This window comes from Pinus tabuliformis, chromosome 5_2 (genome assembly GCF_031772625.1).
Source record: "Pinus tabuliformis cultivar Carrire ecotype Pingquan chromosome 5_2, CPIR1, whole genome shotgun sequence".
Lineage (NCBI taxonomy): Eukaryota > Viridiplantae > Streptophyta > Pinopsida > Pinales > Pinaceae > Pinus > Pinus tabuliformis.
The window spans coordinates 966,047,334-966,119,422 of NC_142306.1; the positions used below are offsets into that span (position 1 = coordinate 966,047,334).

Sequence of the window (72,089 nt, forward strand, 5' to 3'; positions counted from 1 at the left end):
ATTACCTGACTAAAAACCAAAATCAATAGACAAAGCGTGAACTGAATGTTAATAAGAACAACTACCTATCTGAAAATCAAGATTGGTTGTAGAGGCCAAATAAACATATAAGCCCAATTCTAGGGAGTAAAGTACAAAGATTTAAACTCAAATGTCCAATCCTCTAAATTTCAAATTCAAAACTAGTATGTCCATATCTAGAGAGATTAGAGATATGAGAAGCCAAATTCTGACCACAAACTGTACTTGACAGAAGAAGAACAAACAAAGTGAAAAGTGAAAACCAAATCAAACCTAAAGAACATTGTTGAATTCATGTAGATATGCCCATCTTCCTCCCATTGGATTAAGGATGAGTTTTCCATTATCCCACTTGGATCAAGGTGAATTAAATGCAAACCTTCATTACCACACATCCCCCCTACCTTAGACATGTATTAGGGAGCTTTAAGTCTCTTCATGTTTATTTATTTATCTTGATGGATGGGATTGTGCATGAAGGACACATGGCTTGATACATTTTAGGTACATGGATGTTAATTAGTAAGGGAGGAATTATGGAATAGCTTGGGGTGGCTAGAGCACGATTTATCTAAATCTCTCAATTTTCAATATTATTGCCTTGCTAGCTAGTGAGTCAACTTGGTGATAATGGATCCTTAGCACATTTTATGCTCATGTCAAAATTGAGGTAAGTTTGTGATCAACCAGACATACTTTCTTGATCACTGACTTCACAATTATGCTAGAGTCCCCCAATTTAATTTGTTACAAGATATGATTTTCAATTTCCATTACTAACCTTAGCCTTTGGTGAAATGAGTAATCTACTTCCTTTTTATTGGATGATTTTCCAAAACTCCAAGTGCATGACAATTTAGTTATTCCTCCAAGATCAACGAGGGTATCCCCTGCACCTGCCATCCCTTTTATTTATATTGTTACTCAGAGAAAGTGTTCATGTATACCAGACCGATACTTGGACTTTCGATCAGTGGGTGCCCTAGTTGCATATCAAACCAAGGTTTAGAATAGGATCTACTAGTATTCATATTCAACGCACCTAGTGCATCAACTAGATCAAATTCATTGTTTTGTTGAAGGCTGACCTGCCACTACCTATATTTTAGAGAATTGTTACCGAAAGGAAGCATTGATGGCTACCCCAACTCTGCTTGGACCTGTAGACCCGCGCATTCTTGAGGTGCATGTCATACTAGTGTTTAGATGGTAATTTGCTGGTATTCATATTTAATGCATCTGGTGCATCAACTAAATTTAATGCATTGTCATGTTGAGGGATGTCCCTACCTTTCCTGAACTGTAGAAACTATGAAAGTAAGGAGGAGATGGTTCATGGTTATTTGCAGGCTATTTCAAGTGTAGTATAAGATGTGAGAAAAATTGTGTTTTCCTAGTAAAATGATATTTTCTTGTAAATAAATCTAATTTCTCATAATTCTCTTAATAAAATCTACAACAAGGAGAGGGTTTTCCTAGTTGGGTTCCCTAGAAAAATTATTATGTTGAATCTGTGTGATTGTGTCTTTATCTTTGTGTTTAATTCCACTGCTTCTAGTGTTGAGAAATTCTGTCTTGGTGAAAAGAATATTTGGTTTCAGTTTGTTGTTGCCATTAGTTCAGATTGTTCATTCAAGTAGTTGCAGGATTTCATGGAAATTCAACACTTAATATGAATGAGTGCACATATATAAGTACAATTCTGACAGTCTCCTCTCATGCTTGCATACTTGTTGTATTGTTCTTTTCTATGTGTGATAGATAATAAGATCGATAATTTTATGAAGGTCCAACAAACAACATCAAAAGTAGGCCAATGGGACTAGAAGAGTATATCCAGTGTAGGCACAAAGTGTGAGTGTCTTTCTCCCATCTGCTAGTGTTGTGCACATATCAATTGGTATCAATTCATGATATGTACTTTTTATTTTTTCCCTTTCACCTTATCTCTTTTGGGTGACTTGGTATAAATTGATTTCTCACCCACTTTATTGTACTTTATTGGAGGCATGTTCAAACTTGATCACTTTTCAACAATTTTTTACTCTGTATATTTCTTAATACAAATGAGTGTACATATACATGTATGGTTCCAACAATATTCTCTCATATTTTCATACTTTCTCTTTTGTGCTTTTCTTGTGTGAGTATCTTTCTTATATTTTCTTAATTGTGCATATATCAATTGGTATTAGAGCTAAATGATTGTAGCTTGTATATCTAGTCACCTCTTAAGGTTTCCATCTCACACTATGACAAGATCTAACACTGATGGGTTCTTACAATCAAGGGCTCTATACCATGGCTCATTGAGGTTTTACTTTTCAACTTCCACTAGATCTACTCCCTTCAACGACCAAAAAAATTGTGACAAGCATATTTTTTCACTAGTGTGGCTAATTACATTCAAGCTGCAAGATCCAAAATTTTGGCTCCATTTCCACATTGGGGTCATAGTAGTGATTTTGTGCAGTATTGTAGGTGTTATTGCAAATCATTTTTTTCTTTTCCTAGGAATTAGATTGAAGTCTTCCATCAGAGGCCAATTTTTTATGCCATTTCTGAATTGGTATCATATTAGTGATTTTGAAAAGTATTGAGGAAAGTATAACTATTTTATGTTATGATTTTGTTCAACATCACTTGGAGTCACAATCCTCATGGAAAAGGGAGATCCAATGGATGTATAATTCACTTATTTTTTTTACAAGCCCTAGATCTACTTATGTTGCTTCATGACATACTGATAGTGATAGAGTTGAGAATTTATGTGAAAATAAGAAGTTAGGTCTCCTGAGATCATTGAAAATCTTTAAATTTTCTTTAGTCATTGACTGTCATCGCTGTAGGGTTCCTTTCAATGCTTTGTGATGGATTTTATAGTGTTACATTGGCTTTTGAGCATGCAACATGCTTTGTTCTTCCTTTTGGAAGACTAGGATGCATTTTACACTGTCACATATAACTAAATTATTGCCCTATTTTATTTGCTTGTGTGGTGTTGAATTTCATTATTTGCCTGATTATATGCAATATATTTTGTGGGTGCATATAAATCATGAACAACTATGAAATGGTTTTCAATTCACTTCTTCCTTGGACTTTAGATAGCCTTGTTGATGTAGGATTTTGACTTTCATCAACAAAAAGGGACTAGGATAAAAACACTCAATGTATGGTTCCCATCTTCATTGGTGGATCCTAAGTTTGTGGCACTAGCTGTTGGATTCATTTTATGAGTTTTACAATTTCTATTAGTTTTCTGTGTAAGTTATAAAAATAAAATGTAGAAAGTAAGTGCAAAAGTAAATCCTAGTACTCTGAGCAAGCTAAAATGAAGTTGGAAGTGAAATGTGATACAATGCAAACTACTAGCATACAACTCTACTTATAATGCTTGTGTCCTTTATCCTCATGTAATTGCAAGGTGGCTTGCATCAAGAGGAGACAACACTATTAAGTGCATGAGACTTGCAAAAAATAGGATCACTTATCAGTTTAGGATTCAAGTGATCTGGAAACACGATAACTTTAGTTGTTAGATTTTCTAGTTGCATCTGTTGAATATATAAGTGAGGTACATAATCATCAAGGCCCAATTTACTGGTATCCTCTACATCTTGAGTCTTGTTTCTTATTTGAAGAGAGCTAGGAGGAATGAAGGCAATAAGATCCAAACCATCACAACATAAAACCCAAGCCAAGCTCCAATCTCCAGCAATGAAATTGATTGGTTGGTTGTTCTGGCGAAGATGTAACATATGCTTTATCAAATAGTTTCCTGCCATTAAAATCCATGTATTTTTGTTGTATATATTGTAGGTCCTTGCTAATTAGTGTTTCTCAATTGATAACCTCATAATCATATTGCCATATATCTGAAATTTTCTAGCAAATATTTTGACAAAAGTAAAAAGTGACTTAACAAACATTCTTCTCATCATCTTGGTCAAGAAGAAATTCTCAAGTATACAAAATTCCTCCTACATTTGAACTCATCCATAGAATACCTCTTACCCTTGAGATACAAATAAGAACTCGTTAGATTAGATGTAGTATTAAATGTTGAATCTTTGATTGGTCCAGTTTGAGGAGATTATATGTAATATTAAAGGTTGAATCTTTGATTGGTCCAATCTCAACTCTGATTCTATATGGAGAATAACGTGTAAGATCTTCGAATTCGCTAGAGCCAAGTGATAATATGGCTATAAAAATGTAAGAATGTACAATTGCAGTGTTCTCCCATAAAATTTTGGTTTGTACACCTTCAAATTTCAATAACATCTACAACCTGAATGCAATTTAGATTCTTAGAGAGGCCCCAAGCTTTTTGAAACCATATTCTATTAGAGGGCTGGGGAAATGTTGGTTTTATAAGAAACCCAGAAATAAACAACAACATAAAACCAATATTTTAATTGACCTCTACTCTACATAAATTCAATAGCAATTCAGGACAGGTATTTTCTTCAGATTCCAACATAATAGTTACACCATCCTTTTTGGACAATATCCCATGGAATTTATTCTCTTTGGACACTAAAGTTACCAATCCCCAGAATACAATATGTCTTCAAGATGGTTGACTGAGAATAGAGGCCATATACAATTGCTGGTGAGTTCTGTGCATAGTAAAAAAATGTGGTGGTATCTTCCATTGGACTGGTCATTATTCATCCCTTAGTTAACAATATTTAATTTGTTACTCAATTTTCAAATATTTGTTGTTGGAGTATTGATAATCATTGGATGTTTCAATTCATAGCGCATAAATGTTTTCACCTTCATCCTTGTTTCCCAATTTAGAAGTTAGAGTGATAGATAAGTAAGCTATAAAGATCAGAGTCTATTTCCTTTCCTGGCAAGAAAAACCAGTGTGGACAACTCCATTGTTGAGTATCGGCCTTGGAAAAATAATCCAATAACACATCAAGACCCCAACAGAAGCATCATACATTGGGGGTTCAAGCCAAAAATTGTGTATCAAAGTGGATCCACCAACCACACTATTAAGCCTTACTATATGTGGCTTCTGAATAACTATTCTTTCTACTCTTTAGTAGAACACTTTGAATAGGTATGTGAAGAATTTATACATCTCTGGTTTAGTACTAAGTTACTAACAATGATTTTCATTTCTATTTTTGGTGGTCTATTTACTGTGAACTCACAACTCTACCTATGAGTACTTCTCATAAGCCAGTCTTTAATGTTAGTGTGATGTAATTTCAATAGAATTATTAACTAATAATTATAATAATCAGCGGTTGCACCAACTCATCAAAAGGACTCGAAGGATTGTATCAGTGCCCTCAAATATTGTAATATTAGCAAGCTAAAGTATGCCTGTGTATTCTTACAATTTTTTTCGTTTGTTTGCAGACAATCTATGGACATGTACAACTATTCAGCTTCCCCCATTACCACCCAAGAAGGTTGGTTCCAAAAAAGGCCATACATGACAAACTGACATTAAAAAATGTTCATGAATTACCAATTCCCCAAGAATACAACTTTGGAAAATCACTACTGAAAGGTTCATACAACCTGCTTCATTTCTGTTACTATGCATCAGATTTTCTGATTTTGATATGCAAAATTATTTCACATCAAATCTGGGCCTAATCAGTTTTTACAAATCAACTAAGCTATTGCTAACTAACTTGATGAAGAGGCGCAATTTCAATCTCAATGGAAAGATTAAAAAACCCAATAGCATAATTTTATTTGGTGTAAACCTAGAAACTTAAAGTAGATTTGATTCTTAACAAAAAGTAGACATGTTTGCAAAATTCTTACTACAATAGTGGTCTCAATTTGCAGGAATGAATGTGCTATGTGGTCTTGGAATATTAACAACTCCATATGCTATTAGAAAAGGATGACAACTGGGATTGGGTGTGCTATTCAATTTTTTTGTACTTTCTTGCTACACAAGTGTACTCTTAAAATGTTGTTTGGAAAGTCAACTAGGACTTGAGACCTATCCTGACATAGGCCAACGTACCTTTCTTTTTTTGCTGAAGCAAGTGTCGATCCTTCTATTTCATGAATCAAAAAATTAGTTTACAATAAATACAAGCATATCCCTGACGCCAAGGAGACCGAAAAAATTAGAAAAAAGCCCCTAGGGCAAAACTTCTTAGCTTTACAAAGAAAAACATCTAACCCAAGGAAAATAAACGACAATAGCCTCTTGGCCATCAGAAATCCCACAAAGACTCCCGCCACCCAAAGAAACCCCATAGATCTGAGCCGTTCATTTCTGCAATCCAACCAACGGCCAAGGTTGACATTGCTCCGCCAAGACGACTGAAGTTTAACAGTACCGCTCCTCCAAGCTACGCGATTAAACTTGACCGTTGATCCACACTGCTAAATCCTATGGTTGAGAATTATATCGCACCGAACAAGTTGACCCTATGATAGTGTGAAATGAAGGGCAGTTTCCAAAACCATCTCCCTGCCACATGTAGGATGCTGATTGTGATCGCTGCAAAAACACAAAAACTGCTTCCCATCTGAGAGTGGTGCGATCAAACGAAAACCACCTAGGCAGTGGTTTTGCTATCCAAATCCCAAAAATCAAAATATTCCGGCTGCCAGAACAACCTGGATTCCTCCCGCGCCTGCTTTTCCTCCTCACCTGAACCTGGAACCCAGAAAGGAAGAGTGACACTCCATTAATGAAGGAACTGTGATGTCCGTTTCGCTCACCCCGATGAACAGTGATATCCATCTCACTGACTCCAGGAATTTTAGCGGCCAGTCGTATTCTGCCCCCGCCAAAGACCAGTTTGCCAGATACTGATGATGCATACAGAGGATAAAACTTAAGAGCTTGCCTCAATGGCTTTGTGTCTGAACACTCTCCTATCCTCTTCCACATGTTCAAAGCAAAGAGCCCTCAGTCTTCTTTGACTCAACTCCTGCCACTCCATCGAAACCTTATCCTCTGTATAGCTGACCCCCTGGTTGGCAAGAAGATCCGCCAGCTTATTGGCCTTTCTGCGAACATGATGGAAACTGACAGTGTGAAGGTTTTGGAGATGACCTTGAATTCTTTGGAAAACCCAGATTAATTTCCAGTGTTTGGAGACTTTTTCCGGCGCTGTTCCACTATTTATTCTTTTCACTGAGTTAATGATTAACTCAGAGTCCGCTTCTATTATCACATTACAACAGTTATCTTGACTCAGAAGATCCAGGCATTGCTCCATAGCCATTAGTTCCACCATGTTGTTGGTGGCTTTCCCTAGGTGACAATGGAAGATGAAGATAATATTTCCCTCAGCATCCCTAAGGACTCCTCCATACCCAGCAATTCCCGAGTTTCCTTTTGAAGCCCCATCAATGTTGTATTTCAAAAATCCTTCCGGGGGAGGATGCCAGAAATCCTTCTCCATGTCCTTTGAAATGACCTTCCTATCTAAGCCTTGAGGAGTGAGCCCCTGCATCCCCAGCTACCTGAGAATTTTGGAATCCCCATTTGAGGGAGGATTTTTAGGGTAGTAGCAAACAATGATCCTATTGTCTCCTTAAGCTATTTCAAGATTGTCTCAAGCAGGCGATGTTGGGGATTCTTTTCATCCTTAAATATTATTTTGTTCCTCTCCTTCCAAAAATTCCATAAAATGAAACTTGGTGTAAGGGCCCAAGATAAGTTGAGAATTTCATAATCTGAAAAATTTCCTCTCCAATTACCGAGGGTATTAATGATGCTCCCTCTGTCCCTGTCAGATTGTTGAAAGATTGTGGCAAATATGTCCCATAACCAGGAGGTGAAAATGCAACTGTTGAGTAAATGCTCCATTGTTTCCTCTTGATCCTGACAAAGCTAGCATCTTGAGGGCCCCAGAACACCCCTCTTCCTAATTTTGTCCCAAGTCAAGATTTTCTTGTGGTATACCAACCACATAAAGAGTTTGATTTTCATCCACCCTTGGTGCCTCCAAAGGTTCTGCCAGATTTTGTTAGGAACCTGGGAATCCAGCTCAAGGAGAATGCTTTTTGCTTCCTTAAGATTAAAGGTGCCCTCTTTATTATTGCCCCATCTTAGTTGGTCTTGCCCCCCTGAAACTAAGATCTTCCTCTGTTCCACCATTTTCATGAGCGTCTCTGCTTTTGTTTTCAAGGGATTGTTATTCCTGCAATCAATATTTCTCCAGATTCTCCACTTATCCATGTGCTGAGTATGATCCCAGAAGTCTTTTACCTTAATTAATCCTTGGGAATCTGTCTCATGCTTAAGGTCGAAGAAGTCTGCTTTCAACAGAATTGGCTCTTGTTGCCACCTATCTTCCCAAAAAAGAGCAAGATCCCCTTCTCTGATTTCCCAGAAACTATTCTCTTGAACTAGGCTTCTATTCTCCCAGGCTTTATTCCAGATGTATGAGCCCTTTATATTTCCTGACATTCTTATGAGATCCCTGGTTTGCCAGGAGCTTGCATATTTTTCTTTCCAGATATTTTCCCATTGGGTTTCTAGATTCTGAACCCAACGCCACCATAGTTTGGCTCCTAAAACTTTACTGAGGATTTCCTGATCATCCAAGCCTAGCCCTCCACGTTTTTTGGGTCTACAAATTTTTTCCCAATACACTAAGGCCCATTTTCTCCTTGTTTCCTCCTTACCCCAAGGGAATTTTATTTGAATATTTCTAAATTACTGTAGGACTCCCTTTGGAGCTGGGAGGGCTGATAATATAAAAATAGGGATTGCTTGTAGAACCAACCTTCCAGCAAGATTTAAAGATCTGATGGTCCATTTACTGACTTTATCCTGCAACTTATTGATCAAGGGTTCCCAAATACTTTTGAGCAATGGTTTAGCAGTTAGAGGAACTCCCAAATATTTGGAGGGAAGGGAATCCCTTTGAAAGCCAAGAATTCTGGATATATTTTTCTGAATAGCAATATTGGTATTGAAGAAAAAGATTTTTGATTTGGAGAGATTAACTTCCATACCTGAAGCTAAGGCAAAGAGATTCAGAATTTTTTTGTAGGCTGAAGCTTCTTTGACTGTGGGGACTCCCTGTAGCATGGTGTCATCTACAAATTGTTGGTGAGTCAGGGCCTGACCATTCTCAGTTAATTGTAGACCCTTAATCTTTCCTGTTACTTTAGCATGCTTTATTGACTGGCCCAGTCCTTCCATCATAAGGATTAAAAGAAAGGGGGAGAGTGAATATCCCTGTCTGAGGCCTCTTGAAGGACTGAAAATCTCTGAGGGAGAGCCATTAACTAAAATAGAAAAACTGGAGGAAGTCACCAGTGCCATGACCCATCTGACCTAGTTGTGATCAAATCCAAAAGCAATAAGAACTTTTTTGATATAGGACCAGTTCACCTTGTCATAAGCTTTGGCAATATCCAATTGCATGATCATGCCTACCTGCCTCTTGCTAGTTAATGAGTGAACCACCTCTTGAGCTTGAATGATGTTGTCCAGAATTTGTTTGCCTTCCACATAACCTGATTTTTCCCCTGAAACCAAAACAGGAAGTAAAGGTTTGAGTTTGTTAGCCACTACCTTGGATATTATCTTGTAGACCACATTACAAAGGGCTATGGGTTTGTATTTATCCGGTGTTTGAGCAATGTCCTGTTTGGGGATTAGGGAGATGAAGGAGGTATTGAGCGCTTTCAGAATGGTTCTGTTCAACCTGGAGTCCTCCACTACTTGTAAAATGTCTTGTTTAACAATATTCCAGCAAGCTTTGAAAAAATCCACATTGAAACCATCCGAGCCTGGTGCTTTTCCATTCTGCATGTCTTTGAGGAATTAACTAACCTCCTCTTCCATTATTGGCCTATTAAGGTTGAAATTATCCTCTTTGGATACTAGTTTCAGTATGTTACTAGTTACCTCCCTGATGAAGTGTTCTCTATCTGAATTGTTCTCCTGAGTTATACCTTGTAAGTGCTGGACTAACATAGCTTCGATCGCTTCATGGTAATTATGAAGTCCCCCTCCTCATTCTTGATCAAAGAGATTCTGTTGTGAGCTCTATTGGCAATGGTGGATCTGTAAAAAAATTTGGTGTTATGCTCTCCTTTGAGCCATTGAGCTCTAGAATTTTGTCTCCAAAATATTTCCTCTTATTTACATAGATTCTCCCATTCTTGATGATGTTTATGCACTTGATCATTTATGGCTTTATCAAAGCCTTTCGTGATCAGAGCTTGGTTGAGAACCTGCATTTTGTTCTCAATAGATTTTTTCTCCACAAAAATATTGCCAAAATCCATCTTATTCCAATCTTTAAGTCGAAGCTTGATGTGCTTCAGTCTTTTGTGAAGTAGGAACATTCTTGTCCCTTGTATCTACAAATCTTCTGACCACCATTTCTCAATGTTGCTAAAGAAGTCTGGGTGGGACAACCATATATTCTCAAATATGAAAGGTTTGTTCTTGGGTGTTCCAATGCCCTTAATTTCCAATTGAACTGGCCAGTGATCTGAGCCTCCAAAGGGGAGAACTATCGCTGTTACTTCCTTATCTGCTAGCATAAGATCTTCAGAGATTAGAAATATATCTAACTTTGAGGCAACATGGGACTCTCCACCTCTCTTATTATTCCAAGTGTAGAGGCCAGTGTTCCTGTTAGTGTCAACAAGATTCATATTATCTGAAAAGGTTTGAAATGCTAAAGAGTCTTTACTTAGAGCTCTGGTTCCCCTTTTTTTCTCTGAAAGAGATTTGATCATGTTGAAATCACCTCCCATGATCCAGGGTATTTCTGTATGTCTGTTCCTGAGATCCACCAGAGAGTCTAGAAACCTAAGTTTGTCATCTGTTCTCTGAGGTCCATAAACATTTGTGACCAGAAAGGTATCCCTGTCTCCTACTGGTTGAATCACTACTGATAAATAATTCCTGGAAGCCTCAGCATCTAAAATGTCAATTTTTTGGGGATTCCAAAGAGTGAGTATGCCCCCCGCTGTGTTCTCTGCTTTGACTTCTAGAAACTCAAATCTACTGAGCCATTTGCTATGAATTTGTCTTACTTTTTGAATGGAACATTTCGTTTCTTGGATGAAGATAATATCTGGCATTTCTTGTTTCATTCTATTACTAAGAATTCTCTGCTTTCTCTTACTCCCTATACCTCTAATATTCCATGATGTAAACTTCATAGTTAAATATTTGTAAAGGAGTAGCTAGCTAGATCTTTCATCTTACCTGAATCTATCATTAGCTTTCCACACTCCATCAAGAGTTCATTCTGCTTTTTCTGGCCTCTTTTCTTGCCTAGGTTTCTAGTAGCTAATCTCAGAGTCGTTTTTATTGTCTTCACGCCTCTGTTGTCCTGCTTGTTGATGGTTTTTCCTTTTTCCAACGCCTTAGCCTGCGTTTTCCATAAAAACAGCTGTTGTATTCTATTGAGCTCTTCATGAGGTAACGAATCTACTCCTCCCATGGTTTCCTATTTTAAGAACCCTTCCAGATCTAGATTTTCTTTATCAAGAATTTCCTGTAATTCATGGTCCTCCAGGTCCATCTCACTCTGGGTCATTTCCTGATCCATCTCCAGTTCTGCATCACTCATTATGGCTTCTTTCTAGTAATCGATATCCTGTGTTTGTTCCCTGTGTTCTTCTTTCTCATTATCCACAGGACTTCCTTCCATTGCTTGATCTTCTTTTGAGATCTCTTCATCTTCCTCCAGCACCTAGAGTTTGTTTTGACTGATCTGTTGTCCTCCATCTTGATGTTGTTTTTGTCCTCTTTTGTTGCCTTTTCCTCGATTCACCACTTTCTGAAAGTTGTCTGTTTCCTTCGTTGTGTGTTTACAACTTTACTTAGTGGACAATCTCTGAAAAGGTGTCCATGTTCATGACATCTGCGACATCTGAATGGAATGTGCTCATAGTCTACTGTTTGCACCCATTCTTCATCAAATACTTCCAAGATCACCTCATCCGATAGAGCTCCTGATAGATCCATTTCCACACATATTCTGGCAAAGGAAGTATATTTTCCCCTTCTTGTGGCTTCAGAAGATTTAACAAAATGACCTAATTTGTTGCCTATGGCGGCCAACAATTAATTTTGCCAATAATCAAGAGGTAGAGAATAGAGCCTTACCTAGACCAATATTGAAGTAAAAGTTTCGTGTTTTGGAACAAAATTCATCATCCATGGCCACATGTAGAGTCCAATTGCTGCATAGAAGTAAGGCCCTCCTTCAAAAACTATGTCCTTGTCTTCAATATTTGTGAACACCACCATAAAGAAACCCTTTGACCCAAGATGTAGGTCAATGCTACCTTTAGGTTTCCAGTGGTATTTGATCCACGATTGTAAAGCTTTTTTAGTGGGCCATAATCCCATGAATTTATAGATGATAACATATGTCTACATATGATCCTTGTGCGCCTGCAGAGCCGGATCATTTAAAATAACTCTGGGTGTGATTTTTCTTTGGGTTTGCAGGGTCCCTTTTGTTTTTTGTCTTTAGTTCCCTGATTTTTGTCTTCTACCTCCTTGTCTTTTGTGCCATTGTTTTCCTTGTTTATGGCCTCTCCTGTCTCCTCTTCCATGTTTCTTTTCCCGTCCTCCACAGTACCTCTAACCTTTTCTAGAGGTTTCTTGCCTCTACTGGCTACGACTTCCTTATAGGAGGGAGTGGAGCTCCCTCCTCTGCGGTCCTCCATAAGTATCACCGACTGCACTTAGCTGAAACCCTCGCTGTTTTCCCTCGCTATTCCGATATCAGACCTCAAGTAGTTAAGATTGTTGTTAACTCAATGATCTCCACCTCATGAGAGTAATCATCTAGCGCAACAAAATTCTTTTACTTACTCCATTAGCTAGATTTGGAGGCTTATGCCAACGTACCTTTCAAACTAAGGGCCAAATACTAATTTCAGTATGCTTTCTTTACTTCTCTAATTATAATTTTGAAGAAATCATTATTGAGAAGGGATAAGGCCTGTTATTTTCTTAATTTATAGAATAGTACAATAGATAGATTTACATAGTACAATAGGGCCTTTGGGCATCTCCTCATAATTAATATGTAATTTTTTTAAGTTCATACTCTAAACCTTTTTATGGGGAAGTGGGGTTGCAGTTGCAAAATTCATTGAGCCACCTGAACATCTAGCAGAAAAGAAAAGCACCAAGGATAAGTTTAAGATTGTTAGCATGAAAGTGAAACATGGCACATAATATATCCCTGAACTGGTAAATAAGTTATTCTTTTTATGCTTTATTTTCTTTGTTTTTGATGGATTTCATATTGTATTTGGTATTTAAATTTACAGAATAGTGCAGAATAGGCTTAAAAATTTTCAAAGGATATTTTGGTTTGGAAATTAATTTGAGAATATCTCATTACATGGTGTTTTGATTCAATGAGCATAAGGAATTTGCGGTCCTAGAATCAATACTTCAAGTAGTTTTTCTTGATCCACAATGCCCTTGTAAGGTACTTATAATTCTCTTAAGCATTGAAATGATATTCATATTCATTTGTCTTTCTACAATATCTTGGCTTCTAGGGGTTGTATTCAAGAATATGTTGGCACAAACACTTCTAACTAAATCAGGGTTTGATACGACCTAAATGTCTCAAAGCTTGAGGATGCATATATCTACTTCTAATTTTCAAGGTTCAGTATATTCCCATTTGTATGAACTCCAGATATGCATTAGTAAACTTCAAAACCTTAGGTGTATATCAGAACGTAGGATCTTGTTCCAGGCTTCTATGTTTTATTCTTTTAGTGGGTTGATGGGCTATTGATGGTCTGGTCCATTTGTCGTTTCAAATAAGAGCTCCTTGTCAAGAGTCTCCTGCATGGTGGTGATAATTGTGAATATAGAATTGCTTCTAAATATATATCCTAATCAAGTCTTCAATATTACAACTACTTTGTATATATGACTTGTGTTTATAGTTTTCTATCACATTTCAAATATTTTGAGATAATGCTTCATAGTAACTGAAGGTTGTTACTCATTTTTCATGGTTGGTTAGTTGGTTGAGTATGCTTGATAAATAGAAAACATTTCCTGCTCTATCAAAGAAATTGGTGGTTGGTTGCTTGAATATGCTTGATAAATAGAAAACATTCCCTATTCTGTCAAAGAAAGTGGTGGTATCATTTTTTGCCTACAGTAAAATGTGATTATACTCCATACAAAAAAGGTAGAACTAATTATAGGCCAATGCTCATTAACATATCAATGCTTGTGATTATGTTGATTAACTTTCTTTCACCTAGAACAGGGTGAACATGACAGGAATAAGTTTGAACCCAATTGTTATGTACCTAAACACCAAGTACTGGGTTGGCTTTCATTAGGCTTAATAATGCCTAAAGACAAAATTTGCCTGCTCAATACAATTAATTAAGGCCACATTAATCCTAACCTTTAAATATGATATAATTACCCTTTATCAACATAAATTTATGTGGCTTTTGATCTTATGAATGTACTATTGGTCCTTTTACAGGCTATATAATAAGGCACCATTTTCATTACCATTTGTAACAAGCTCATCGTGGACAGTTAGACAAGGAAGTGTTGCATACTGAAAAGGTATGTTTCATCTCAGATACATATAAAGTTGGGAGCGACTACATGGAGCTAATCTTCAATTTTTTCCCTCATCTTCCATCTGTGAACTTAAAACAGGGATGAGGTGTGAATTACTTCAGTGGAAAATGAGACTTTAGTGTAATGTGACCAATCATTTATTTTTCCCTATGATCAAAAGTTGGCATGTGAATGCATATGGGTCCTATTTCAGCTGTCTGAACTGCTAGGAGGACATCCTCCATGCTAGACTGGCCAAAGCTTCTTTCACTTTCCTTCCCACTGTGAAGGCATTTAGTATGAGTTTCTTTGGTCGTGTGGTTCTTTATTGTGTTCTTTAGGGGGAATGGGGATGGTGAATCCTGGTTTTCTCACCTTAAGTGATCAGTTAGCTACAGGTGTGTGTTGAACCTCAATAACCTTTGATCTACAAGCACATTCAACAAGGATCGATTGTTGCAATTTATAAATGAAGACTTGAAAAGGTTGATAATATATTTATTCTTGGAAAATATATTGTTGATTTTCCAAAGCACCAACCAAACTCATTGAGTGGACCTTCAAACTTATATTATGGTGGAAAAATTACTTAAACATGGTCATACTGTGTTAATCAATATTCCACAATTTTGTTTAACAAAACTTGACTTAAATATGTGGTGTCTTCTCTTCAAGGGTTATAACATGGTTCCGTTAATCTGAACTATTTGATATAACTTAAATGGACACAACTATCATCTTCTTAGGAGAGAGTTATTGAGAATATATTACATTATTAATTTAGAATGAAACCCCATAGGGATGTCCTATGCAAATGCAGTAATAACTCTAACTCTGATACATTATATAAATAATAATCATAAGGCATTTGTGTTTATGTAGAAGCATACAACCTCCAACTCCATGTTAGATACATATTGGTCTCAATGCCCCATATGTATTGGTCTCAACACCCCATACATTCATGGGGAAGATTCTAAAGGATAGTGCAAACATGACAAGAACATATGGCATATTTGTAATGTAGTAAATTTAAGACCGAGAACTGTAGCACCTTGGATCTTGTGTGAACATATTTATGAGATTTGGTCAATATGTGGCAAAACATTTTATATATAAAGAAATGTATGAGCTGCGTTATAGTTTTTTGCTGGTCGTAATAATTGAGATGCAACATCTATGAAATTCCTCCACAAATCCCTGCAGTGACATGGAGCTATAACAACCTAATACATCACTATTAGGGATCCAAAAGCATTCAACTATGGACATTTAATTGGAGGAAAACTCTTTGAATCCAAAGAATGATGGTCTTTTTTTGGAGTATATATATCCAACAAATGTGCTTATGAGAGCAGAGAGTTCCAAGGTTGTGAGGAATCCTATTTGGAGGGCTACTATGCCTTAAAAGAAAGGGAAATACATACTATTAGGGATCTAGATGCATTCAACAGGTAGAAAACACCTTGAATCCAAAGAACAATGGTATTTTCTTTGAGTATATATATCCAAAAAATGTTCTTGTGAGAGAATATAGTTCATGGTTTTGAGGAATCCTTGGTAGAGGGATATTATGCCCTTTTATATCAAATAATTTTATCTTCAACCAAATAAAATAAAAATTATATGCACATAGTTCATGTATACAAATAAGTAGTGACATCCCACTATGTGGCTCTTGTTCATAATTACATCATATATACTCACTATTTTTCACTTTTTGGCATGCAAATCAGTGTTTTAGAGGCATATTTTTAAGTTGTCACAACGAATTCACATGATTCACAAAGTGAGAAGTCAATCTTTGATGTAAATGCAAATTATAGGTTTGATTATTATAGGTCATTTACAGGCTATAAATGTCTTCAAAGTTTCACTTCTAATAGAGTATTCAACTGAACATATTGAGTATCTTATATGTAACTATTTTTCCCTCCACCCACTTTTCATAACTTCCATAACCATTAGGTAGGGACCTACAACTTTGATGCTATTTTGATTTCTTACTAAAATATTTGCCAAGACTTTAAATTTTTTTATAATTTATTGAAAGTTGTAGAATTTACAATTTATAAAGTTTCAAGGTCTAATTTTTGAAAGTCTAATTCTTTAAAGTGTGCTAGCTCAATGGAAGAGCACCTGCGTTACAAAGCAGAGGTTGGTGGTTCGATTCCATCGTTCCTTGATATTCATATGGAATGATGATGATTAGTTTTTGGTGAAAGGCTATTTTGGCCATCACCAATGAACTTAAGGTGACATTTTTAAACCCTCACCAAAATATGAAATGGTGACTGTCAACGAACGCCACCATACATATGCATTAATAGTGACGGCCATAAAAGGTCCATCACCATAAATCACTATTGTTCATATGAAATGGTCACGTTCAACGAGCGTCACCATATATATTCATAAATAGTGACGGCCATGAAAGGTCCATCATAATAAATCATTGTTTTTCATATGAAATGGTGACGGTCACTATCCATCATTATAATTATTATTCGTGACAGACCTTGAATGTCACCACAACACCTATATTTTTGGTGACGTTGAATTTTTTGGTGGTGGAGGCTAAGGTTCATCACCATTTATCATATGAAATGGTGACAGTCACTTCCCATCATTATAAATCATTATTGGTGACGGACCTTGAAAGGTCATCACAACAATTATACTTTTGGCGATGTTCAATTTTTGGTGACAGAGGCTCTTTTGACCGTCACCGATGAGCTTATGGTGACATTTTTTGGCCCACACCAATGTCCTTTTTTCTTGTAGAGAATGGAACCATAAGATAAAGTTGATAGCATAGAGAACAATATACCAACAAAGATCTGACACAAGTGTTTGATGTGGAGCTTGATTATCTTCTTTATGAAGAGGTATCGTTGCATTGGACCCTAGCTCGTAATGGGGTGGCAACACCGCCCATTTGATTGCTAATAGTGGGGTCCCCGAAGCTAAAAATAGATGTAAAATTTTCTTGTAAAATATTGTAATTTCGTAGACAATCTGAGTCGTTCATTGTGCGGATGATCTGGCGGTAGAAGTTATGTTTATTTTAGGGATTTTCCCCCTAGAATGCAAACCCTTGCTATATATGAGGGAATTGTTTTGCAGCTATGTATATGTGTATTCTAAGCGTTAAAGAGAGATGAGATTCATGTGTGAGAGGGAAGAAGAAATTACAATGGATTTGTTGTAGGTTGTATCTCTTCATTTTGTTGGATAATATAAATGAATGACTAGTTGTTTCTTCATGGACATAGCCCAAATTGGGTGAACCATGTATATCTGTGTCTCTCTTGCTTTATATGTTTTCTGTTTTTATTTTTCTGCAATATTTTATGTGTTCCATTGCTCTGTAATATTTAATTTTCTAACAAAAATAATCCCTGTCAAAATCCTTCTGCCTTTCTTCTATTCACTTGAGAAATTTAATACAAAATAAAAAATAGCAACCTTCTTATTTCACTGACCAAAAAAACCCTCTTCTTATTTTTATTGATATTATATATACAAAAAATATTCCGTTCCTAGCTAGCAAGGTTTAATTTTCAAAAGGAATCTAGTCAATCAAACAGATACATTGCATTTTCACCTACTCTCCTGAAAAATAGGAACTAATTACCTACTACCAATCTATGCTTAATACATCATCAAAGTTGGAATATTCATAACAAACCATTAAACATATCATCCTAAAGATTAATGACAGCTAAAAACATGATTAAACAACTTTTGGAACCCAAAAAATTTGAATTTACAAGGAAAAATCAAGATTGTGTAAAAAACACAACATTTGCTGCAAATCTCCTAGTTTCGCAGCAACTTTCATAGCATTTCAAGTTATGAATATTTGCAGCTTTCCTCTGAAAGAATGGAGAAATTGGGTAGTCTCGAAATATCCCTGTCATGGTAATGAACTCCTGAAACATTCTTTAAAATGGTTGCAGACCTGTTGATCACCTAATCCCCTTGGTTGGAAATGCAGCAAACTTTTGTAGCAAAACTGTCACTTTTGTAACAACTTCAAAACTTTGAGCATATAGTGATTTGCTTTGATATAAAGTGTTGGAGGAAACATATAAGTGTTGTGAAATTATTATAACATCCCAAAGGACAATCAAAACCCCAAAATTGCACCATATCATCAGCATAAAGGACTATATAGAATGTGCAACATGTCCTTGTTGCGTTTTTGCAAATTTCACCAAAACTAACCTATGTTGACTTCATGAGTGAAAGATAGAAAGAAAAAAACTCATAGCATCCACTTGATGAATATTTACCTTTGTGCTACTTTTGCAAGTATATATAACTTTCCCTCCTTCCTATTTCTTCTAGATTTCTTGGCTCCAGTCAACTGATGTTTTACTAATCCGAGTCTCCTTTTTAAGACCAAATTTTGTATATACAAATTTATCACTTGCCTATGTAGAGGCAAGGTCCACTTTAACTTATGTTTGTCATTTTCAAGGATAGGTTCAACAATTTGTAATTGATTAAATAAGTTCATCTTATTCCTTTTATCTTTCTCTGCAAGCCAATCTGCATTGCTGCTAAACTCCTTCAATTCACTCCAACAGTCTTTCAAACTCTTTATTCTCATCAAAAACCACCTTTTTTTAGGTTGAGTAGTCTCCTTCATTTGCATTTCCATCTTGGTAGCATACCTAGTTCAAGGTATCCATGAATGCTCAACTGTCACCCTCACATCTTAAACATGTATTATCTATTTGTTTTTGTCTTTAACATGTACCAATTCTCTCCTTGATGGTTCTCCTTCACTGGGTTGGGCAGCTTCTTGTGATATTTTCTTCTTGTATTTTCTTGTTGCAAGTATGTTACCATTAGATAAGCCTTGTCCAAATGATTTTGCAAGTCCTCAATTCTCTGACCCCTTTCATAATTTTCCACTTATTCATGTGCACCCTATAACATCTCAACAACTTGAACAAGTGTAAGGTCTACATGTAATCTCTCCGCTAAAGCTCTTTTTCTCGGTCTCCTAACCACTTGTTCTACCTCAGGTGAGAAGTGAAGTTTCTTGGCACTTCTTTTGTCCACTGATTTGTCCTTAATCAAAGGATTTTTCATTGAGTCAACTATTGTAGATGAGGACTCCTTGATTGCAACTGATGGGGTATCTCTCTTAGTCTTTTGGATGCCTGGGGATTATTTCATCCACCCTGAAGAAATCAAAAAGTATTTCCATGACTGCTCCCTCTTGTCAAGTTCTTTTATCACTAGCAGCTCGAACAATGAAAACCGAAATAAACTAGGTTCAATCTGACTCCCCATTGCTTGAACTCTATCAACCATTTTTATTAAAATCCTAAGTAAATAGTAAGGAAGATTCAACGGTTTCCTGCCTGTAAAATGCATTAGACGTCTAATATGATACTGATAAACTTTGTTGAATCTCCCTTGACATGTAAAATACCTTTGAATCACCTTCAAAAACTTACTATGGTGGTCCTGCAAATAACTCCTTGGGATAGTAGATCCATATCCCTATTGGCATTGTGGCTTTAAAAAGTCTTTGAAATGAACTAAATATAACTCCATACCCTTAAACCATTATTAACCATGTAAAGGGATCTCAGTGGAAGTAGTTATTCATTGCTCTGTAACAACAATCTCTAAGTTTCCAACTTTTACTTACTTCCCTTTGAAATTTATTGCAAATTATTTAGTGAGCTGCAAGTGGTGAACCTAGTCTTGAATCTTCTCACCGAATGCGATACAACCAACTTGCTCAAATGATACCCTAATGGCAAAGTCAGAGTTCACTAAGCTAAGGTCTTGAGGTTCATATTGTACTGATCCAAACTTAATTAGGAACACAACATATTACAAATATAATCATAAATACAAAGATGTAGCAGAAAAACACTTCATTTCGTTAATAGAAAAATACTCAGCTATGCTTTCAAACATAATGGAAATAAGATAGCTTGGGCGATGTTAGCTTATCTCTGAGAAAAGATGTGGCAGCTACATGCCTCTGAACTATGTTACAATGAGGCTCAAAGGCCTATTTATTATTGAGAAACAATGGAAAACCCTAAACATCCAAAAACCTAACCCTAGGAGATGAAGCACCAAAGCTATGGGCCCTGTTTGGGTAAATTGGTACATTAACTTCTTGGGGTCGTAACTTTGACATATGATATCTGTTTGGCTGTCATAGTATCTCGTTTCGAAGATCTCAAAGAGAAGGCTGAAAAGAAATCAACATGCCAATTTGGAATGTTTTTAGTCTCTTTGTTTTCCTTAAAAATGTTGTTTAGGGCCTCAAAACGGCTGTGGAAGTTCAGGACCTAGAAAACTGCCACAAATAGTAAACAGTGCTATAATTAAGGAAATTGAAAAACTAAAAGAGACAGTGTTGGGGGTCCAAGTGGAATAGGCGGGTGGCCACCAATATCCATCTGGATCACATACAATATCTCATCCTTTTATTTTCTTCTTTCCTTCTAGGGTCTCCATCGTAAAAAATATAGGTATTACAATCTCCTTAGAACAATATGCGATGTTTTTGACAAGTGGAATATGCAGCAGGTTGGATGCAGGGTACTTTTGCAACAAATAGGGGATTTTCGCAACTAATAAGGATAATAAGCAACAAGAATTGAGTAGGGTTTGGGAAGCAACAAACAAATATATGATTGGTTTCAATTGATTAAAGTTCAAAGGAAAAGTATGTATAGTTCACAGGAATATCGAATGTTGTGTGAAAACAAATATGTGCACAATGAGAGGTGAAAAACATTTTTCGTAACAATTTGCATAGAAAACCACCTAACAGTTATATCTTAGGGTGGTTGGAGAAGTTCTATTTTTTTTTATTAGTTTAACATGATGAAGTGTAACACATAAAATGTAAAAAACCTTAGAGGAAGGAGAGGAACCCTTACTCATGACCGGTTTGAAAATTCTTTGAAATGTGTAGTGATTTCCTTAGTTTCGCAACATCCTCTAGTTTTTGAAGCATAACTCTAACTTGTGCAACAATTTGAACTTGCAGGTATGCAACACTCCTTCCTTCAACCGTCAAAGTGTTTCAGAGCATGTGCTTCGAGTGAGAGAGATGAGAGTAAGGAAGCACATTTAGGACCTTCATATCTTACAAAGATTTTCTTTAGGCTAATGATTATTTACTTTCTTGATATGGAAAATAGATAAGTGGTCTTTTTTTAATGATGACACCATGACATCATGGCATGACTGACATAGATTCTCATAATTGACAAGACTAAACTAACTAACTCATGATGACCAAAAAATTTCATGACATGATGTTTCAATACCCTTTGATGGTGACCAAACACCCCTTATGATTATCCTTTTAATGATGATCCTTCATGACATTACCCTTTGAATTATGGTAAATAGACCCCTTTTGACTCAATTTTTTTACATGACACTCAATCCAAAACTAGACCCCCCTAGACCACATCACTCATGAAACCAAAACTGATATTTAGAAAATGACCTCAAATGAATAGTAAGACAAAAATGACTCATATTTCTTATAATATAAGATCCTTACACAAGGCTTCCAGTGAACTAAAAGCGCTAGAGGAAATATTGTTCAAACTATCAAGACCTATGAAAAAGACCCCTTCAAAAGTCATATTTTAATAGACTCTTAACCCTAGCACTAAGTATTCTTTCTTGGGAAATCTAGAAAGAACAAAATCAAAGCATTTTTTATAGCCAACATAAAGCTCAAGAGGGACTTTGGCTGCTCTTACATAACCACATCGAGGAAAATTTGTGTCTCTCCCACTGGGAAGCTAAGGACTTCGAAGGGCCTCCCAATGAGAAATAAATTATGACTTGGTGGTCATTCAACAATCCTCATATTATAGACAATACCTCTCACCCTAAATCCAAAGATCTTAGCATAGAGACTTGGGCTCCTCCTCCGAAGAATCACTACAAACTAAAATTTGAAGGAGCTTCAAAAGGTTAGCTTTGGGGAAGCAGGGATCGAAGGGGCCATAATAAATCACATAGGTGAAATCATAAGAGTCTACAACTGATACATAGGATAGAAAATCAATAATGCAGTCGAGCTCAAAGCCTTAATTTTTAGTCTCCACATAGCCCGAAATAAGGTTTCCATCTACTCATTGTTTAAGGCGACTCCCAGCTAATTGTCTAAGCTACTCAAAAACTCCTCAATGGATCTCCTCCGTCAAAGTGCTCCTCAAGATGGATACTAGATTAAAGTATACACCATCTGGCACAAATTATCTCTTAATGTGAAGCAATAATTTTCTCCCAGATGTTGGCTTGAGGGGCCTTTTACATTGCTTCAGAGTGAGCTATGCTAACCAACCAAAACCTACACTACTAGCCCTTACGGAAACAACCTGTGTAGCGTAGGTTGCAGTCTCACCCGAGGCAGCATTGGGGGATGCTAGAACCATGTTTCTACATCTAAAGGACTATGTGATGTGTTTATATTAAACTTAGGGCTTTATCCTGACCACCGTGAACCCTAACCCTTAAAACCCGGAAGTTACAACAACTAACAGTTAGCAGATCTAAACCCTTCGCCGATTGCACTAAACATTCATAACATCATGTAAATAAACAATCTACTTCTTCGCGCATCTATTAATTATTTTCCAGAATTAGTTGCATTCAATAGATCAATAATACAATAAATTCAGAAATAAACAATAATGCATATATACACAGATAATTCTTGAAAATAGCCTTTATAATGCTTAGATCTTCAATTACAGACTCTTCCAGCCCTGTGCACACAATTGTAGGGTTTCACACACTCAGCAACGAGTTACCAAGGTCTCTGTGCACACAGCTGGAGGAGTCTTCCCCTTCGCCCAAGTATAGAATAGACAAAATAGATGCAAAAATTGATTTTCTATGCTCTTCGTTATATGCCCTTTAATGCTCTTATGAATCCTATTTATATGATTCTTCATTACAACACCATGGTCTGTGAACCATGGGTAGGTCACAAAACAAATTGGATCTTAACAAACTATGGGGCTTTGACCTTCCTAAAGCACCTTTGACCCCTATCGACCTGTGCTAATCGCTCTCCGCTCCTCAAAATGCAAATATTTTACGATATTAACAAAATTTAACCCGAGGGGATCATGTCCCAACATGACCCCAACAGAAAGTCATGACTCGTCTCGAGTCACTATACTAGTGTTGCCTCGATTTTTTTTTGTAGACCGCTGAACTCCTTCAATGCTTGAAGATCTGTTGTTCCCTATGCGGTGGCATATCGAATCTCTTCAACCAGTTTCTTTGTGGTTGGAACTTCAATTGCAAGGCCCATGGTTCTCTGTGTCTATTGTATAACCTTCAATTTTCTCTGGACTGTCTGTGTTAACTGGCTTACCTCATCAGCCTAAGGCTATGTGCTTGAGGATATGATGGAGGCCTTTCGATGTAGCTCATCAATCTAAGTTTAGATGAACTTTCCCTCCTCCAGTTTGGTGAACCTTTTCACTGGTGCTAAGGTCTGCGTTATTGCCTCGATCTCGTCGAACTACACCTATTTTTCTCAGATGTCTGCTTTAATTTTCTGCAAGTGTGGATCTTCCTAGAGCATGGTCCACATATCCATCGTTTTCTCAAACAATTAGCAGCAACCCATGACTGAAACTTCTAGAGTAGTCATATCCTATTTAATAGAAGCCTTGCACTGCTCTATGACTTTCGGAGGAGTAGTTGGCTGCAACTTAAGTTGAAGATCGGATATTTGCAGTTGCAACTCAAAGCAGACCTTGCCAATTTACTCCTTTGACTCCTTCATTGTAGCAACTAACTTCCTGATTTTATCTGTGGAGGCCACTTCTTCTGGAATTTGGAGCTCGGGAAACTCACTGCAGACCTGCACTATCATTGCTTCCAACTACTGACAACGCATGATGACCTCTTCTCATTATTTGAGCACATGTGCCTTTTCCTAGAACATTTGCTGGTTGTTAGTCTTGACTTCATTGATAACCAGTAATGCCCATTGCTCTCGGACCCTGAGCTCATCTGATACTCCTTTTTGCAGCTCATGTAATGATTGAATGGGGAGTGCCGCAAGGTTAAGGCTCAAATTCTTTAGATGCAATAGGTGTACCGTGTCCTCTGAAGTCTCAATGTAAAAGGATCCCTCTGGTACCTACACTGCATGGAGGTATGTGGTGATCTTTGTTGTTGAGTCTATCATGCTTGCTTGCTTCAGGCTCACTTCTCCCAAGCTCACTTGAATTATCCCTGTCGAGACCTGCAATTCCCTCAGGCCCTACTGTGCCTTGTCCAATGTCTAATCATATTGGTCCTCAATGTGTCCCCAAATAGTTTCCATCGAACCACATCACCAATATCATCAAGGTCCCCCTCCATGAGGACCAATGGTGTCATGCTTGCAGATTTTTCAGACTTCTGCTTCTTGCGCGGTCTCGTGGATCTTCGCTTCTGCCTCTCTTTTACTCTGAAGGGGGACTCCAAGTTTGCTCCCCCTTCCTCCTAAATCTCGACTTCAACATTGGTGCACTTGATTTTTGATTCATCGAGGTCAATAGTGGCTTGCGACGTGGTTGCAACTTTCTCCTTGGGAACTTCCGTCTCTTTTGTAAATACCTTTTCTTTCAGTGCTTCTTTCTCCTTTGTAGAGGCCTCTTTCTGTTGCGCGAACTTTTCTCTTTGCGCGACCTTTTCTTTCACAAAAGCCTTATGTGCTTCTTTCTGCTTGTCTTTCTCTATTATTGTCTCAGCTGCACCTTCTACAACCTTACTTGTTCCGACACCCACGTCAGATGGGGTGAGCCATTCACTTAATCCTTTGCTGATGACCCCCATAATATCATCTTCTGCGACCAAGTATGGAAACTTATGCCATGTGCCTGTGGCATATTTCTTTGCACGGATAGACAGATTATGAAAATATGCCTTGAAGTCTACAATGTTAGAATACTGCACATGTAAGCTTGGTGATAAATGCGGTCATTGGTTGATCACCATCTGCAACTTAGACTCGAACATGACATAGAATATCTTTGTTTCCATGACGCACATGGGATCCTTCATCGCCCATAGCGAGGTGAATTTCATAGCCTCACATAAGTCTGGATCAGGTTGTGGGAACTGGCTTTCCTCAGGCATCGTCCATTCCACTAGCGCGATCAATAGAAGTAGCCATGCGTAGTGGAATGCCTTTCCATCGTCTTAGGCTTCGCAATAATCCTCTAGCAAATCATGATAGAGATATGTAGCCCAATTGTATTGAACTCCTTTGCTGCACTGCGTAGACAAAAATACTAATAGTTCCATCACTTCATCAGTGCAACACTTCCTCATTATATTTCTAGCCAATTTTTGTGCAACAAATTGCATAGCGCAATTTGATATGGAGCTGATTTCATAGTCGCGCGTCTTCTTCACCAACCCGAAGTTGCTCTTTATTTGGTCTGCTAGCTTCTTCTCCTGTGATTTCCCCACAAAAGCATCGACAAGGTTCACGCCTTGATAAGGTAACAAGGCTATTTGGTTGATCAACATGTCGGTAATTGGAATGGGCCCTCCCAACGAAAGGCACCCGTTGTGAACCAGCGTCAATAACTAATGCACACAGACAAGGTTAATGGTGTTGTGGCTCAAATGTGGTGCCCACAACATATTGAGCAACCTCGTGTGCTCAATTTCGGTCGCCCACTTCATTGGATCAATATGTGTAACATATGACTCCTCATAGTAGACCTTCTTCAGATATTTGCTCAGTTCCAACTATGGGAACTTTGCGTGATCACCCAGGTCCCAGTCCTCCAACTTTAAAAATAGTATTTGGGCCAAAACATTACCCTCAAAAGGTATCTTCTCTGGCAGAAGTGGTGTAGAGACCTGGAATTTCACTAAATCCAGGTCCTTAGTCACTTTGGCAGTAGATTTTCTAGCGGGTACATAAGGTGGTAGCTGAGTAATCGACACTGCTTCATCTACATCAATATCTTCAACCTCCATAGTTAACTCTTCCTCATCCAAGTCCAACGGTTCCACAGGCTACTTTATCCTATCCATCTGACCCTTATGTCTAACCTCCATTGGATTATTGCACGACGATTGCCGCACTGACACTTCTTGGGGCTTCTTTTGCTTCTTCTTTCCTGCCGTGGAGGCAATGGGTTTAGGCCTCAGTGACCTAGGATTATGGTAGGTATGGGTTGTGTTGCAGTCAACCTCTCCTAGAATATTTCTCTCTGCCACTCAGGTAAATCCGCCTCCCACACAAGGCCTGGCTATGAAAACCTCTCTCTTGTCTCCTTCTAGTCCTCTCCAGACATGCAGTAATTTTCTTGGTCCAAACTAAAGTGTTCTAATGTGGGGTGGGATGCTATATTTATAGCCCATTTTGAATTCAAATCCATCCATTCCCTCAAAATATCCGTCATTAATGCCCTTTTGGTGGCATATTTCCAAAGATATGATCCTTAAATTCTCCCCCACTTCATTTAACGCAAAAATCACCATCCAATCATCTACAGTGATTCCAACGGTCACTTTTTGGCCATGCTATGCGGGACCCACCATGCTAGCGTAGCTCCTTTGTCATAGCTCCTATCTGTGCCTTTCTTCCCATCATCGTGCAACCCCTTTGCTTCGCCAAACTATCCTTCTAGAAGCGTACTTTATAGTCTCACACTTCCTTGTAACTGCCTGAAGTACTAAGACTATCCTGCATCCAAATAGTTATTGCACAGGGGTGGGATCACTCGTATACACTTTTAATCGACTCCCATTGATTTTCCCTGGAAACATTTCCTTGTTCATCTTCACGAGCTGAACTACACCTCCATTCGTAATCTCCTTGATGATGTATGGCCCCAGCCAATGCATCTGAAATTTTCCTGGAAACTTCGTAAACTTGTTATCATACAACAATACTAAATTTCCACTTTTAAAGGTGCGCTGCTTAATGTGGCGATCATTCCATGCCTTTTTTGGAGCCTTTTTCACGTGTTGATGAAAACCTGCCAGGAAGCGTTCTTCTTCTAACTCAACTCTATGTGCGAGGCGTTCTTCCATGGTATCCCGATCTTCCATCTCTATGACTACAACAATCCTCAAACTGGGCACAACGTACTCCATTGGCATCACTTCCTCTTGTCCATAGACCATCCTAAACAGTGTATATCTAGTCAATTTCTTATTGGTAGTTCTATATGCCCAAAGAACAGTTGGTATGCGCACATCCCAATCATTCCTATTTTCATTACAAATCTTCGTCAAAGAACTTTCCAAGATTTTATTAAAGGCTTCCACTGTACCATTCGCTTGAGGATGATATGACATGATTTTCTAATGATACATCTGGAATTCTTCAAGTAGAGCAGCAATTGTTTCATTTAGGAAGTGTGAACCCCTATCGCTCATCAAAATATTAGGATAGCCAAACCAAGACAAAATGTATTCAAATATGAACTTCGCAGCTGTAGTCACACTGCAATCCTTCACAAGTTGTGCCTCATCCCACCTGGTCAAGTATTCTGTTTCCGTAATAATGTATCATGCTCCTGTCTTCTTTCCTGGTGGCTGAATTGGTTCCAAAAAATATATGGCCCATTTGTCAAATTCTGTAGCGAGACTTGCAGGTTCAGAGGTAATTCATCCCTTCGCGATGGATTCCCCATCCTTTGACAAACATCGCATGCCCTACAATATTTCTTGGAATCCTTGTGCACAATTGGCCACCATAGCCCCGCTCATAGGATCTTCTGCGCAGATTCCCTTCCCACATAATGTCCTACAATGACTCCTCCGTGCACTTCAACAAGGATACTCTATCTTTCATAATCCAGTACATATCTACATAGAAACTCATCCGATCCCATTTTATATAAGTACCTTGCAATGACAAAAAAATACGCAGCCCTAACCACCAATTATTTCTTCTGTTGTGTCGCATATCCTTCGGGATTTGTACCTGTTACACAAAATATTGTCACCATGACTATTTGCAGTCAGTATGGGTCTATCATCATTCATACTGTCCTCCTAAGCAAGTCTCAAACCTCAGCTCTTCATGTCAAGCTTTGAAAATGAGAGAGACCTTAAAAATCAATAAAGCTCTGGTTCCTCACTTTCTCTCACTGTTGCCTGTGGTCCTGCACCCCCTGTTCATGTTACCTGTGGACCTGCCCACTCTGTCTCTAAAGGAGTGGGTGCGGACCCCTGTGAAAGTAAAAAAGGTGCAAGTTTATTCTTAAAAACTCACTTTGAGTTAATTCTAGATGATTCTAGAAGGAATCTTGACGTGGATGGTTCGCTCCTAGGTGGTTCATGCATCCCAAAAGTGAAGGAGCTAATCTCTTGATGAGAGGAGCTATCCCTTTGAAGGAGGGCTTTATCCCTTTGAAGGAGGACCTAGTAACTTCCCTCCATTGCATTATAAATTAAGGCATTGGGCTGGTTGTTGGAGAGGATAGAAGCTGAACATTTTTTAGGGTAAATGCTGGTGGAATTGGAACTTCCTAGTTAAGCTTGAGAGGATAGATCACATACCTTTTGGCTTCATTGGGAAGAGAGTGAAACTTGTCAAAGTAGAGGAGACTTCTTGATGGACCCTAGGAGGAGCTTGTACAGCATCAAGGCACAGGTTGTAAAGTTCTTCTTTGATCTAAATTAATATAATTAGATTCATTTTTCTCAACAAATTGTCTTATGTGATTTGTTTCATGAATTCCTTGATCATCATAATAAGTATGCTTCATTATATTGGCTTTTCAGGTGCTATTTAATTTGTGTGCTTGTTTGTGTTTGTAGATTCTCTATAAGGGAGCTCATTTGGATCAACGGAGCGAGGCTTCCACAAACTTGCATTGGACCCAAGGTAGGCCTAAAACACTTGTTTGCCTTTATTAATAAATTGCATATTTAGAGAAAGATAGTATTTGATTGGTTTTCTTGTCGCTACATATCATTAGATACTAGGGAGGTTGGTCTTGTCCGCAAGGATGACTCATTCTGTGTGACAGTACCTGTAGACAAAAAATGGATTATGTCTACAAAATGTTCATCTGCAATGCGCACAAAAAAGAGTTGCGCATTAGGTAATCCTTCATCAATACTTGTAGGTTCTTCACCATTCTCAATTTGTGAAGGATGATCAGGTCCAACATTTGATCTCCTTGGCTTCACAACTACTTCAAAGTCGTACTCCTGAAATAGAAGTAACCACTTACAAACTCCCCCACCAAACACAGGCTTATTGACCAGGTACTTCAGAGCAGAATGATCGATGTACATTTTGAAGTGAGCACCCAACAAATAATGCCTGAACTTCTGGAGTGCATACACCATCGCCAATCCTTCGTGCTCCATGATCGAATAATTCTTCTCTACTTTAAACAATTTTCTACTTTCAAATGCAATGATGGTCGATATCACATGCGCCTGGTTGGGTTAACACTGCTCCTAGCGCTATGCAGGATGAATCTACATGTATGTGGAATTATTTCTTCCAATCAAGGAACACCAGAAGAGGTGTTGTAACCAACTTTTCCTTCAATACATCTAAGATTTTCTGGTAATCATCATCCCAACAAAATGTCACATCCTTCTTCAATAAATTTTCCATGGGCATAGTGATTTGTACATATGCCTTGATGAATTTTCTATAGTATCCTGTATGGCCCATTGTTGTGCGTAGTTGCTTGACATTCCATGGAGGTTATAGATTGATAATCACTACAATTTTGGCAGGGTCCACCATCAAACCCTACTTGCAAACAATGTGGCCCAAGAGTATCCCATAAGGTATGAAAAGATGCACTTCTTCAGATTAAGGGATATCTGATACTTCCTACAAGTATCCAACATTAGACAAGACTGGAAACATGATTCTTTACTAACCCAGACATTGTCTAATCATCAAAGTAAACCTCCAAAAACTTATGAATAATTTTTTTAAAGGTTGCGACTACCACCCTAGAAAATATCGCAGGGGAAATCTTATGTCAAAAGGGCATAACTGTATACTGAAAACAACCCCATTTTGTGGCGAATGTAGTCTTACCTCAATCTTCTGGTGCGATCCTTATCTAGTGATACCTTGAGAACCCATCTGTAAATGAGTAGGCTTCTTGACCACCAACGTTCTCTAATACTTCATTTGTTAATGAAGTAGGGAATATATCATGTACACAAGCATCATCCAACTTCCTTAGATCTAGGCAAATTTAGATCTCGCCCTTCGTCTTCTTCTCCTGAACCACCATAGGACTAACCTAGTATGATTCTTCTAGAGGCTCAATAATCCCTGCTGCAAGCATATTATCCAGTTCTTCGCTCACATTTTCTTTGTACTTGGATTCAAGCGGTATGGGTGATGCTTTACCAGCTTTGCATTTAGATTCAGATATTTGATCTTCATAACACCTAGATCACCTACTATCCCCTTCAGATAAGAGAACTTCGTTAGAAACAAGTCCTGATATTCTTGTAATAACTCTGTGACTTTGTCAACTATGTCCTCATCCCAGTAGTCACCTATATTTGTGAACTTTGGCTGCGCTTCTGACCCAATGTTCACTTGCTTGGTTTTAAAGGGTTTTAGGATGTCAGGAACTTCTGCCTTAGGCCCCTCAACTTTGCGTTGTCCCTCTAACTCAGGGATACTTATATTTTTGGGATCTTCCTCACCTTCTTCTATGGTTACATTATAGCATTCCATAGCATGGCGTGGCTGCATACTCTGGTATGGCTGTACCCATGTGACAAGTTCTTTTGGCATCCTGAATATTGCAGCCTTGATTTCTTGTAATGCTTTATCAATACATTTGAATCATCCTCAAAACTGAAAGTTAATAGAAAGATTTCCTTCAGAACATCCCACTTTGTGGTCCTGTGTTGTAGCTCTGTTTCTAGATACGATTTCATCATAATAGTATCCAAATTGTGGTAGAATATGTGCACCCATTCAGGTTATGGTTCCACTCCCCATGTTTTGTCCAACAAGCCAGATGCTTGCACAAATCATCCTTCCCTGTATATTTTTCAGTGATGCGGGTATTGGCATATCCAAACTGTAGCTTCACCATCTATGGTATTCCTTCTAGTCTACAAAATTGTTCTTGTGTAGCCCACCATCTGGCAGGTGTAGCTCTCAGCGCGATGTCTACTGCCTGGAACCGATGTTCCTCCAGTAGATCCCTTTCAAATTTATCTAGAAACAAATTTACATATTCTAAGCCATCATAATACGTTAAACTGTATACCTAAGTAGATATACACCGGATGACTTAGTAAGCCTGTTGCATCACAATGTCGATACTTCATGAAATCTATTTTGCTAATGCTCAAGCCCCTCATCTGAATCTAAGTTGTAGGAGTTATCCTTTTCCCATGTAATTTTCCCATCCACTGTAGGGTTGATCCAATCCTCATCCAGTGCAGTAAGCTTATAGATCCGTTGAATATCATCTTCCTCATAGTAATCTTGGACTGGTTTAGTATACCACGCACCCTCGATTGGATCCATTCGAACAATGACCCTTAGTTCCTTCTTCTCAAACATCATGTTGTGCTTCTTTAGGTTGTAGACCACATTCATATCAAATTTCCAATCAATTCCAAGCAGCACTCGGTGGGGATTGCTATCATCCACTATTTCGATTACTTCAAAACGAGATATAGTGTGTTCCCTTTCAATATCTATAGTTACTCCATAATAGCGCCCCATAGGAATAATCTTATGTTGGTTTTCCATTCGCAGCTGAATTGGGGACCATTGTAGCATTGGATTTCCCAGTACCTCTCGGGTCTTTTTAGTCAAAACATTTGCATCGGATCCTAAATCTACGATCACCTCATCCATTTCGAATTCTTTGATCTATGCATTCAATCTCATCACTTGACCAATCCTTTTCTTACCCTTGTCAACTTTGTGCATTGCACATTGTTCAGGCAGTGGCTTACCCTTGACAGTCTAGTTGTATATCAACTCATGCAGTCCTTCTACTGCTTTTTTGTCCCTTAGGAGCTTCATGCAAGCCTATAATAAATATGTTAACAATGAAGGATATGTTTCCTGCGCAACAATGACTTCTTCAGGCTTCTTCATTCGTGCACCCTGAGTTTTTGATGTGGAAGCTCCTGAATCCATAAAGCTCTTTTTTTCCTCCATAAAAGTCTCCTTCGCCTTATGTAAATCAAATCCGACATCTTTGTCAGCAGCCTTGCACAACCATATACTTTCTTCTGGTTGTTTCCCTTTATCCTCCCTGGTAGTTATACCGCTTCGCGTAACAATATTAACACTGGGCACATCTTCGCACGGTTCTAATCTCATCATATGGATGTTTTGAGTAGGCTATTGTTTCTTCTTCTCTTGCATCTTTGTGATGAGAATGGGACAATTTTCTATAACATGGGCACACTGTTAGCAATATTGATAAGAGGGGTGTTTCGGGTTCTGAAAATCTCATGCAAAGTGGCATGGTTCCCCACAATTATAACAAATTATCTATCTACAAACTATTCTAGCTCCTCCACGCCGTCCTCTTCCTCGTTCTTGTAATCCTCCACGAACTATAGGTGTGCCTTTATCCTACTGAGGATGTGTCTCAGCCCGTACTCTATATGTCAGAGTTCTATCCATCATTAACTCAAAGCTTTGGAAATTGCACTCATCATGGCCTACAAACTTACAAAAATTGTAGGACAATTGTTGGGGAGTCTGTACAAACTTCTGTAACAAGTGGAAATTGTCTTTTGTATGTTTCCCTATGATCTGGCAAATAGTGCACCATGGCACTACATTGGTGCTCATCCCAGTGGTACTCTCCAGCTTCGCGGGGACATGACCTCCACCAATTAGGTAGTTTTGATACATTGGGCAATGATATTTTTCGTGACCATGGCCTTTGAAATTTAAGCACCATACTTCTGCGTGGGTCTCATTTTGGACGTCTTTCCCCTTTTTGAGATCCTGCAACTCCATATGCAGGCTAGCCAACTGCGACTGAATCTGCTGCATTCTGAGATTTGTATCTTGAATAGGTGAAGCTTCCAACTTCATAGCAATTTCCAGTGATTTCGCTTACGTTCCAAGCTTCTGATATGACAATGGTAATCTCAAATGAGGTAATAGCGAAGCAATATAACAATCCTTATGCTGCTCATCCGAGAACTTCAAATTAGACAATTGTAGCAGACATTTCAACCTTTGATCAAAATCCCATGTAGACTCATTCCCCTTCTACTTAATTTCTTTTCCCTCAGTTATGGGCTGGGCTTGAGTCTTAGGCATCTTGAATTCATTATTCAACGCATTTTTTGTGTCTTTCAACGTCACAGTTGGGTGAGTCGTACTGTACTTAATATATCATCTCAATGCTCTATCTTGTAATGTTGTGACTAGGTGCACTTTCTTTAGGTCATCTTCCATTATCTGATGTGACTTCCGCACATCATCCACTACAAACTAGAATTGTTCAACGTATTCTATCCCAAAACCCTTGAATATAAGAATCTTCATAGTGTTCGCCATACTGAATAGTGGAGGTGGAGGTGGAGGTGGAGGTGTAGGTGTGTGAGGTGGAGGTGGTGGCGAAGGTGGAGCGGATGGATGTGGTATTCCCACAATACCTAGATTTACTGCCTGCGGTGCAACTTGAGGTGTCCTCAGATCATATGCTATCAACAAAGGACTGTACTCTGCACTTGAATATAGATCTCTTTTGAATGGTTTCCCAGTTCACGTAGCTACCGTCAATTCTCATCTAAACATCAATTTAATGGCATAATCTGTTTCTCATACAATAGATTTTTAATCCAAGTTTTCAGAGACTGAACAGATACTTACCTCTTGGTCCTTTGAAAAATCGGCGTTCAACTTTGTTATAATTAACAGATATGTCAATTGCGAACTCAGTAATGAATCAATCCAAAATACTATTGATTCAATAATCGTTAGCCTTCGCGATCTTCTTTTCTGATCCTTCCAAGTGCCTTACTAACTCTGGAGTCCACACAACAGGATTATCCAGCTTCCAAGTACCTTAACCATCCAAATATTCAGCCAACCATTCGTATAACTCGCACAGAAAAGAGCAGAAGAAAATTTCATGTTCTTTTGTATACAGGTATCTATTCAACCCCTCTTCTTTCAACAGGTGTGGATTCCTATTTTCTTGGGTTGCAAACTCATGCATCTTCTGATCTATCAACTTTTCAATCTCTTTTTTAGCTGATATCCACTTATGCCACATCACACATTCCTCAGATAGATCCCGGTCCTGGAAATGGAACCATTTGTTGGCCTGAGGGGGCTTAGACCTAGGTTTATAGTTAGTTGTGCTAACCAACACAACCCTACACTTTGGCCCTTTCGGAAACAACCTACATAGCACAGGTTGAAATCTCACCCGAGGTAATATTGGGGAATGCTAGAACATAAGGTTATGCATCCAAAGGACTATGTGATGTGTTTTTGTGAAACTTAGGGCTTTATCCTGACCTTGGTGACCCTAACCCTTAAAAACCAAAAGTTACAACAATTAACAGTTAGCAGATCTAAACCCTTCGCTGATTTTGCTAAACATTCATAACATCATGTAAATAAATAGATCTACTTCTTCACGCATCTATCAAGTATTTTCTAGAATTAATTGCATTCAGTAGATCAATAATACAGTAAATTCATAAACAAACAATAATGCATAGATAATTCTTCAAAATAGGCTTTATTATGCTTAGATCTTCAATTATAGACTCTTCCAGCCGTGCGTATACAACTATAGGGGCTTGCGCACTCAACTGCGGACTTACCAAGGTCACTGCGCACATAGTTGTAGGAGCCTTCCCCTTATCCCAAGTACAGAATAAACAAAATAGACCCAAAAATTTCCTTTCTATGATCTTTGACATATCCCCTATGACTCCCTTATGAATCCCTTTTATATGATTCTTCATTACAATACCATGGTCCGTGAACCATGGGCGGGTCACAAAACAACTTGAATCTTAACAAACTAAGGGGCTTTGACCTTCCTAAAGCCTCTTTGACCCCTATCTACTTGCGCTAATCGTGATTCGCTCCTCAAAATGCACAGACTTTACAATATTAACAAAAAATTTACAAAAGTTAACCCAGGGGGACCCTGTGCCAACACTAGGTCAGACACAAGGTTCATTCCCTAGCAAACTTCTAGGCTAAAAATGGGGTTAAAGATAAATCTCCATGTGAAGAATTGAATTTTTCTTCACCCCAAATACCAAACTGGGCCTCCCAATGCTCAGATAGAGCTATGAAATATTTAACCATCCTAGATCTAGTTGCCTCCATGCTTAACGAAATTATCGATGCCACCCATGCCAAAAAGCCATTATGCATTAAAGGCCAGGGTTGGGTGGCATTCTCATATGAAGATCATGCAACCCACATTCAACATGAGAGGAAGAGTGGTGGATAAATAGATTCTGAGAATTTACACCACACCTAGGACATTTATTTGGGAGTAAAACCATAGGGGAAAATATATTCCTACACTCATTACTCTCTATAGATAATTCACCCCAGCTATAATCACTGTATTTTTTTGTAGGTCTTTGTTTCTGTTGTCAGTCTCTAGTTTGCTTGTTTGCCTCTTCTTATAGCCTCTATTGCACTTGCTTCTTGACTAGCCTAGTGGTATTCTTAGTCTCTATTGATGGCATCTGATGCACTTACTCTTGTACTGGCCTAGCCAATCTCTATTGTTGGGACATTTTATGCTTGTTGGCCTCTATTGTTTTCCTTAGAGGCACTTTCTAGTCAGTGAAGGTCAAGGGGATTGGAATTATGAGAGGAAACTCTTCATTTTGGAAGGCCATAGTTCAAGTGATTGGTCGAGCCATGAGAAGAAGGTGAGGATGATGGAATCAACCTCCTTGGCATCATTAAGGGGAGGAGAAATTTGACAAAGACATCATTCAACACATTAGGCTCTTGGTTGTAGCCATGAAAGCTTAGGAATTCAATAATACTAGAAATGGTCACTGAGGTGTCAAGAACTTGTTGGGTCGTCATTTAAGTGACCAGGAAGAGGTTCTATGATTTGTGTACGGAAGAATTATGGGCATGGAATTCCATATATTCTAGGCTCATTCGACTTTAATTGTTTTTTCTGGGCATTGGGATAGAAATTCTCTCATCCTCTCTCACCTCTAGCTTCATCTAAATCACTAGAGAAATCAAATAAATTAGTCTCACTCCCTCAAGGATCCAAGCCCCCTATCCTTGAGATCCTATGACCTTTTAAATAAAAATAATTTTGAACGAAGAAGCCTCCTGGAGAAAAATATGAGCCCTGGCATTGCAACAAGAATGTTGTAACTCCCAAGACTACCAACTTTAATTATCAATCTGGAGTTTGTACAAACTTAAGAGGTATCGACACTGTATGTGCAACAGACACCTTCCTCTTTCTAGTCGGAGTCCCTTTGATGCAAGTGATAGAAGGCAATGAAACAACTTCAAATGAGAAACGATATAGGTAAGTTTCCAGTCTTAAGTTGCAAAAGGTAAATAGTAATAAGAAAACCTATTCTACTTTTGCTGGAAAGAAAACGATAAAAAGGAAATATATTATGTTTTAAAAATGTAAAGCACAACGAAAACCAAAAAAATCTAATCTATCTTACTCGAAAGGAATGGAATTAAAGGAAATCTATTCTATTTTGCAGGAAAGGAATGCCCTAGATTACTCTTGCATGAAGGAAATCACACTTAAAGTAAATTGCGGAAAATAAGTCTAAACAAATTTCATAAATCAAAATTCAAGAGGTACGCAATGTAAAATCTAAATGACAACCTAACCAAGCCACAACTAAACCAAAGTAGCCTCAAATAGTTCATAGGTTATAAATCTACTTCTACCATGAATTTGAGTGAATAAGAGCTCGAGAACAAATTTCCAGAAGTTGCTACATGATTTCTATATGAATCATTTTGTTGGGTGCAGTATATGGTGGATTAATGGAACAACATTTAATGTCAATATTGGGTCTGTGGAATTTGAGATGCAGCATTGGAAGTTCCATAGAAATCCCCTAAAAACCTACAAATGAAATTCTAGTCTAACTTGCACATCAATCTCTTTATAGATTCATGCAATCAATGATCAATTCAAATATTTCACTAAAAATAATTCATTAGAAATAAACCATCGGCTATTACCACACTAATCTTGTAGATGAAGTCATTTGAAAGAAAACCTAAGCTAAGAAAATAAAACCTTAATTAAAAATATGCAAACCCTAGTATATTGGAATTGAGAAAGTAAACTGTAACTAATAACAATCAAAGAACAAACTCTAACTATGAGCATCAACCAAGTGAATGTAAATATTATCTTGTAAACCTTAAAAAACCAAATCTTTTCTAATGCCAAACAGGACTCTCCACTCAAAATAAAACTTCCATTCAAGTTCCTACACTAAATTTCATTTCCACTTAATTCTATGTGCAAGAAAAAAAATCATAATCACTCCACTCTGTGCGTAAACAAGAAATTGAAAGTGTGACTTGGACCTATTATGAGTGCTATTAATGTAATAATATGTATCAAAAGAGTAGGAAATTGCAATGTGCACAAAGATCAATTTCACTTTATTCTTTTGTTTTCTCTTAAAACATACGTTAACAAATAATCTCCCTAAGCCAAACTAAAACACTAGAATCCATGGTAACCATACCTCTATAGAAAAGACATAAAAAATAGAGTATCTCGTGTCTCTCAAAAATAAAAATTTAGTGAACAGATATCAAACAAGCTATAAGTGTCTAGCTTGAATAGTAAAAATATCCTCCATTCAGGGGCTATTCCTGCACTCAATATGTATTTCTGTTACAAGTGAAAATTTCTCATAAATGTAAATCACTGTTGAATGGGGAAGTGCATGAACTTTATAAATTGAAGTCAATCAACAGTGATTAGAGGTATAGGCTTGGGTGAAAACACAACCATGCAAGATCAAACATACATTCCCTATTCTGTATCAGTACATAATAAACCAAAGAATGTCACAAAGATGCAATTGTACTCAAAAAATAATCCCAAACCTCTTAGATTGTTTAGAAACTAGGGTTTTTTTTATCAATTTTAGCAAGCTTAAGATTGATATAGATCAAGTTTCGACACAAACATCAAACTCATTAAAATTATTAGTGTCTTGTTATATCTTTTACAACCCCAAGTTACAATGCAGCAATGTGATTTCAACGGTTCATAAATTTAATATACTTGTAGGATGATAGGGGATCTTAGAATGAATCAAAAAAAGCTCAAGGATTACAAACACAAATATTACTCAGAGATATCTCAAAAATGTATCGAATTTGTAATAGAACCAAGACCAAAAGATAACTAGTATCACAATATTGTAAAATGAATACTTTATGTGTACATAATAGAGTATCATGATAATGCAATGATTCTTTTGCTCTCACAGTCAAATAAACCTAATGCCTTTTAAAAGAATCTCACACTTATAACCTCAATCCTTCCAAATCTGAAAATCAATCAATCACAGGTTAGAGTGCTATGCATATATGGAGAGAACAAAGCATAAAATAAGCATTTAGAAGCCTATCAATTCACAAGTAAATCTTATTGTTGACACACCATTATCATAATAAAATACACATCATATACCATATCTGCAAACCACACAAACAATATATAATCAGAGGGATGTTGAGCTAGTCTGGTGGGCCCTACCAGTACAACACTTACCCTCCTTTAATAGCTTAAATTACAAAGCTAAGATAATGGTGAAGCACACTAGAAATGATAAGAAAAACCTGGGATCAATAGTTTTTTTATTAAAATTGAATCAGTCTTTTACATCCCAAGCCATCTGCTCCAAGTCCAGACCAACAATGTAAGGCTATAATAACATCTTCCTATCTCAAAGACCATGGCTAGTCTTTTTATGAAGGTTACAAGGCGAGTTTTAACTCTAATAACCCAATTTCTGAATTTTGGAAAATTCTTCATTTTTAACAAATTGGCCTCAAGGAATCCCATATAACTCTCAAACCTTGATGCATTTTTGAAGCTTGTTCTTAATGAGTCTTTTTTTTCCATGTTTTCAAAAAATACCTCTCTTGTAATTTTCTAATTCAATTTAATTCCCTCATAAATCATGCCCCAAGTTAACTATTTAGATACTTTTACAATTATAGGTTTAACATGATTTGTTTACAAATATGCCTTAAAAATCCCTTTGAATCTCCCAAACCATGATGAATTTATGAAAATAATCTGAGGCTTAATTAATTTCCTATACTAGGAACAAAACTCGTGTTCCATAATTTCGATTTTCACTTTCATATACACGTAAATCAAGGTAGAAGTTGGCAGTTTGAAAATTGTGTGAATTTACTGTTGAATTATTAATTGTTTTCTAAAAATTGATTCGTATGAATTGGGTGCCTTTTGACTGATGTGGAGGTATTAAAACCTCATTGTGAACAAAAACCATTTTCGGTTTTCCCCGAAAGTGTGTCAAGATGTCGAAGCCCCAAATTGGTGTAGGAACACAAGACTGGTGCATGAACAGATACGTGAATGATGAGCACACGTTTGAATGTCAAATCACTCCAAAATAGTCTCAAATAGATTCTCATACTTTGAATTAACATTTTCCTTCATGGAAATATTGGATGATGAAGTTGTCCACATACTTGGTGTAGGCACTAGACTTAGTGAAGGAGTGTTGCTAGTGCAGGGACATGCCAAAACTTGGTGCACTTTGAAATCAACTGTTAATTGATGTGTATCTTTGACAAAAGTTTCATGCACCTTCTTGATAACCTAAAGTAACACAAAAATCTCATTAATAACAATTTTAATATAATTTTTGTCGAAGTAAGGGAATATGCTAAAGAATAAATGATTCCCTTGTCATGCTCCTAGTTGAATATAATAGTTCATGAATCATGAAAAATGATATTAACTTATATAAAATCATGAGTAATCAAAGGGAAAATGGATGTAAATTATTAAAAAACACTAAGGCCCAACATCCCCCCATGTTGATCATATTGCATGTCCTCATGCAAGCAGTACCTCTAACAGAGACCAAAGTTAATCAAAATTGTATGGTTAGGGTTTCTTTATTAGATCATGTTGCATTGAGTTAAACTATAGGGCTAATTGAGTAAGAGCATGTAGGTGAGTGGCATATGATGTTGAATTACTTTGCATCAATAAGATAAGAGAGATATGTGACCATAGATGCAGTGATGTCAAGACTAACCTTTATTATTTCAAAATTGTAAGTAATGCTAGGGCTACTAAAGGAATTCTAACAATGTTGTTATTGTAGGGATATAGTCATCATAAAATAGATAACCATAAAAATTTCCACAAAGCATCTCAAGAGAAGTTCAAATCAACATGTATTCACTTTCAATAGCCGCATTATAATAAATCAAAGTGACATTATTTGAAATCCAAGACATTAAAATGGATGGAAATAGGAAAGAGAAATATGACAAAATGATACCTTCCCATGATGACCATTTTGCCGTTACCCAAGCATATAGTTGAATTTGTTGTTGTTCAAGGAAAGTGAATCACCTTCACTAAGGGTCCTACATCCAAGAAAACCTTAATATTTATGAAAGATAGAACTACAAAGGACATTACTGAACGGATCTTAAAGCCATTCTCATATAGATACGATACTGAGTTTAGGGAAAGACAAAAACAATCAAGTAGATCTTAGTGTAAAATTAAATTTAATACCACAGGCATGGCCCTGCTGCTAGCAGGCATTTATAGCCTCGACATGGACACCTTTTAACCTAATGAAATATCTATGTCAATCTGTTAGATATAGATCTAGAGTCAATTGAAAGCATTTATATTGATTTATAAATTAACTAAATGTTTGTGTCTTGGCTTGGTAACCAGCTAATGACAGTGCCATTCATGAGAGATAACAAGAATGAACAAGTCATCTTGTAATGAGACCTCTTGTCTTCCAACTTTTCAATTGAAAGCCATTACCCTGGCTTGGTGACCAGAAGCAATAATATAATTCTCGTTAGGACCTATGATCATGGTAGGTTGCCTTGTAAATATACTTCCTATCCCTCAATTAATACTTTTTAGAATAAAATTTGATTATGATTAAGCTCATATACGCTACTTAATAAGTGGGGAGGCAGATTTTCTCCTTAATACCACAAGATGGTGTGAAATTTTTTTAATGACTAATATTTATTGGTTGGTCCTTCTACCCTAAATACTCATTTTAAAGAAGGTGTCTTAGATAATGATGAAAATGTTCCTTGATTCAATAATGTTATGATTTTCATGAGATCTCATTAGGGTTTTATAGGAGTGGTCCACCATATGAGGATTTTCATTAATACCTTTGGAGAGAAACTTGAAAATATTTCTTGGACAACAACTTGATCAAGTGAATAGGCGAAGGTTAGGGTTGTGCATTTATAAGTGGAAAGTATTAACCATAACAATGATAAGCCCCTCTGACTGACTCAATGGATGACCAAACAATTATGAAGAGGAACTAACCCATCCATTATAGTCACTACGCAAAATAATGAGGCATTAAGAATGAATTTATTTTGACAAGGCTCACCATGAAAGTGCATAGTAATGGAAATTTTAATAGTTGCGCCTTGGGGAATTGCAATATTAAGAGTGTTTCTATCCACATGGAATTTTTATTTATTTTTTCTATATTACCCTATCCTAATTTAGAGAGAGGAATATCTCCTTCAAGTGTAGGAGCAATTCCAGTGTAGCCATGTGCTTAATAGAATACTGAATATACTCACACTCAGGTTTAAAAAGTAGACTTTAACGCATACTGGAGTATGAGAAACCAACTGCTTTAATTGATATGGTATCAAGTGTTGTCAAATGATGAAGGAGTGAGGTGTGCCAATGATTGTTTGGAACCAGGCTTCAATAGGACCGACATATTCATGGTTATGAAACTTGTACAAGTCTTCCACATCTTGATGTTTTCTCTCTTCAGATTGAAAAGCATGGTTAAGGGGAATTCTATGGTTTTCATCTTAGTGAGCTTCAAAAACATTTTTCAAACAAGTTCGAATCATATATTTCTCCTCTAATGGTTTATGGATTAAATTTTGTTCATGAGGTAAATGTTGTGTGGTAATAGGGGATGTTTCTAAATTCACTCCTCTCCTCTCTCTAAAAGACATGACATTACATTTGATAGGGGAGTGAGTAGGAAAAATAGGTGTTTTAAATTGATGTGCAACTTGATTTTTGAAATTAGGGTTTGGTTGCACACATGGTTGGGACCATAGAGAAGGATAGCATAGTGGTGCATTGGAACATAATTGTAGTTGTTGTTTCTCAGGTAATGGAGTTTGCATCGGGAATTTCCCTAGAGAGGAGGCTCCAAACCAACCATGAGGCTGTGACAATATCTAGCTTGAGGGAGAGGGCCATTGTGGCCATAAGGTGGGGTATTGAATCAGAGGAAGGCTAAAAGTTTTCCATGAAACTGTAGGGTTATAGATCTACTAAGGAACCTGTTGGGGACAATAAATATTATTCCAACTATTAAGTGATGACAAGCTTTGATTTATACTTGGCGGTTGATTTATTTCCTTACTTTATTCCTTAAATAATTGTTGTAACCTTAGCAGTGATGGGAAATTTATCAAGTGATCCAACTTTCACTTCTTTAGTTCTTCCTGCAAATCATCCAATTTAAATTTAGAGAGGCTTTTGTAGCATATTTCAAAAATTGAGAGGAAAGTTCTCGAGAATTATTACTAGTATTCAAGATTCTTCTCTAATACCTAATGCAAGATTTACAAACAACATCATATGGTAAGTGAAAAACATCAGTTGATCCCATCAGATTTAAAGGTTCTAAAAATTCATCTTTGATTCCTTTGAGGAGTGTTTTCAAGGTCTCTTTTTCCAAATTTTTATGTTTTTATTTTTTTAAGATTGTATCAAAATCGCTCCACATATTCCTCCAAGCTTGTATCATTCCAAAAATATCTTCATTGGCCTAGCAATAGTTCTAGTACTTCTCCAGTAATACATTCTTCATGTCTTCCCATGTTTCAATGCATTTCCCACCAAGACTCATGACCCATCAGAGAGCTTCTACTTTTAGAGTAAGAGGAAAAAATTACAATTTTTCGTCATTAGTACAATAATCATATCCTCTACAAAGTACTACAAACTCAAATAATAATGTATCTGGGTCTTCGTTTTCCAAACCATGAAATTTTGGTAGAGAAGATGGTGGAATGCTGTGCATTTGTACCACTCCTCTTAGATCCTTGATAGGGAATTCAAAGGTAATGATGTGTGCCATTTCATCCCCAAATAAAATAGGTTCTCCATTTACTACTTCTGGACTCCATCTTTGAATGTTCCTACTAACCGATTAGTTAAATAAGTGCATTAGATTATTGATATTAGCCTCAAACTCCTCATTAACAAAATTCCTCAAAATACCATTTTTATTCTCAACAAGCTAGTTGGTGTATCATGTCAGCATATGGATTAGTACATATATAAAGGGGTTTCTTATAGAACCCTAAAAATGAAAACAAAATGTGCAAGAAAGAAACAAAACTCGCAAGAAAAACTAGTTAAAGAGCAAACCAAACTGTAGCAAGTTACCAAGGTCAATCCCATAAGAACCTCCTAGGAAACGATACCAAAATTCTGGGTGTAGTATATGGTGGATTAATGGACCAACATTTAATGTGAATCCGAAGTCTGTGGACTTTGAGACACAAGACTGGAAATGCTAGAGAAATCCCCTAACAACTTGAAAATCAAAGTCTAGTCTAACTTGTGCATCATTCTCTTTATAAATTCCTATAAATAATGATCAATTCAAATCCTGCACTCAAAAGAATTCATTAGAAATAAAACCTTGGATATTACCATGCCTATCTTGCAGATGAAAGCATTTGAAAGAAAACGTAAGATAAAAAAATAAAACCTTAATTAAGAAGATGCAAACTCTAGTTATTGGCAACTGAGAAAGTAAACCCTAATTAATAACAATCAAAGAAAAAACTTTGACTATGAGCATCAACCAAGTGAATGTAAAGAATGTCTTGTAAACCTTAAACAATCCAAGCTTTTCTAATGCCAACAAGATTCTCCACTCAAAATAAAACCCCCTTTCCAATTCCTGCACTAAATTTCATTTCTACTCAATTCCATGTGCAACAAAAAAAAATCATAATCACTCCACTCTATGTGTAAACAAGAAACTAAAAGTGTGACTTGGACCTATTTTGAGTGATATTAATGTAATCATTTGTATCAAAATAATAGGAAACCATAGTGCGCACAAATATCAACCTCACTATATTCTATTGTTTTCTCTTAAAACATACTTTAACAAATAATCTCTTTAAGCCAAACTTAAAGACTAGAATCCATGGTAACCATACTTCTACAAAAAATACATAAAAAACAAAGCATCTTGTGTCTCTAAAAAATACAAATCCAGTGAACAGATATCAAACAAGATACATGTGTATAGCTTGAATAGTGAAAATCTCCTCCATTCAAGGGCTATTCTTGAACTCAGTATGTATCCTTTTTACAAGTGAAAATTTCTCATAAATGTAAATCATTGTTGAATGGGGAAGTGCATGAAATTTATAAATTAAAATCGATCAAAAGTGATTAGAGGTATAGGCTTGGGTGAATCACACAACCATGAAATATCAAGCATACATGCCCTATTCTGTAACAATCCACGTCTTCCTTAATGTCTTTAGCAACTAGGGTTTTTAATCAATTTTAGAAAGATTTAGATTGGCATAGATCGAGTTTCGACACCAACATCAAACTCATTAAAATTATGAATGTCTTGTTATATCTCTTACAACCCCAAGTTACAATGAAAAAATGTGATTTCAACTGTTCACAAATTTAATATACTAATAGGGTGACATGGGATCTTAGAATGAATCAAAAAATGCTCAAGGGTTACAAACTCAAATCTTACTCAGATATATCTCAACAATGTATCAAATCTGTAACAGAACCAAGACCACAAGATAACCAGTATCATAATACTATAAAATGAATACTTTATGTGTACATAACAAAGTACTATGATAATGTAATGATTCCTTTGATCTCACAGTCAAATAAACATAATGCCTTTTAAAAAAACTCAAAATTATAACCTCAATCCTTCCAAATGTGAACACCAATCAATCACATGTTAGAGTGCTATGCATATATGGAGAGAATGGAGCATAAAAGAGGCATTTACAAGTCTAGCAATTCACAAGTAAATCTATTATTGACACACCATTACCATAATAAAATACACACCATATACCATATCTGCAAACCACACAAAAGATATATAACTAGAGGGATGTTGAGTTGGTCTAGTGGGACCTACCAATACATCTCTCACCCTCCTTTAAGAGCTTAAATTATAGAGCTGAGATAATGATGAAACACGCTAGAAATGATTAGAAAAACGTACCATCAACAATGTTTTATTAAAATTGAATCAATATGTTACATCCCAAGCCATCTGCTCCAAGTACATACCAGCAATCTAAGTCTATAATAACATATTCCTCTCTGAAAGGCCATGGATATGGTATTTATGATGGTTACAGGGTGAATTTTGGCTCTAACAACCAAATTTCTTAGTTCTGGAAAATTTTACATTTTTAACAAATTTTCCTCAAAGAATCCCACCTAACTCTCAAACTGTGATGAATTTTGGAAAAATGTTATGAGGGAGCCTAATTTGAAATGTTTTAAACAAATACCTCTCTTTTAATTTTCTAATTCAATTTATTTTCTTCATAAATTGTGCCCCAAGTTGACTATTTAGGTACTTTTACAATTTTGGGTTTAACATGATTTTTTTACAAATATTCCCTAAAGCTCCCTTTGTATCTACTAATTCGTGATGAATTTTGGAGAATCGTTTGAATATTAAGCAACTTCCTATACTCAGAATAAAACCCGTGTTTCCAAATTTCAGGATTTCCTTTCATATGCATGTAAAATGAGGAGGAAGTTGGAAGTTTAAAAATTGTGTAAATTATTAATTATTTTCTAAAAAATGAGTTGTATGACCAAGATGCATTTTGACTAATGTGTAGGTGTAAAAACATCATTTTGGACAAAAAACATCTTCAGGTTTCCCATAAATCATGCCAAGATGTCAAAGCCCCAAATTGGTGCAGGAACCTAAGACTGGTGTAGGAACAAATTAGTCAATGATGAGCACACCTTTGAAAGTCAACTCGCTCCAAAATAGCCTTGAATAGATGCTCATACTTCCAATTAACATTTTCCTTCGTGGAAAGCTTGGATGATGAAGTGATCCACATACTTGGTTCAGGAATGGTTCTAGTGCAGGCACAAGCCAAAACTTGGTGCACTTAGAAATCAACTATTAATTCATGTATATCTTTGACCTGAGTTTCATGCACCTTCTTGAGAACCTGAAATAACAAAAAAAACATCATTAATAACAATTTTGATATAATTTTTATTGAAGAAAAGGGAATATGCTAAAGAATAAATGATTACCTTATCACGCTCCTAGTTGAATACAATAGTTCATTAATGATGCAAAATAATATTAAACTAGATAAAATCATGAGTAATCAAAGGGAAAATGATGTACATAACTTGACAAAACTAAGGCCCAACACATGTTTCTCGAGTTAACCAGCCAAATTCTCAACCTAATCAAATGAAAAAATTGTGGGTCGATTTTTTTTATTAATTTCAATGTTTTTAGGCTTCAATCCAATTGGAATCAACTAGAAATAGCTTCATTAGCACGTGCTAAAATTGATCACAAAATTACTACTAAAAACCAAAAAATTTAGAAGAGTGAGCTAGATGACTAAGATAATCATGTGAAAGTACTATGGGGTAATTTTTTTCTTAAGTTGGATGTTTTTAGGCTTCGGTCCATGTGGAATTAACAAGAAAGTGGCTCATTAACACATGCTAAAATTCAGCAAAACATTATTATTGTTTTGCTACATCATACTTCTAAAAATTCCAAAATTGTGAACTAGTAAATCAATCCAGGTAGCTCAATAATGAATATGACTTTGGAGAGTTGTTATAAGGATGGATAATACTTGTAAATGTATCAATAAACTTGAAAGCATATTACTTCAATCATTTAATCAATATAACCTGTAACAAATGAAGCATTAATACTAAGTACAAAAAGAGGAAATGCAAGTGAATAAAACATTCAAAGAGAATAAAAAATTGTACTCCAGAGCTCTGAGGTTCCTAGGATGGCCAAGCCCAAGGATACTTAAAGTCCTATGAAGAAAACCAAGTCTTAGAAGTCGAAAATGACACCAAACTTCCTTGTTAGAGTTAATCCAAGTATGTCCCTGCTAGAAATGAAGGTAGAGCAGCGAAATAACAAGTTTTCTTCACAAGAAGACTAAGAAATGCATGCCCTTATAGGCTAATTAAAATTGGTACTTATAAAAATTGATGGGGAAGCATCTTATTGAAAGGAGGTAGCTTTCCACTCCAAAATTCCTCAAAAAGTGGATTGGGTTCCCAACAATAGGAATCTTCATTAAATACCAAGTTATGACTTCTCCTATAGTAGGGAACACATCCCTAGATTTTATCAATCAGTAGGGCTATATAATATGTCAATGATTTCATGATATATTATTCATTTATTGGTCCATCCTGTGGCATCCTATGGTAGGGAGAAAGTCCCTAAATTATCTCATCTTCCAAATCCTCAAAATCTACCCAATATTCTAACAACATTCTACAAAAACAAATAATATCATGCACATAGTATGCAATTATATCGAAACCTTCCTAATAACTTATCAAAGCTAAGAAAATATTATTAAGTGCAGAACGAGAAATTTAATAAAACCTTTATCTACCTAGGAAAAGTTAGATGGACCTTAGTTTGTATCTAATTTGGAGGCCCATCATACCCCCTACCGAAATTGTTACTCACCCTTTAAGCAACATACTCATCTTCTTCCCTCTTCTTTTATTCATTCATTTATTTAAATTTTAATGAAACTAACCCCACCACCATGCTTGAAAAACCCCACATCCATGTCACATCCCACTAACAGTTATCCTCCTTTTTATCTGACGGTTCTTGTCCTTCATCGCTCTAGTCCATGTTTTGCGTCGATGCAGACTGAATAGTCAATAATCCTGGCAGGGAATATAATAGTCATGGTTCTCGCTTATTCCATCCTCGCCTCTATTCTTGATGACATCACAAGGGAGTTGTGTCCCAAAATGTGGCTAGTGGTCCTTACCTCTACCTACCCCACCTTTGATTGGTCCATGAGGGGTGGTATGGGGTGCCCATTCTGGCCACGTCGCCCTTCCATCACCCAATCATGATAATGTGTAATATGACCACACCAATTAGGATCTTCCATGTTTGTGGTTCCAACAAGCCCTTCAAATTCATATGTCCAATTAGATTATAAGTTGGGTCCCCACCCCATTCCACCATAATGCAGATCTGTGCCAAACCTTGTCCTTTGAGCATGGGTTCATTTCAGGTTTGGTTGCAGATATTCAGCAACCAACTTAACCCACACCAACATTCCTCCATGGCCTATATGGGTTGCTAACCCTTACTGGTGCTACCCCTCCTAAGCCCACAAGAGTTGTATAATACCAAAAGGTCCTTGAGGATATTAGTACTCCTCGATTGCAAGCCAAGGTGCACCCTCAGGCTTGTAGTGTCATAGCCAACAACACTATGAAGCTTGTTGAAGACCTCAATTAGTGTTGAAAATCCAAGGCTGTAAGAACCTCTATTGTAAAGTCACTAGTTAGTATAGTTATAAGCGGAGTTCATCCTTAGCTCCCACACAATTCCACATAAATTGCAATGGGATTTATAACAGCGTATGCACATATATACCTTGCCTGTGTCCCATGTAGTCATTATACATGTAATGAAAGGGTTTTTATATGAAATATTTTCATGGTTGAATCGGGTTCTCACAAACCATTCTAATGCATTTACTTTATGCACATTTTTTTCTCTATTATTTGTTATGTGATAGTTTCGTTTAGTCCTATATGGACTATTTCCAATGCTTTTAACTCTTAGCATGTTAATCATTCATGTTACAACAATGGAACTATCACATGTTTCAGAGGCATACTAATTTAAACCAGAGAAGCATTATACTCTATTCCACAGTCATGAGCACCATTCAGTTCAAAACACAATACATATTCATTTCTCATATACACGTCATTTCAGTCCACAAATGAAAACACATGTCCGTCTATAGTTATAAGCACAATTTCAATCTAGAAATGCAAACACCTTCTCATTAACACTACAATTACATAAAAATACTTATCTTAGAATATTTTGGGAAACTAAGTCTAGGACAAGGACTCTCCTCCCAAACATAGACAATTGTAGCCAAGATCACTTGCATTTTTCACCCATTAGCTAGATTCCAGAGAATGAGGGGTTTTCTTTATGGATAAACACACCAATTTTTAGCTAAAATAGGGATTCTAGAGGACCTCCTTCCTCCACTCACCAACCTCTTAACAGTCAAATAGAACATAGGAACTCTAGAGGTTAGCTGCCTCCACCCAAAAATACCAATGGAATCCAGAGAGTAAATCTCCACCCTTAAAACAAAAAAACAGTGATTCCACCCATTTAGGGGGATCCAGAACCCACAATAAATCAATAGAAATAAGTTTTTAGAGGTTCTCTGTTATGAAACCAGCTGAAGAAAAGATAGAAAAGATAGATCAACGCCTTAGAATTCAGCCTCTTCGAGGGGGCAACCTCCTTTACATTACATAAATGAGCAATTCTTGGATGATACAAATGACAAAACCTCCTTTCTATATATAGGAGTCTAAGGAGTCACAATATAATCTAGCCGACCTAACAATAATAATATAAAGCCACAAAAATAACAATAGAGGGATTCTGTGGGGAACAGAAGTAACAATGTGGGGTTAATAAGGGCACAACAATATAAATAAGGGGTATAACTACAATAGTAATGGGGTAATCACTAGTAGTATAGGGGCATAACATGCCCCTCTCCTTCAAAAAGCGTTGTCCTCAACGCTTGAGTAGTTCTTGATGCTTCTGTATAAAATTCTTGTCCTCCCATGTGGAATCTTCAGCGGGTAAGTTCTTCCACTTGATGAGATACTCTGAAATTGATCGATTTTGTAGCTGTCGGGTTCTTGTTTCTGTGACTGCTCCAGGTTCCTTATGATTTTTCCTTCCTTTTCAATATCTGGCAATATTGTTTGAATTGGGATCTTTTGCAAGTTTTGAATAAGTGGCGATACTTCTTTGTCCTTCTTCCATTCATCCCTTGCTTCATTTATCCAATCTGGTTGGATAATAGAAATAGCACAAAACAATGCTTCCACATCCTCATCCTTGAAGAGTCTTCCCATTCGGTAAGGTCGCCATTTTTTAAGTGCATGTAGTATTGCCAACGTTTCCTTCTCATAAATGGCTTGCTTTAGATGTAGCAGTAAAAATACCCAATCGCCTACATCAAAACATTTTTCATTATGATGTTGATCTACCTGTTGTTTCATTTGATTTTGCACCGAAGTGGCGCTATCCTTTAAAAGTTGGAGAACTTGTTGTTGATGCTCGATGTGATCTTTCACTGCTTGAACATTTTTCTTCTTGATATGTCCTTCTGTCGCGCTAGTTTGAGGAGTGGTAATTCCGACCAGTGAATTACAAGATATGGTTGGATTCATTTCTTCTTTCTTGATGTGATCTTTCCCTTCTTGCACCTTTTTCTTCTTGATATTTCCTTCTATCTTGAGAGTTTGAGGAGTGGTCAATCTTGCCAATAGTGTACAAGATATGTTCTGATTCATTTCTTCTTTCTCTAGGGTCGGGTCCTGGCATATATCCTCTTATTTTAATGTTTCTTGATCCTTTCCTTCCTCCTCTTCATACTCTATGTAAAATAGTTTCTTCTCAGCACACTTATGACCTTTAGTGCATTTGCTATCACAATTGTAACAAAGCCCTTTTTCTCTTTTTTCTTCCAATTGTTGTGGTGTAACCCTTGCAGGTTGTGGAAGGCTAGGAGGAACAACACGTCCATCCTTATAGTTGTGAGGGGTAGACTTCCTTGTTTCCATAATTTTACTTTCAAATATGTCACAAAGCCCTTTTACTCTTTCCAATATTTGTGGTGTTGCTCTAAAGAAGGTGTTGCTCTTTGTATCCTCATAATGTGCTATCATTTCCTCCGTGAGAATTGACCACGTAACAAGTTTTTTACCAGAACAAAGCCCTTTATACCATAAAAATTGATCCGGTTCTAAATATGAAGATGCAATACATACCTTTTTTAACAGTGGTACACCATGTAGATCAAAATATTGCTCCATCTGAAGTATCCAATTTACCGGATCCTTGCCATCAAACTTCCTCATCTTGCTTTTTCTTGATTTTAAGACCTTGAACTTGAAACAACTATAACTTTTTACTTGCGGATATTTAAGTTCTGAAATTGCTATCTGTAGTAGCCCTTTGTGTCCTCTTTCTAATGACACCAATCTGATCCAAATTGGATTCCCCAAAAAACGGTTATGCACAATCTCTCGCAGTGACCTGATTATATACTAGTTCAGTAGAGCGAACTTTTATGAAGTGCCACGTGTCACTGTTTCAACCTTTGACTCTAAAAAATATATAAACGAAAACTACAGTCCGTCCTCTTTCTGTACCTTCTTACTAAATTTCAATCCGATGCTCAGAAATAAAGTTATGACGATTTTCCCCAGGTCACCTGTTTTGAATGTAATTCAGGAGTCTGCAAAAAGACCAACTTCCTGAGCTCATATCTCCAAAACTATCCTGCGAAAAGCTCTGAAATTTGGACCCAAGGTTCAGCGTGATTTCCTCTCAAATGGGTTTTTTTTGCGACTTCTGAAACGTCACAGAAAAAAAGTTATAGCAAACATGCCACGATGACCTGTTTGGAGCAGCGAAACCCTAGAATCCAAAGCTCTGATACCAAATGTTATGAAACCAGCTCAAGAAAAGATAGAAAAGATAGATCAACGCCTTAGAATTCAGCCTCTTCGAGGGGGCAATCTCCTTTACATTACATAAATGAACAATTCTTGGATGATACAAATGACAAAACCTCCTTTCTATATATAGGAGTCTAAGGAGTCACAATATAATCTAGCCGACCTAACAATAATAATATAAAGCCACAAAAATAAAAATAGAGGGATTCTGTGGGGAACAGAAGTAACAATATGGGGGTAATAGGGGAACAACAATATAAATAAGGGGTATAACTACAATAGTAATGGGGTAATCACTAGTAGTATAGGGGCATAACATTTTCCCTTTAGGAACCCAAGGACACAATCCTCCACCGACACTAGCAAGGGAATCCATAGAAAACCATCTCCACCCTCTTGCTTCATAGGGACTCGAGAGACATTGTTCCTCACCAAGGAGAAACCATTTGTTCACCAATCATGCCAATCGAAAAATGATCACTGAATTCTCTTCTCTTGTCTTATTTTTACTCCTTACCTTTCTACTTTTGAATGTTGATTGGGTATGATTGAATAAGGGAAACTTTTGTGGATGCTTGAATGAGTGAGAGAGTGAAAAAAAAATGTTGTGTGTGGAAACTGATTATCTTATTTATTCAGAGGTATCACTGCATCGGACCCTAGTTCATAATGTGGCGGCAATGCCGCCCGTAATATTTGCACTAAAAGGGGGTTCCAGGGGGCGTTTGCAACCTTTGGGGCCCCTTGGTGAGGGATCTGGGGTAGCGCCTCCAAAGCTAAAAATAGATTTAAAATTTCCTTGTAAAATGTTGTAATTTCGTAGTCAATTTGGGCCGTTCATTAGGTGAAGATCTGACAGTAGAAATTCTGTTTAATTTAGGGTTTTTTTCCCTAGAAGGAAACGACCCTCACTGTATATGAGGGAATTGTATTACATCTATTTAGATCTATATTCTGAGTGAGTAAGAGAGAGGAGATTGTGTGAGAGGGAAGAGGGAATTACAACTGATCTCCTATAGGTTGTATCTCTTTAGTTTGTTGGATAATATAAAAGGAAGGACTGGCTATTTCCCTTGGACGTAGCCCAAATTGGGTGAACCACGTATATCTGTGTCACTCTTGTTTTATGTGTTTTATGTGTTTTATGTGTTTATATTTCTGCAATATATTTTATGTGTTCCATTGCTCTGTAATATATAATTTTCTAACAAAAATGTTATTAATGAGGTTGAACCCTTTTTTTTATTTTTCTATTTACTTTTCAGCACAAGGATTGACTTCCCTATTTTTTTTCCTTGAAATCTCTTCCCAGATAGCATGGTCCTCATCCTTCTTGGCTTGTTAGAGTTTCTCAAGGAAAATGGCTTGTGTACTTCCTTGTAGCCCTCATTAAATTCATAATCAATCCATTAAGGCCCACAAACCATCCCTTTAATTGTTGTCTGAAAATTAGTTCAAATTTATGCACAAGAACCCATATATATCCAAGGAAATCAACCTCCTCTCAGATCCGGAATCTGTGTCCTTGACTTAGTCCCTTTTTTTTTAATTTTATTTTTGTAAAAATATTTACAATGCATTTTATGAGAGAACCATGGTTGGGGTTGTCACAATCCTTGTCTCTATTTTTCTTTACCTATACCTTTGTATTTTCTTTTGTTTCTTCCTCAGTTTCAGTGAATCTTGACAAGGCCCATTACTCCCTTCTACAACCTTATACTACCTTCTCTCACCTTTAGGCCACTTTTATAACCCTTAGATCACTCTCGAATTCAATCCTGTAGCAATACATGGCATCTTGTAGCTTCTTGTAACAGTTCTATAGCATCATTTACTACTTCACAGAATTTATCAGAGATCGGCCAAAATTACCTCTTAAGCCTATTTTTTTTTCTTTACATCACTTTATAATGTCCCCTAATCCTTGGAATCCAACTTAAAGAGACTAGATACCCTTTGTACATCATCCTTTCATCATTGTAGCAAGGTTTCCTATGACAATAGGGAACCCTGTAGCAAAGGAAAGATGCATAGTTTTATGAAGGAGAGGAAAGGATGGGAAGGTAACTAATTATATCATGTAACTTTTCACTATTTTTCACATTAAAAAGGAACAATCATACTACACAACTATTTCACTATTTGAATTCAAACTGTATAATGTAGAAAACTTCCCTTTGATAATTGATATATTTTAAATAATTGTTTCAAATTTAAGTTGAAATAATTTTTTACTTACATATACCTTGAAGATTCCCTTGCATTTCAAGTCATTTTAGGCTCTAGTGGTTGTTCTGGGAAAAAAATTGTCTTTCTATAGCAATTTTTTTGTCTCCCGTAGAAATCTTTAACTTTCTTGTAGAAACCTATCTGTATCTTGTAGCAACACTTGTTTACATGCCAAGAGGTGGTGCGTCTGCCATTTTACTTTTTTTTTAACATAATTTTTAAATATTCTTCTTCTTCTTCTTCTTCTTCTCTCTCTCTCTCTCTCTCTCTCTCTCTAATTTCATGAAAAAATTTGAGTTAAGTGAGATGGCCCCACCTATATTCTCTCTCTCTCTCTCTCTCTCTTATCTTTTCCTTAATGTTATTGCATGCAAAATAAACTTGGAGTGCTTTGAGTTAACTGAAATAGCCCCCACCTACCTTTTGTACTCCATGATAACATCCCATTTTCTTAAGTCTTTTTTCAATTTTGTCTCATTTATCTCCCACATGTTTGGGTGTCCTTTGGAGAAATGTTAATTTACTTTCTAGATAAGGCCAAGATGTTACACATGATTTTGTCATACTAAGGAAAAAGAACCTAAATGTGGATCTCTCGCTATTTGATGAACCATTTTCAACATTCATCTACAGACATGGAAGAAGAGACATTCTAAGAAATACAAGAATCTTGGATTACATTGATAAAAACCCTAATTTTAGCCCTCATCACAACTTTAGTGCGATTTTGCACCTATAACCATTAAAAATATGCAATTGTCAACATAATTTTTGGACCAAAAAGTGTGATGACAATTGTACACAGGTAAAAATAAAAAGTAAATTCTAGAAGCCTTGTTCAAGAATCTTCTTCAAACTAAATGAACTTGAGTTTGCACCTATTTGGGCATTATCACCACTTTGATGGATCCCATCCCACTCATTATGGATCCTATCTCCCCTCATTGTGGATCTCACCCCTTCAAAAGTGGATCTACAACCTCCTCTCTTATCCTATAAATACATTGCATACCGAAGAGGAGGGGGTTGGATTTTGAGGTTTCTAAATTATGCATTTGTGTTGTTGAAGTGAAGGCTTGTCATGATAAAGGGAGGATTGGAGAATAGTGGAAGGAGACTTACAACATCAAGGCTTGGGTTTTAACCTTTTTTATTATTTAATATAAAGTATATTGTTTTTCTCACATTATGTGTTAAGTATTTACATGTATGTTTCATAATTCCTTGATCTTATGATTAGTTAATACTTGAGATTTTATATATTATATGATTCGATCCTTTGTATTTTTTTGTTGTTGCAGGTTATAGTTTCAGAGATCAAAATTCAAGTGAGATCTTAAGCATATAATACCTATTTCGTTAATCAGGCAAGTATTATTCAAGTATTTTCTAGAGAAAAGGTAGCATACATTTTTTTATCGTTGTCCTAGATTTGATAATCAAGACTAGGGAGATTGATCTTGTGTGCAGGAGAGATATTTCCAATAACACAAGGATTCCTTCTATTAAGTTTGGATATAAAATACCTTTCCTTCTCACACTTTTATTGTTTTCTCAAGCTAGAATAGGTCAAAGGGTGAGGTTAAAGAGTTGCATACTTATTCCTTACCATGAGTTGTTATTTATGTAGGAAGTTGTTGTAGATGTGGAGGCTTCCTTTGATGATCATGAAGCTGCATGTGATAATATACTAGAGTTCCTAACGTTGATAGCCTTGTTTCTGGAGGTCTTCTAGGTTTTTTGTTGTTGATGATGTTGCTTCACATCTCTAATTTATATGGCTAAAATATTCTTGCTGAGATGGTCATGATGTGAGTGTTGTGGCTAATGATCAACTAGTTGATGCTTACATGAGGCAATTGGGGCATTGATGAAGCCGTTGGAATACTCTCTAAGGTACAAAGTGTCACTTTCATAAATCCTTTTCATTGGCATGAATTTTTTCATTGTTGATTGAAGTTCCATGATTCATGTGATCAAAATAAAGTTTTCACCATGGATCAAATGTTGTTGCTTATTGGGTGAAAATTGATGCTATAAGAACTTGTAGAGGGTCTTGTATCTACTCAAGATCATATTTTTAGTCCTCCAATGCTTCCATGATGATTGTCTTATGAATATGGTGATCTACTATGTGGTCATGTGGGGTCTATGTGGATTGCTACAAGACTATGTGTCTTCCTGTAGTAGCCACAAATAAATTTCTAGGGTCAAGATTTCCTCTAGGTAATACTTCAAAAAACATTGATAATTCATTCATAAGCTATTGATAATGGTAAAAGGCCTTTTTGGTGGTGGAAGAGGTTGAACAAGGGGTGAAAATGATAGTTTTTAATGGACAATAGTGGGAATGAAGTTGTAGAAGAGGTCAGGTGGTGTGGAAAATTAACGATGAGGCTATGGTGGACCCTAACCCTTGTTCTTTAGTGGAAAAAATAATAATCATCCCTTATTTTTATATTGATCACAATTTTATAGCAAATCTGGAACAATCATGTAATAGTTCTAGCACAATCTTGTAGCAAACTTGTTTAACCCATATCTCTAAAATAGTAGATTGGATTCACCTGAAATTGTTTGATCATGTTTCCATCATCCTTATGCATCTCTCCATCAAAGATCTTGGCTAATGAATGCACAAATCTCAAGAAAAATGAAAAATGGTTCTAGGTGATGGTGGCCAATTTCTTGAAAAATATGCATTGGAATTTGCTAAAAACAATTAACCATGTTACCATCCTCCTTATGAATCTCCCCATGAAAAAAATTGGCCAATGGATGCACAATTTTAATTACATGGTCAAAAAAACTTATGCCCTGTGTTTTTTTGCAATTCTGGAATATCTTGTAGCAACACAAAACTTTCATGTAGCAGTTACAGGACAACGGGGAAAATTAATGGGAAAGGCTTGGGAATGATGGGTGAATGTTGGAAATGGATGGGGATGATGGATGGACATGTCCTTGGTCTTGTTGGAGCATCTATGAAAAGGAGGTGAAATATCAAGTTTGACTTCCTTTGACTATATGTTTTTATCAAATTCTTCTTACATTGCTAACTTTTTGATGTTTCTTGCACAGGTTGGAGAGCACCTACATTCATCAAAGATAGATACCTAGACAAAATAATATTTTCTTTTTCCTAGACCTACTAGCTACCTCAATAAGGTTTTTAACAAACAATTCTGCCTAAGCGTCTCAGAGGAGGTTTTCATCTAGGATCTTATTTTATTTTATTTTCCTTTGTCTTTTTCTCATGTTTCTAGCCCATTGACTGCCTCATAGAAGTTTTCAATGAATGAGGTAATCTAAAGCACCTTAAAGGAGGTTTTCATTGGATATTTTTATTTTTTCCTCTTCTTTTCGCTCGCTTTTTTTTTTTCTTTTCTTTTTTCTATCCTACTCTACTTGAAAAAAAATAAAAAAAATCCTTCACGTATAAGAATACTTCCAATGGAGCCATGTACATACCCAGATGACAAATAAACTCATATGTAGGTTCAAAATATATGTTCTGATATATACTAGAATATGAGAGATTAGCTTATTTGAATTTGATGATGTCAAACACTATTGAAGAGAGTGGCTCTCCTACTTATTGATTGTCAGGAATCGATGCCCTTGGTTCACTTGCTCATCTAGATCACTCGGTAAGTTTCATTCTTCCTTGCCATTCAAATATTCTATTATTTTTTTACTAGTGCCTTGAACACGTAAAGGATCTTATGATAATCATAGTAAAACTTCTTCAATCTTAGGATCCAATGGCTGCTCTCCATCAAATGTGGTCCATGATTCTTCTAGATCTTCCTCTTTTGGATGTTGTTCTTCAATGATAATAAGAGAATATATTTTTTTCCAATACTCTTCCAGATCTAAGATGAAGATCAAGAGGGGTTGTTTGGAAATTTTTTACCTCAACATTGTAAGTGGGTTGGTTACTTTATTGTTTGGGTTTGAAAATGGTTGTGCAACTATTTTTGTGGGAATGCATCTTTGAAAAGGTTGTGGTGGAGGTGGAGGTGGATGGCATGGATAACATTGAGTTTGGTATGGAGGATATTGAGGATGTTGAAGGAAATATGGGTCATCCCACTGAGGACATTGGTGTTGATATGGATGAAAAGGAGGAATGGCATATTGGGGAGGATAAGACCATGATTAATGAGGGAAATATGGATCACCCTATTGGGAAGGATAATACTATGGAGACCAAGGTGAGGTGTTAGGTGGATACGAAGGTTCAAATTGTGCATTATAGCCTATATTGAAAGAGGATGGGTAGTTCATATCTTGTCGATATGACTTGACAAAGTAGAGCTGCTCCATTCCTCCACCAAACTTATTGGCCACCTCTTCTTCTTCTACCTTCAACAATGGATGGAATTGTGGTTCTTAATACACCACATGATCAAGTGGGGGGGGAGGTTATGATATTGAAGAAATATATATATATATATATATATATATATATATATATATATATATATATATATATATATATATATAGATATATTTGTAGAGCTATAAAAAGGGTCTCTTTCACCTCTAATTACCTCACATTAATATGTCAATCCAGGAGCATTTGGTTATTTCAAAGAGTGACTCAATCTGAGGCTATTTGTTAGAGTAATGCTAGTAGTACAGCGTTCCACAAAAATACAAGAGTAAACTGATGCTTGTCTATGACTAAGTTACTTCAAATGACTAGAGCACACACTCTTAAAGCTAGGCAACTTTATTAGTCAAGGGTTCGACAACAATAGCCCATCCCTTTGGAAACTGATGGAAAGGAAATTAGAGCATGGACCACGGGTCTGGGAGCGAGGCAGTAAATGCCGAGGCTCACTACAGCCACAGATCGTCTCTCACACCAAATGCGAGTAAATGAAACAGCAGATAAAAATGGAACGACAAATAGGAAATTGAACAACAAATCTAGAATGGAACAACAATGCTTAAAATGGAACAACAATCGTATAACTAAACCTCGCGAGCAATAATCAAACTCTATCCTGTCAACTCAAACGCACTCATTGTAATCAAAACTCCAATCTTTCATTCTCCAAGCAAATCACGCAACCAACTAATGGAACAACATTAATTACTAATTATGGAACAACATGTGGAAATCATACACACACAACACTCTGAAAAAGTAATCTGATTTAACACCAATCATCAACAGGAATTACAACTGTGTTTCAAAATGGAACAACATGAATCCTGAATCATAAAGAACACATCTTTCAGATAATTTCCTTAACACAAATACACAACGTAAAAGCTCCGTAACAAAATGATAACAATGTTCAATTAAGTCTAATAATATTGAATCAATTCTGAAAGTATTGATGATGTAATGCAGAGTCAATATAAAGAACCTTAATGAACGAATCTTAACAGAGCATATGATGTAACATATAAAGCATATCAGATTACCAACTAATGACGATAAGCAAACCACGCAGAAATCAAATCGTAGTGATACAGAAGCAAGTGTCCTCCGGGGCCGGGCCCTTAGCCTCAAGGGTACACCGCTTTAAGTTAATCCAGACGCAGAGATAAGATAATCACCAAGTTTTTATTAATGCATGAAACAGAAAGTACAACGAGCCAAGTTCAACGAGACTCGATGATCAAAGTTCAATCTTTAACAAAAAGTTACATAAAAGCATCGTCCTGGAGACTAACAATGCCGTCCCTTTATATAAGGGTAACGGCGGAGATCTCTAAGCGATAAGATAAATAAAGCAGCGATCCCTTAGGATCAAAGATCCTGAGGGATTCTCCAAACTGTTAATCCTTAATCACTTCTTTTCTCCTCCGCTGATCTGGTGCCTTCTCCTCCTTTTTCGGACCGGTTTGCTTCAACTTGCTTAGCCTCGTTTGCACTCGGTCCTTCGTCAAAGGGACAACAGTTACCCTGTTCTTGTCTTTTTCTTTGGAACAACAGCTCCTTGTTTTTACCCTTTCCTGCACAGGAGAATGACAACTATCAGCGGTTAAGTTTTGCATACTAATTCCACATATTTTATCATAATTCTCTATTGTTTTCCACATTCATGATGTAAAAGATTCACAAGTCCCACTGAAAAACCATTGAAATGATCATTAAAAACATACCTTTTTAGTACTCCACACGCCCCCCTGCTTACCCTGTTTCATGCCCTCATGAAAACGTTGTAGTTGACATGAAAAGCAGTGAGAGAATAGGCAGGAGAAGGAATCTCATGTGGAGGCCTACAACCATGGTGAGTGACTAGGTAGTCAAAGCACTGGCCTGTTTGACCCTCAGGCATCTCATATAGGGCTTGATATCCGGGTGCAGGGTGCCAGATAATTGGACTGCAGAATCTATATCCTAACCAGGATGGTCCTGCCCTCAAAATGCTTTCGCCATAGAGGTTCAAACGGTTGGCAGCTAATTGAAAATTCTCATACTTAAATGGCTCCCTGAGTTGGATGTTTGGATTAGAGATTCGGTACCGGAATTTGGCTGCATCAATGGCGAGGTCTTTGATAGAAAGAAAATATTCTAAACTTTGTCGAATGAGTGCCTCATGCATGGGTCCTAACGTTTCGATGACACCCGGAGTTCTCATAAGGTTTCTATGTGCTTTCCATAACCGTACTGGGTCCCTAGGCTCAGCCCTTACCCACAAGTCTAGGCCATTTTCTTGTCTCTAGAAAGTGTTATAGGCTTTGAGCCATTTAATCTGATTAACCCCGAATGAGATGAATGCTTGCAATTGAATGTCCCCAACAAAAGGGCTAGGGTTCAACTTAGTCTCCTGATCTAGCATGAGGTTATGCAAATAAAATTCACATAGCAATCTCTGGACCTTCACCCCATAATGTTTACAACAATCTATAAAATAATTGACAATGTTAATTTAAATCGGGGCGCCTGCTTTAACAACCTTTATTTTTAATTTTAAGTATCGTTCCAATAAAAACAGAGCATAGTTTTTGGCGGGGGCCCTACATGCTAAAACGTCATTGTATAAAGAACACAAGGTATCCATCTGTTTGATAACAATATCTAGCCTACGGGTTACCTTTGCAACTTTCTCTTGTTCCTTTTGCCACCCTTCAAAGGCCTGGCTTTCGGATTGGTTGACGTTCCTTAGTTGCTGTTGGAGTTCTTCATACTTCTCACGAGGGACTGTTTGCTCTCTAAGCCTCTCCATTTCTTGCTGAGCCTGTTTCAATCCCTTGTGCAAGGTCCTCGTCTTTGGATCTCTTTTCCATGCATCAGTGGAGGCCGAGAGTTTTACCTGAACTTTCTTATTGCATTGTTTCGAGTTCAGAACCCTTATCACCCCTGAGGGTGGTGCCTCTGTTTGAATCTCCTTGTTGTCCTTTTCTTTTTTAACACGAATACCAACATACAGCTGTTCCTTTTCAAATGGAACAACAGTCTGTCCCTCAGCGTCATTTGGAACAACAGCTGGACCTTCAGCTTCATTTGGAACAACAGCTGGACCTTCAGCTTCATTTGGAACAGCAGCTGGACCTTCAGCTTCATTTGGAACAACAGTTGGATCTTCAGCAGGGTTTTGATCAACAGAGCGATTTTTGGTCCTCCGCCTTTTTATCCTGCGGATTCTTACTGCAGTGGTCATCTTTTTCTTCTCGGCGGTCTTCCTTGTCCTCTGCCTTGCTTTCAAGATCCTGATCTGCTGGTGGAGCTGAGCTATTATGCTCAATAACCTCCGCTGTTCCTTTCGTAATTCTCTAATTTCCAATGTTTTATTAGAAGGAACAACAGGCTTTCTGCTGCGTTCTGGGCCATGACTAGTCCCTGGATCTTTCTCCTGGGGTACTTCTTCATTGTTTTGTGCTGGCTGTTCTGGGGTAGGATCCCTAACTGGTTCCGTGGCTTCGTTCTCTATCCTTACTTCCTCTGGGATTTCCTCTGGTGCCGTGGGAACAGATTGTTCCCGTTCAGTGTCTCCTATTTCCTTTTCATCATGAACAGGCAGATTTCCTTCTTCTACCTCTTCTGCATGTGGTTTTTCTAGTGCATCTTCTTCCTGGGGTTTGTCGCGAAGGTATGATGGAGTGGAAGGTTGGCCATACTCACCCATATTGGCCAAGATTGCGGCCAATTGCTCTTCTCCCACTGGGTCCTGTGGTGGGCTACCTACCTGCTGTCCCATTTCCTCCTCCTGCCTGGATTGTCCATCTTCTGCCTCAGGATGCTCAGCTTCCATTTCAGGATGCTCAACTTCTGTCTCAGGAGGCTCAGCTTCTGTCTTAGGAGGCTCAGCTTCTGTTTCCGAATGCTCAGCTGCTTCATCATTTTCCTCTTCGGATTGCTCAGCCTCCTCAGTCTCTCCTTCCTTTTCTCCTTCGACTTGTTCTTCTTCTACTTCTGGTCAGAATGCCTGATCTTCTGTTGTTGTAGTTGATTGAAGAAACTTCTTGGTGCTGGCTGTTAGATAATTGAAACTTAGTAATATGAACAACCTTCTCCTTAACTGAAATATTGTGAAATGCATAGCACTGCCTGCTTTCTTCTGCGTGCTTGCTATTATGTAGAATGTTGTTGTAGCATTGTACCTTTGAAATATTTTCACAACATGGATCAAAACTGTTGTGTTTGCTTTACTTTTGCTTTGACCAAGGGTGCTGATATGAAACTAAAAAAACTCTGTTTTGATATTTTTGACTGAAGACTGCAAACAGCTCCCCTTTACCATGAATCGTTGTGATGTGACTGTGCCACTCTTGTTGTTTTGTTGAAATTAGTACAGAGACAGAGCTTTTAAAACTGGAACACTTTTATTGGCTGTGTCTCCACAAGATTTATTGTTGCTCCTCTAATATTCAAAAAAATAAAACAAAACGTTGATATATACAAATATTACTGTACAAAAGATATAGACAAAGCTGCCCTATATCCCTTAAAAGGGATCATGGTAATGTTTCAGCATACGACCATTGACAAGGCCTTCTTCAGTAGAACTATCTTCTACAGACTTGAGAAAATAAGTGTTATTTCCCTGAACAACAGAAATAACGAATGGTCCTTTCCATAAAAAATCAAACTTGGCATTTTTGCCCTTGTCTTCTCTTCGTGAGTCCCACCTTAGAACTTTGTCACCAATGTAGAAATCCTCAGCCTTAACTCTCTTAACAAACATCTTTTTGAGTTTTTCTTGCAAAATTTGAGCTTTCTCATAAACTTGCTCTCTGGTTTGTTGAAGATGAATGGTCTGATTAATCCTTCTGTGAATGTCATTTGGTTCAGCCTGAATCTCCTGTAACAGTCTGATGGTCGGAATGCCCAGGGATGATGGAAATCTGGCTTCCATGCCATATACTAGCTCATAAGGGCTCATTCCAATGGATTTCTTACTTGAAAGTCTGTCTGCCCATAGGGCATTTACCAGCTTTTTGTGCCAGTTCTTCTTGTTCTCTTCTAGCACTTTCTTTATGATGTTGATGAGGCTCTTGTTGGAGGATTTGGCCAAGCCATTTCCTTGAGGGTAATAGGCTGTAGAGTGGCCCAAGGTAATATGAAATTTGTGGCAAAAACTAATCATCTTTTTGGATTTGAAGGCAGCAGCGTTGTCAGTGATGATTTTCTCAGGGAAGCCAAATCTAGAAAGGATATTGCACTCAAGGAATTGGATAATGATGGTGTCATTGGCTTGCCTGCAGGGAATGGCTTCAACCCACTTAGTGAAATAGTCGGTGGCTGTTAGGATCCATTTGTGCTGGCCTGAGGAAGAGGGATGGATTTCTCCAATGAAGTCAAGACCCCATTGTTGAAAAGGTTTTTCGGTTGAGATGGGTTTCAGGGGCAAAGGTAACAGCTTTCTCTTGCCCTCAAAGATTTGGCATTTGTGACACGACATGGCAAACTTCTTTACATCTGCAAAAAGAGAGGGCCAGTAAAAACCAGCTCTTAAAATTTTATCAACAGTGGACTTCCAATATAGATGTCCTCCACAGTCACCTACATGGAATTCTTTCATGACATTGTTAATTTCATTCATGGTTAAACAATTAAGCAATATACCTTCACGATTTCTCCAAAATAATGCACCATCTATGACAAAAAACTTTAAAGCCTTCATTTTCAAAAATATTTTCTTAGTTCTGGACAATCCAGGGGGAGCAAATAGGTTTAAAAGTACAAAACATACATCAACGTACCATGGGGATTGCAAAAAGGTTTCACTGATCTGTGGAGTCGCTAGCTCCTGTTCATTGTCCAGTTGGTTAATGTCTAAGGCTTGAAAGTTTGTTTCGGACATCAGTTTGGCTAAACCTTGTCCCTTTATTAGCTTGGTTGGTTTTATTTCTATTTCATACTCAAGGATGTTTGCTATCCCCTTGCCTCTTTTTCCTTCTAATCCCTCTTGGGTCAATATGTCTTTTACAATAGCATTTGGGACATAGGCAATCACATGTGAATATAAAATGTACACTCTGAAATCCTTGATGGCCTTAATGAGTGCATAGGCCTGCTTTTCCATGATTTGGTACTTCAACAGGGCGTCTCTTAAGGCTCGGCTAAAAAATGAAATTGGCTTTTCAGCTCCCTGTTCATCCTTTTGCAAAAGGACAACAGTTATAGTATGATCAGATGCAAAAGAAAAAATGATAAAATCTTTGTCAAATTGTGGGCTGGTGAGGACAGGGGTTTGGGTTAAGGCCATTTTGATACTCTCAAATGCTTGCTTGGTTTCAAGAGACCATTTTACCTTGGCATCCCTTTTTAACATATTGCTTAACAGTCGTATCAGTTCAGCTAGATTTGGGATAAATCTTCTTAAGAAGTTGATTTTTCCAAGGAATGCTTGCAGCCCTTTTATGTCTCTGGGATATGGGATTTGGAGGATGGCTTGGATTCTTTCAGGGTCTATTCTAATCCCATCTTTTGATATGATGTGGCCATGTAGTTTGCCTTCTTCAAGGCCAAATAGGGACTTCTTGGGATTTAAGGAAATGCCATATTTCCTGCATGTCATGAATATTTGCCTCAAGTGCTTGAGGTGATCTTCATCAGATTTGGAAAATGGGGTAAGATCATCAAGATAGACAACTAGGAAGTCATGTATTTTTTTGGCAAAAGCAATATCCATTGCTCTTTGAAAGATAGCACCAGCGTTTTTAAGTCTGAATGGCATCTTAACATACTTAAATGTTCCCCACGGTGTGGTAAAGGCTGTCTTGTCTTGGTCATCCGGGTGAACAAGTATTTGATTGAAACCTGAAAATCCATCTAGCAAAGAGATTCTAGATGACCCCACTACTCTTTGTAGGATGTGATCCATCTTGGGCAAAGGATAGTGGTCTTTTAGGGAGACTTGGTTTAAATTTCTCAGATCTACAGAGAGTCTAATCTCACCTGTCTTCTTTCTTGTGGGAACCAGATTGGATACCCATTCAGAAAATCTAATGGGTGCTATTATGCCTTCTTCAAACATTCTCTTTACTTCCTTCTCAATCATGGGAAGAAGCATAGGGTTAATTCTTCTAAGTTTCTATTTGAAAGGTTTCTGGTTTGGTTTTAAGGGAATGGTGTGTTGAATTATTGAAGTGTCATAGGACTTCAAGTCCTCATAACTCCAAGCAAATACATCTTGGAATTCTTTGAACAAATCAATATACTTGGGCTTTTGATCAAGTGGTAAATTTTTGGACAATTTGATTATTTTGGGATTCTCTGCTGTCCCAATGTTGTGTTCTTCTATAGCAGCGTTCAATGGTTGTAATTTTGGCTTTCTAGGAACATCATTGGTGTCGAACATGTCTTCTAGTGGAGTTAGACCAGCAGGCAAAAAGTTCTCCTTTAAGTCAATTATCTCTGTCTCTGTTTTGGCTATTTCTTCCAAATGCATTTGTTTCAGCTGTTCTATGTTTGTTTTGTCAAAAATAGTCAAGTTTAGGATTTGTTTGGCTGTTGCAGCTGTTACAGCCTGTTGTTTTTCATTTGTTTGCTGTTCTAAATCATTCATAGCATCTGTGTCGATGTTAATATTTGAAAACTCGTGCTCTAGGGTGAGGAAATTATAAATCTGGGCATCATTTTCGAACACTTGCCAATCTCTAACGTTATTTGGGATAGTGGGCCTATGTTTTATTTCAGCTGTAAAGTGATGGTTTGGCTCAAAGGGAAGTTTGCATGTACTAGCAAAGGTGGCTAGGCTGTGTGCATGAATGTTATGATTTCTTGAAATCTTGGTAAGCTCGAATTCGGTGAATGCATTGAGTATATTAGTGGCAGCAGTCCTATAGGCTCTCATTCTATTGTCATTGGTAACAAAATTACCTTTCATCTGTTGTATGATTAAATCAGAGTCACCTAGAATGGACACTTTTGCAGCTCCTAAAGCTTTGAGCAGTTTAAGGCCTAAAAGCAGAGCCTCATACTCTGCCATGTTATTTGTGCATTTGAAATTCAGTCTGTAGGCATGTCCTTCTGCATGGTTGTTATATGTATTGTGAATCCAGACACCTGCCCCTGCTCCTAACTTGTTGACAGAGCCATCAAACTCTAAATACCATGTGATTTCTTGCTTGTGGTTAGTACTAAGAATTTCAGTCATTCTTGCAGCGGGCAGATTTGAAATTTCTGTTTGGGGAGGTTTTTCTAGCACGCTGGTTGCATTAACTATTGTGACAGTCTCACAAGTATGTGCAACCGATTCTTCATTGATTTGTGCTTGTTGTTCTAGAGCTAAAGGCTCATCATCAGTTGGAGAATTTGTATTATCATTAAACAAAATAAAAGAATCCATATCAGAATGGATTGAGTAAATGGGAAAATTTTTAGGCTTACTCTCACTACTTACCACATATTTCATGAGTGTTTCTCTGTACAATCTCTTTGGTTGCCCAAAGACTGAAATAGTAGCATAGGAGAGGTCTAGCTGAAGGGATCCTTGGAGCTTTTCTCCCCATGATCTTGACAGGAGCATACCATACTTTGGTGGGATGTCAGCCACCACCACATCCATGAGGATGGTCTTGTTGGGATATTGGACTAAGGAGACACACAAGTCTTTGATGAGGCCTACACACTTGACTTGACTTGAGTCAAATGAGTACAAATCTTTGTAGGGTCTTGTAATATCAAGGTTCAGCTTTTCCATAACTGCTTTGGGCATCAGATTGTGTGATGCTCCTGAATCAAACATGGCATTGTGCAAGATTTTGTCATGTACATGTAAACTGACATAAAAGGGCAAGACAGATCCATATGTCGACTTTCCATTAACCTCTGGACCAAACAGCAGTTCAGGGGTATCATCCAAAACATTTACATCATCCTTATTCTCTGGGATTTGAAGTGATCTTTGAATTTGTTGCCTATATACATCGTGTTTGGCTAGTTCTGAGAGGGGGATGGATATCTTAAGTTTTCCAATCTTTTCTTCTAAGTTAAATGGCTTTTCCAATGGAGTCTTGGTGTTGATAATGGCAATTTTTTCTTCTTCTTTTGAATTACCAGCGATTTGCTCTTGTTTATTGGCATTATGGGAATTGATTGCTTGCGGTTCTTTAGTTTTAGGAGATATTTTTGGAACATTGGTTGAATTTTGCTCAGAGGAAAGAGGTGGCAGAGGCTGACCAATAGAAGGCTGCATTTCTGTTATGTCTTCTACAGTCACATGATGCGGATTTGGGACAGGTATATCAGCTGGTTCTGTTACAACAACCTTGCTTTTAGTCTTGTTGGGCTGTTTTCCATCCTTTGGTTTGCTAGGTTCAGAAATATCAATGGTCCTAGTTCTCAGCTTATATTGTTTGTGGACCTCATACACAGCAGTATCATAACCTTGTTTAAAATCAAAAGACTCACCGGACTTAGTATAAAATTGACTGAAGTCATGCTCATCTTGGTCTTCTTGGCTCAGAAAAGTTTGATGCTCACCCTTTAGATCCATCAGATTCATGTGAGTGTCTTCTAAAGGTTCACTAGAAGTGGATGACTCAGCATAGTTTTCTTGGAAAGGGGGTCTTATGTCATGATCTGGGCTTGACCTACCAACATTTGTGTTCTGTGTTTTCCTAAAATTTGGGTTCCTTATGGTATTGGACTGTTGTCCATCCCATGATGATCTCCTCTCAACACTTTCTACTCTGTCTCCCAGTCTTTGCATGCCACTGATAATAGCATCAAGATTTTGTTCCAAGGCTGAGGGTTATTCCTTAAAGGTGGTTCTTCTTTCCATTCTAACTCTGTTTCTTTTGGCAATTAGGTTTGCCTCTACGCTGACAGCAACATTTTGCATATCTGCAAGGGTCTGAGGAGCTCTTTCTTTTAACTGGTATTCCATATCTGGGTCGAATCCATCAGGGAATTTATACAAGGCAAGGTCAGGGGGCGGTCTCAAGTTCTGTGGTATTGCATTATAGACATTGTTGAACCTTGCATAGTACTCCAAAACAGTTTCCTGAGGACCTCTTTTAATTGTATCATATTTAGCTAGTATGTGCAAGGGGTCTTTATTTTTCTCCCATCTATTGGTAAAGGACTGGTAAAGCTCATTCGGAGTAGTTATGGAATTTGTAGCAAGTGATCTAAACCAAGTTCTTACATCACCGATTAAACTTTGAACAAAAATTCTCATTCTCATGCTATCATTGTCTATCTCGTAGTTTTCAAAATAGTCTTGCATCTTTTCGGTATGCTGAAGGGTTGTGAAAGGACCGGTACTGTCAAAATAGGTAATTTTAGATTGGTACTCCTGAGGTAAAGCCCCAAGATTAGCAGGCAACTGCAGGGGTGCATATCTATTAGCCATATTGGTAGGGATAAGTGGAACAACAGGGACAACAGGGATAACAGGAGTAATTGGAACATCAATAGTGGTAGTTGTAGTATGTGCAGTGAATGGAGGTGTGGAAGGAGTGCTTTGAGATGTGGATGATGAACAAGGGGAAGTAGGGGTTGAACGAAATAAAACCTTGACAGGAGTTGGAACACAACTTGGGAGAGCTGCTTCAGGATTCAAATCAGCAAAATCTTCTCTTTTCCCTTGCTTCCTGAGGATCTTTGGGATTAAGTTCGGATTTTCAAAAGCAGCTGGGGGATTTGGGTCGGGATTTGACCTTGTATATCGTGGATTCTTCTTGGGAGCTAGCTTCCAAACTGCTTTGGTATTTTTCTGGGAATGTTTTTAGAATTAGCAAGGAACTGATCAAATTTTGGAACCGCTATGTATAGCTTAAAACTAGCATGAAGATTGATTAAAGCAGCTTTTATTTACTTCTGTCAATGCAAAGCAAAGACAGTTTCAAAGGCTACCTAGCTGACATCTAGGCTTCATCTGTAGTTTTAAGGAATATACAACAATTAGAAAATTGATTACTCAGTGGATTCTTCCAACCTATTTCGTGAATTTAACTGAGGAGGTCCCCAGCGGAGTCGCCATTATGTTATTGCTCAGGTTGTCCCCCAGGTTGGAGTAAAGGGATACGGCCGAGGTAACCACAAACCAACTTTGGACTGCAGGTTCTAGCCCACCTGCAGTCAGAGAGGGCTCTCTCTTTCTGATTTAGCTTTGTTGATGATGATCTTAGGCTAGCTATTGAGTTCAGGGGTTTTGTTTGTGTTTTGGAGGGAAGATTGATGTTTTCAGGTAAAGAGGCAGGTATAGTGTGAAGGTTTCAAACCATTGGGCATGGAGTCAAGGAGTAGGACTGCTGGTGCGTTTCTTTGTCACAGGAGGAATAAGGAGCAAGGTAGCTACACATGGAACAAATTTTCAAGTTTAAAGGATGGAAAGAATGGTAAGGAAGGAGAGGCAATTAAGAATCTCTTTGTCAGCTTAACAGAGAAGGCTGGATGAGCTCTATCTAAGGGCAGTAAAGAATCCCTAGATAACTGTCAAACACATGTGAGTTAAGGTAAATATGAGCCACAGGGAATTCATATTCATGCCCAAGTCATTTCAGATGAAAACATAAAGAAACAACAGAAATTGAACCTAGAGTGCAGTTAAACAAGTTCTAAGCTAATCTTTCTTTTTGCTATTTAGATGGTGAAAAATGAAAATAAAGGTAAGAGGCACTTATTGATTCATGTTGTAGCACAAGAATTCCATCGTTCAGTCTCCAGAGACCATTAACAACACATTAGACAGTCACTCCTCCAATCTCTTCAGCAATCTTTGATTAAAGAAAAAGTATCAGACATACAGTGCGAGTCTCTAATGAAAAGTTATCAATCGACCAACCCTTGAAACAATACAGAGGGTGGTATATATAGGAAACGTTCTCCAAAATTGTTTACTATAGCTTTGACCTAAACAGGTCTGAAAGTAAATGATCACTTTAACCTAAACCTATCAGAAATAAATGCAAGAAAATATCTATGGGCTGCGCTGAAGGCAGCCGTATCGAAACTAAATTAATGCATTGTCCTCAGTGGCTTGGTGCAGTGCTTCTGCAATAATTGTGCATGGGCCTCTGTTCCATTGTAGTTCGGTGGCTTTAAGTGCTTTAACTATGATTTGAGAGCTGGGATGGGCTTACACCTTCTGATTTGACTTTGCTGGAGGCCATTCAATGTTGACCTGCTTTGGGAACTGAAGATTTCCATTTAAAATTTAACTGATACTCTTTCCCGCTTCATCTTTCCTCTGATACTCTTTGACAAATGAATCGGGCCGGTTCTCTCCTTTGTTGTGGGTCAAATCAAAATTTAATGGCCGTTGTTCGGCCCTTTGTTTCCTTTAGAACTGTCTTTTGACCCTTTCTACATGCCTCGCGAAGAAAATCGGGTCATTCGGCGCCTTCTGGGCTTTATGGGGGCTGCATGATTAGGAACTTTCCACTTCAGCCCATTTCCCGTAGCCATGCGCGATTAGCGCTAGGCGCTAATCGAGCATGAAAAACTGCCTCGGAATTTGAATCTAGGCTTCCTAAGCACGATTTTCGCCTCTCGCTCCAAAAATTGATGATGACGTCAGCATGACGTCAGTGAGTGGGACCCAGTACAATGGATTACGTCAGCATGATGACGTCATCATGTACGACGGGTGACATGGCAGTGACGTGGCAAGGGTGACTCGGCAAGAGGCTGATGCTGTGCATATGACGTGGCATGGTGACAAGGTAGATACGTAGAACAGGATAGGTGACATGGGGCTCGCGTACAGAAGGCAGAAAGCGGTTTCATCAGACCACTTTCTGTACGGGAGCGG

General features: G+C 37.4%; 1 protein-coding gene across 1 annotated transcript; it reads right to left on the minus strand.

The window, feature by feature from the left end:
• Nucleotides 1-27,316: 27,316 nt before the first annotated feature.
• On the minus strand, nt 27,317-27,745 carry LOC149162513 (uncharacterized). Its single transcript, XM_089435197.1, has one exon. The coding sequence runs from the start codon at nt 27,743-27,745 to the stop codon at nt 27,317-27,319; it is 429 nt and encodes a 142-aa protein (XP_089291323.1).
• Nucleotides 27,746-72,089: the final 44,344 nt, after the last annotated feature.

Excerpts from the sequence above, each read along its gene's own strand:
- LOC149162513 (XM_089435197.1), bottom strand. The coding sequence starts at position 27,745 with ATGGTCTATGGACAAGAGGAAGTGATGCCAATGGAGTACGTTGTGCCC.